The sequence below is a fragment of the Lissotriton vulgaris genome, chromosome 7 (genome assembly GCF_964263255.1).
Source record: "Lissotriton vulgaris chromosome 7, aLisVul1.2, whole genome shotgun sequence".
In the NCBI taxonomy this organism is placed as follows: domain Eukaryota; kingdom Metazoa; phylum Chordata; class Amphibia; order Caudata; family Salamandridae; genus Lissotriton; species Lissotriton vulgaris.
Window position 1 is genome coordinate 1,618,454,272 of NC_141695.1, and position 72,089 is coordinate 1,618,526,360.

A 72,089-nucleotide genomic window follows, 5' to 3' on the forward strand; every position below is an offset into this window, starting at 1 on the left:
TAAACAACAAAAACATTCATTCAAATGTTTACTTACTTGTTGGGAAAGAGAAAGGCCCCCTGCGTGGCTCAGAAGTGCGACCGCGCATGCCTCAAGTTCCACATAATAAACTCTTTTTTTTATTTCAAATCTTTTTTATTGAAGAATAAGGATAAAAATAAAGACAATACAATAAATCTTTAAAGGTACAAAATGAACAAATTCTTGGTATCATGACACTTACAGTAATCAAAAAGCAAATCAAGGGAAGAAGATAAGAAAAGGAAGAGAGAGACAGAGAGCTAGAGAAGGGAAAAGATAGAGAAGAAGAGAAGAGAGAGGTGAGAAGAGAGAGGACAGGTGTATCCATAGGGCAATAGTAGTTGATTTACCCAGATTCGGTACATTGCGTGCGTAGTAGAGAATATGCAGTAAGTATACAAAATCACAAGCAAACACCTCAAATTCCACTTGGATACTGTTTGGAAAAGTCAATTGTTGAGATGCATATCATGGTGGTTCAAAGTGGGAGGATGACGCATCCAGGGATGTCCAGAGTTTTTTGTTCGAGGGCTTCCAAGTGGCTGACTGCAGTGCAGGATTATCTGCCCCTCTTAAAAAAGAGAGCCATTCCAGCCACATTTTGAAGTTGATTTCGTCAAAATTTTTCCATTTGTAAAGAATGACCTTGCACGCCAATGTCAGCATAATATCAAGCAGTTGCCTGTCATGAATGTCCGGCAATTGTGTTTCCAGGGGACCTAGAATGACATATATGAAATCTTGGACAGGCGTGATTCCAAGCACTTGTTGAATGTATGTAAATATTTTATTCCAAAATGTTCGTAATAGGGAACAATGAAAAAACATGTGTGCCAAGTCACCAGGAGCTTCATGGCAGTTCCAACAGGTAGGAGTATCCCTCAATTTACATTTAAACAGTCTCTGGGGGGTCCAGAACACTCTATTTAACAGCATATATTTCGTCTGACATAGGATCGGGGATATCTTGTTTGTCAGTGCGGTGTTGTGTATCACCTCCCAGTCTAATGTAATGCCTGTGGAATTAGGTTCCGCTTCCCACTTAATTTCGGTCAGCCTATGTGGCGTCTTGGGTAGGGGGAGGAGCAATTTATATATTCGTGATACAAAATGGTCAGCATGGTATAGTATTCGTAGCCGGGACACGAGCCAAGGTAAGTCTGTGTTGATGGGGCATTTGGAGATAGCGGCCTTCAGTTTTAGGAACTGGTAAAATTCTATGGGTGGTAAGCTAAACTTTTCTTGCAATGTCGAGAAGGGCAGGGGTCTGCCATTAACATAGAGGTCATTCACTATGTGTATACCTTTTCCGGCCCACACTTCCCAGTAAAGGGTTTTCCCTTCTATCCTGATCTTAGGGTTATGCCATAATGAGAGTAGGGTGGATCTCTTAATCACCAGAGCAGTCTTATGATATTGGTCAAGTCGGAGAAGTGCTCTTCTGGTATTTAGAAGGATGTATTTGGAGTGAGGTATATGGGCCAGATCCATGGTGAGGAGAGACGAGAGGGGTGCATCTGCTATTAGCGACCGTTCAATAGTTAGCCATACTGGAGTGTAGGATGTATCCTCAACCAACCAAAGGGCCCCTTGCTTACAGAGGAAAGCCGTTTGGTAGTTCCTAAACGAGGGCAGGCCCAGGCCGCCCTTATCTTTTGCTAGCTGCAGCTTTTTAAGTGATATCCTGGCTTTTTTCCCTCGCCATAGGAACTCTCCGAACAGCTTGTCCACCTTCTTAATAAATTCGTCTGAGAAAGTCATGGGGAGCATGCTAGCCAGGTAGTTAACTAAAGGCGTGCACATCATTTTTAGAGTCTCAGCCCTGCCCCACCAGGACAAGAATTTAGGTGACCAACTGTCTAGTAAAGTGGATATCTTTTTTAATGTTGAGTCTTCATTTAATTTCAGAGTCGTAATCAAGTCCTTCTCAAAGTCTAGGCCCAAATATTTAAAAGCTTTCGGTTGCCAGGTAAGGCCAGATGTTCCCAGTAATCCTTTATCCCCGATGTTGTTTAGTAACTTAACCTCTGTTTTATCCTTGTTTAATTTGTATCCTGAGACTCTAGAGAACCCCTCAATTGTGTCCATCAAGGCCGGGATAGCCTCGTCAGCTTTTTCCGACAAGATCAGGACATCGTCGGCGTATGCAGTCAATTTTACGGTGCAATTACCAAATGGAACCCCAGCAATGGCTTCATTGTGTCTGATATGCCACAGAAAGGGTTCTATTGCCAATAGGAACAGAGAAGGTGATAGTGGGCAGCCTTGTCTCGTCCCTTGTTTTAGGCAGAAAGAGGAAGAGTAGGAGCCGCCCGCTCTGACCTTAGCAGTGGGGCCGGCATACAAAGCCATTACGAGTTTAGTAAACGTCTCTCCTAGGTTGAAGTTTCGTAAAACCGCCTCAAGGTAGGACCAATCTACCTTGTCGAAGGCTTTTTCTGCATCCAGTGTGACTGCCACCGTGGGGGTCGTCAAAAGCTTCGCTTTTTCTAGAGCATGGGCCAGTACTCTGGTGTTATCACTGGATAGTCGATGTTTTAAGAAACCCGCTTGAGACGGATGTACTAGGGTGGGGAGGACTTTTTGCAGACGGGCTGATAGGATCATGGCTAGTAATTTACAATCAAGGTTAATCAGGGAAATCGGCCTGTAGTTCTTTGGGAGTGATGGGTCTTTGCCGTCCTTTGGCAGGACTGCAATAGTTGCCTCTGCCAACGTACCTTTGACCTCCCCTGACTCTGTAAATTCGTGAAAGAGGTGTAGCAGGGGATCAACTAAGTCCGATGCAAAACTTTTATAGAATTTGGCCGTGAAGCCGTCCGGACCTGGTGCTTTCCCACATTTTAACCCCTTGATCGCTTTTTCTACCTCATTAGCCAGGATCGGCCCATTCAAACTGAGTTGTTCCTCAGGCTTTAACTTTGGTAGAGCACATTCTTGTAGATATTCTTGAATTTTGTCCCCCATCACCAATTCGTTTTTAGCGTACAGGTCCTCATAAAAGTCTTTAAAGACCTCGGATATCTTTTGAGGGTCCGAATGAGCGACTCCCGCCGAGTCCCTGATAACACTAATAGCATTCCTTTGTACTTTAAATTTTAAGTATGCTGCCAGGCTCTTACCGGCTTTGTTAGATTCACATAGCTTAAACCTTCGCTTCCTATCCAGCCACACTCCCGCCCTTTCGCTCACTAGCTTGTTATATTCGTATTTTCTATGGGTCATGATGTTGAACGTTTCCTGGTCCCTTGTCCTTTGGTGTTTGTTCTCTAAAGTAGCTATCTCAGCTTCCAACCCTTCTAACTTCGCATTACAATCCCTGTTCATTGCTGAACGGATTTTGATGCACACTCCCCTTATTGTGCTTTTTAGGGCTTCCCATCGCACTAGTTCTGAGGTGTCCCCCCTCACATTAGTCTCCAGATAAGATCTAATAGCCTCCAAGATTTTAGTTCTATTCTGTTCTTTGTGTAGGATTTCTTCGTTAAGTCTCCAGGCCGTTTGTTTAGGGGATGGTTTAATGTTACTGATGGATAGAGATATACATGAGTGGTCCGATAGTACCCTTGGCTCAATTGAAGTATCCTCTATCCTTGCTACGCCATTTTGTGTAATGAAAATGTAGTCAATACGGGAGAACGAGTCGTGAGGGGAAGAGTAGAATGTGTAGTCTCTATCAGTGGGGTTTTGTATCCTCCACGCATCAATTAAGTGGAATTGTTGGCATAGTTTGATGAAGGCATTATGTGATTTGTTTGGCTTGAATGTACACTTAGAGTCCCTATCTAAGGCCGGGTCAAACGGAAGATTAAAGTCCCCCCCAATTATGTGTATCGCCGTGTCAGGAACCATCGCAATCTGTTTGACTAAATCCTGCCAGAATTCTAAATCATTAGTGTTAGGTGCGTAGACATTAGTGACAAAGAATTCCGTGTTATCCTTAGTGAGTTTCACCGTAACCCAGCGACCTTTGTCATCTGATGAGGAGGATAGGAGCTCTACCTTGGACTTCTTTGACAGTAATACCAGAACCCCATTCTTTTTACCGAGTGCACCTGACCCTACAACCTCTGTATAAAACTTGTTGCGCAGAGTATAGAATTGTTTAGCATCCAATTTGGTTTCTTGTAGCAAAACAATGTCCCCCTTTTGTCTCCGCAAATAATCTAATATCTTTTGTTTTTTGACGGGCTGATTCAGACCCTTAACATTCATGGATAAAACTTTCAATCGATCAAGAGAGGTTGTACCAAGTGGAGTGGACAGCGTTCTATGTGACATTTACAGTGGTATATGTGTCATGGTTGTAACAAGAGACCCAAGGGAAAACATGGTATATGGCGCATCATGTAAAGAACACATTGTCCTACCACTCAAGATGAGATACAGTCTGAAACCACCACCATATAACTGGATACCTGATGATATAGCACGTTTAGTCTGAGTATAGATATGTAAGCACATCATATGCATGATACAACTTGTCCAATCAAGAGCAAAGAGACAGGTAAGAGAGGAAAGAGATGATACGGGAAGGAGAGGAAAAAGAGAGAAGGAGAATGGAGGAGAAATAAGGAAAAATAATACAAAACACAGAACACAGCACCCACCCCTCCCAACCCCACGCAACCCCCCACCCCACCCACCCCAATTGTAATACAGAAGCATGGCGACGTGAGGAAAACTGCAGTAGCCCCCCCGCCTAAACTTAGTCATTTAAAGACATTGGAACAACAATACATAACGGAAAATGCATATAAAAGGCTATGCAAGCAGTGGAACATTGAAGTAATGCAACAAAACCGACATGTGTACAACAGCACACCCACTCCTTATATCTTTTTGGTAAGGCAGAATAATTTCTGAGTGCACACTAAACTATGATTATCGAGCAGAAATTTGAGAAGACATCACCATGACCTATTAGAAGATATTATGGCATCATATCTCACATCAAGGCACGAAGTGGTTAGTAGAGTCTAAGTCATCGCATCAGTGGCGAAGAACCTGAACAGAGAACAGTAGGACATCAGTAATCAATAGTCAAAGAGACACAGTATTGCCAGAACGAATCCGGTCTACTCCGGGTAGCCTGACAGTGTTCCAAAGTCTGGAGTTAGACAACACTTTACAATGTATACATTACCGGCCATCGTCTCATTGGAGCCATCCAGGCGAGCCAACTTTAAACAAGAGGATCCGATCAATAGCAGCTGGGCCATGCCAGCCTGAACCAGAGATGTAAATTAAAGAAACTTCCAGTACATCCGTAGACTTGAGGTCTATCCGGTAGGAACCCAGCAACATATGAGCCCATCAGGCTTTCACTATCAACAGAGCGCAGAAACTGCATGATAAGACCTAACTTGGTCACTTGTACCCTGAAGCAGAAGCCGAGGTCGATAGACCATCCGGGTTATTAGTCTCCATGTCGCGCTCCATGTCTCGTTCTTCCACATCCTCAAGCATGCGTTTCAGCTTCATTGGGTCCGTAAAGTAGTGAGCTGATCCTCGTATCGTCACCCGGTATTTCGCTGGGCCCGCAAAGCCAAATTGGTATCCCTTCACTGACAGATGCGGACGAAGGGCGAGGAACGCCTTCCTTGTTTCGACGGTCTCCTTACTGTAGTCTTGAGAGATGTAGACTTTGGTGTCCTTCCATAGAATATGATTGTGTTTTCTCACGAAGGCTAGGATTTGTTCCACATGTTGGTAGCGTAAGGGCTTACATACGATGGGTCTTGGTCCTCTTTGTGTTTTAGTGATTCTTCCTGGGACTCTATGCGCCCTATCAAATTCCAGAGGATTTGCGAAAGTCATGTTTGTGGCTTTAGTGAACCAGGATTCCAAGAACTTGATGCATGAACCATCCGAATCTTCTGATCCTTCCGGAATTCCAAAGATGCGTAGGTTCCCTCTCCTGTTCCTGTCCTCCAACTCGGCTAGTCGTCTGGTTGTCTGGTCAGAGGAGATGTGGAGGTGTTTTAAGGCCGTTGAGGTTTTAACCTCTATGTCTTCCAGGCGACTGATCCGGGATTCTGTCTCTGTTAAACGCGCGTTAGTGTCTCGGATATCTTGACGGATTGCCACCACTTCCTCCTTAGTAACCTTGGCTAAGTCTTTCACCTCGTCTAACCTATTTAGTATCATGTCCAGTGCGTCCGGAGTGACTTTCTTTGGCTTGTTTGGCGACCCCGGGTTCGAGTGGTCCGATTTAAGTCTCTTAAGGGTTCCTTGGTCTTTGGTATCCATCGTGAATGCTTAGTTCCTTGAACGGTGCTCTGGAACCCCCTCTTCGATAAGCACGTGGGGTAGATTAGACAACACAGATCTATAGAAGAGAATGGTCACCCAGATCTCTGTTCACCGTCGCACATATAGCAATCCGTCAAGTGGAACCTGAGGTATAGAGCTTCACATACATTCATTCAGGTGTACACATGGTTCATGTAATGTCATTGGAGAGATCACTGTGTAGAGATCACTATAACATTGAGAGATCACTGAGGTGTGATGCCAGGCAATCCAGGCAGTCACTGTTGCCGTGGAAATCACTGAAGAGAGAGTGCTTTGAGAAGGCACTGTCTCATTGAAATTACCCCTGTGGTCTGGTAACAGGTAGTCCAGGCACTCAGCATAATCCCATTATGCCCTCATGATCAAACTGGAAATGACGTGCTTACTTTCCTTCCAAGGCGTTGTATGCTGGATTAAGCGAAATATAGAGCGAGATATAAAGTGTAAAGTGGAAAGCCACTTCGTCTCGTTACGATTTTAGGGCATTTTAAGGCATTTCAGAACATTATCGAGCATTCTCGAGTGGCGGCCGCCATCTTGGTTAGGTTTAATGAAGCCCGGACATGGCCGATCATACTGTACTCACGCTTCCTTTGCTTTTGCTTTGTCTTTGCCCCGCATCACAAAGCATTGCTGGGCATCGCCGTTGCCACAATCCTCTTTGCGCTGGCAGATTCACTGTGCCCTCGGAGTTACTCCTTGCCTCGTTTCCTTTCTTCCACCGGCGCTCCCGCCATGAGCGTCCGGAGCCTCGCTCGGCGCCTCGCTCGGTGTAACTCTCTCCCCGCTTCAGCTACGGCCACACAGGACGGCTCACCGCATACTGGGGATGATCCGGTGCCCAAACCCTCGCTCACATCCGCGTTGCAGGCTTAACAAAGCGTCCCAATTCCCGATGGCAGAGTTCGTGTCGGGAGGAGAGACGCTCTACACCGCCATCTTCCTCGGCGTCCAAGCCACGCCCCCACATAATAAACTCTTTAGATTTTTAATCCTATGCCTCGGCACACACGGCAGTCATGGGTGTTCCCTTCTGGTGCTTTTTTGTGGTTTGGATGGCAAGCCAGGCTCTGTTGTCTGGAGTGGGACAGAAGGTGCACCCTTTTTATCAATCAGAGTCAATGCGAGCTCACCAGGGTGTAGAGGACTAAGGGGCCAATTTAGATGTCGGTCGGAAAGCCTCCGACGACAGGTCGAAGGCTTCCCGACTGACTGCAGCACAAGCTCCCATAGAGAAATGGAAGCCTGCGACCGCACCATGTGTGGTCACATCCAATTAATGCGGTCGGGACCAGAGGTCGGTCGGTCTCGATTCTGCAACGGTGCCCACCCTCGAAATCAGCCCCTTAGACTGCGTGCCTTTCTCCTTTTCTCCGTTAGGGAGAGTCATTTACTGGTATCTCTTGCATGTTTGAATTCATCTGCCAACTGCCTACACCTTGGTAGGGGAAATCAGTTGCACATGTAAGTACTTCTATATGTAAAGGATCCTTGTGTACATGAATGTCACATGTAGCTGTAGCCACAATGGAATCCATCTTGTATTGGTACATCCCATTGATACCTAAAATGGAGGTATGTGAGAGTCCCAGACAGCAATGTGAATTGCAGGCTCTTCCAGGACATTCCAGGGACTCTTTGAATGAGGCCAGAGTTGTGGGTGAAGAGGAGAAAAGACAGAGGACCACTTTGAAACTTAGGGAGTGTCCCTGCTTTTTTAGCCCTTACATTTACTGAAAGGAAAATCCCTCATATGTTAACAGTTAGTTAACGGGGACGGCCCCTCTGTTTTGTATCTTTGTTTTGTGTCTCCCCTGACAGGAGACGCCCAGCTCCACCCAACCTTCCTGCTTACATATGCTAAGAGTCTGAGTAAATAAGCAAAAGGTGGAGCTGTTTAAAACCAGTTTCATAGTTGAGTTTTGGATTATTCAAATGTTTCCTGTAACTTAAGTTCAAGACAGGCTGCCAAGATTTCTCTACCAGAATCCAGGATCCCTACATAAGTGACGATCGAGAAACTCTTTGAGCTCCTGGTTTGGGTAGTATCACCAAGTCCTTGTGATACGTTTTGTATAAGAAAAACCTTTAGAGCTAATATCACAACTCCTTGTGATACGTTTTGAATAAGGATAACCTTTAGCGCTCTAACAGACTGCTGGGAGTGGCTGCATTGGCCCTGCATTGAGGAAGATTTTTGGTCTACTCCTCACTGGGCATTGGAGGTGCCTTTGCATGAGGAAGGAGCTTCTGAGCAGAAGAAGGACTACAAAGGGATTAAGGAGTAAAGAACCAAAGCCTCCAGCTTTGAAACATGGAAGGATCTGAATTGCTGTACTAGTGCATGTAGCTTGGAAGGCCTGAAGTGTCTCCGCGGAATGAGCTGACGCACATTCACCCGAGAGTGTGGTGTGACATGTATCTAAACACTGCACGAGCAACCCACGAGTGACAAAGCACTGAAAAGCGTCAGGGCTCTAGAGAATTCTGACCACATCTCAGTATGAGAAGTGAGACATCTCTCACTGTCAGCGCAACCTCAACCAACCTGAAGAACTCATCGCTGCAACCTGTGGTGGTCACCAAGCTTGGTTAGGTGTTGAGTTTTTGACTGGCCAGAATAGGAACTTCAGTGTCAATGTCCACTCAATCACGAGCAATATGATTAATGCACAAAATCCAATCTGGACAGATGCTATCACAACTTATCACAACTTATCATCATGTGCAGGCACACTAGTCACAGAGTGCGACTATGTGGGCTGGAAGGGGGCTAACTCATAGAGGCAGAGACACAGTAATCCTCGCTGGGTAGTTCATGCCAAGTGTATCCCAAATGTAGATGCACTACTTTGGATTACCTCTAAGGAGCACATGTACAAGCCCCTATTGTCACAGGAACCTAACTTTTTTCGACGTGCCTTTGGCGATAGGGGCTTTGCCTCATTTACAAGGCAGCATTAAGCCACTTAATGTGGTTTAACGCAGCCTTGTAATTAAGTGCTATGCAAACCAATGATGGACGTAATGATGTATAAATCATACATTCACCGGAGTCAAGAGATCTGGGTTAAATCCATTGTTCTTTTGCTCACCATGCCACCCCAGTTTAAATCCAGCCATATGCTAATCAGTCTTGATCCAGTGACTCATGGGAACAGTCAAGACTGAACTGCCAAGCCAGGTCCTGCCTGGACCGGAAACAAGCTTCCTTGGACCGGTTTCTGGGTATTATCCTTCAACACCCAGACTAGCTTGAATCCAGTGGCACAGAGAGCAAGGGACCCACGTCTGGGCATACCCATCCCACTTAGGGTGAAAAGTGCTACGCAAATTATTGATGGACGGAATGCTGATTGAATAAATCATACAGTCACCCCCAGTCAAGAGATCTGAGTTCAAGCCATCTTTCTTTTGCTCACCATGCCACCCCAGTGTAGATCCAGCCAAAATCAAATCAGTCTTGACCCTGTGCCTCATAGAAACAGTCCAGACCGAACTGCCAAGTCAGGTCCTCCCTGGACCGGAAACAAGCATCCTGGGACCCGTTTCTTGGTATTACCCTTCACCAGCTAGGCTAGCTTGAATCCAGTGGCACAGTGAGCAAGGGACCCACGTCTGGGCATACCCATCCCACTTAGGGTGAAAAGTTCTACGCAAACAAATGATCAATGGAATGCTGAATTAATCCTACATTCACCCCCAGACAAGAGATCTGGGTAAAATCCATCATTCATTTGCTCACCATGCCACCCCAGTTTAGATCCAGCCATATGCAAATCAGTCTTGACCCTGTGCCTCATGGGAACAGTCCAGACCGAACTTCCAAGCCAGGTCCTTCCTGGACCAGAAACAAGCATCCTGGGACCGGTTTCTGGGTATTACCTTTCATCAGCCAGACTAACTTAATCCAGTGGCACAGTGAGCAAGGGACCCACTACTGATTTGCATATGACTGGGTCCAACCTGGAATGGCATGGTGAGCAACAAACAATGGATATAGCCCCAGATCTCTGTACTGGGGTGCATGGGGTGATGCACAAAGCAGCACACATGAAAACAGCAAAAGCCCTATGATTGTTTATGTACAGGAAGGTCCCCCTTCCTGCACATAAACAATAATATTTTTAGATGCCGATTTACAACTTCTGTGTTTGCTGCATTAAGCAACACACATAGAAGTTACAAAACTGCATTTCGAGATTGTTCATGTGCAGGACGGCTGCCAAACGAAGCTCCAGCGCAGAGGGAGATGCAGGGCTGCACCATATTCTTGTAAATATGGTGCAGCTGTGTGTTTCAGAAGCAGTGGAGTGTGTAATTGAGGCTAACGACATGCTCCACCACTTCCCTTGTACATATTGCGCTAAATATTGCCAGTGCTGTCTGCTCTAGCAAGACTGAAAGGTCAGACGGTACTATGCAAAAGGAAAGATACTGCAAGAGGGGGAACCAATTCCTTAGTGTAAGGTGTATTCACCAACAATGGCCAAGGCCAGGTCAGCCTCCCCAAAGGACACAAGTCATCCTGTTAAGCACAAGGAAGGTCCCAGAATTAAGGGGATTTTTGCACTGAACTCTGTGCACTGACTCCCGGAATCCACAAAAATATTATTTGATTCCAGATTAATAATAAATACCTTTTGGTTGTTATGTACAGTATTGTGTATGAATAGTAAAGTACTTTTTCTTTTAAGTCAAAGCACTGACAGGACTTTGGTTTACTTATTTTTGTTGGATGTTTCATTGAGTTCTTAGTCTTTACCCTCACAAAACATCCCTGAGTAAACCTTTGACTGCTCGACGTGGGCTAAGCCGAAGGATAACATCATTTCCCAGAACACTAGTAGCAATTGGCTTTGATTGTCACATTCTAGGCCCATTAAACAGTGGCTGCCCTTGGACTCCTGAAAAGTTCTCACACCAATATACAGGTAGGAATTCTGACTTTTACCATGATATAAAATGATTGTGTCTACCCACAATTGCAGTTTATTGCTGGCATGCTCCCTGCTAGTGGGAGATGCGCACAGCATTTATTGGTGTGTCCTTGTGTGTAGGTGAAATGATGAACTGTTGCAGGACCATTAGCCCTTCTTTTGCTGAGTGTACCTGAGTTTCAATACAAACATCATTCTTTCTTGTTTTCAGATAACGTTTGGGCAACATCTTGTTCAGGAACATGTGGAGTTGACATCTTCATAACACATTCTCCCTTTTTGGTTCACTAGGTCGACAGAACTGCAGAAAGACATTGAAAGGCTATTTAAAGTGCCTGAAGTAGCTAGATAGTTTATGTTTATTTTCAATATCAGCAGCCCAGACGGGAGGAGGGTAGTCATTAACCTACATGGATTTTTGGGTCTAGCATGACAGTACAACTGTCCCCAGACCTTTTAACCTACACCAATAATATGCTATGTGTCTTTGCTTCCACACAAATCTATATCTACTCACATGCCATTTACTTGTGCTTCACATCACCATCCAAACTTCCTTTAAAGCCAGACCTATTGACATTGCCATTGCTTGTTAATAATCTAGTGTTACTCTTAGGAAGTCTTCAATTGGATAGGCATCAATGTACACAGAGACAGAACTGCAGACCTGAACACTATTGAATGTCCCAGCACTTCTGACACTAACTTGGACAGTGAGGGAGAAACCCATCCTAAATATTTCAGAGAGCATGCCACTGATGGCATGAGAAGGGTGGCGGCTGTCACTCAGGAAAAAATAATAAAGGGACCCCACAGGATGGGGCTGCAAAGTGCACTGAAACATCTGCATATGGTGGGAGGAGCTCAATTCTTCCTGATCTTCTGCTACAAAGAAACCCAAAGTTGGAGACACACAGAGCAGAAAGTGCTTGAGTGAGGTAAGGAGCGAGGCAAAGTGTAAAGTCCAATCGAAATTTAATTCTGAAGCACAACAGCACCAAGGCTCGTCCAGACAATGTTTGCGATTTTCATAACTTGCTCAGAAATGGATGATCCGAAATTGTGTATTGGTAAAACAAGTCAACTTCAGATAATAGTTAGCGTCTCTTTCATCATTGTCTTACAAATCACTTTAATATGTTGTTTAGCCACAGTGGACGTGAAATTTGCAAGGCTTACCCATCTACATGCCAAGGCTCTGAAACAAACTACACTGGACCCTGAGTCTCTGCAACAGTTCACAAAGGAGCTCAACCCTACAATTTCAACTTGTGATAAAATGCTGGGCTGAGTTTCTCTTTATCTGGAAACTGAATAGCATTACCAACCCAAGATGAAAACAACACCTCCCTATCTTTCTTCTTCTTCAACAAGGTTGCGGGGAAAGAGGCGAGGGGGCATAAGAGATGCAAATTCCTGACCCCAATGTGCACCATCGCTGCAGGAAACCATGCTCCACAGGGAAATTGCACAGGTCAGTGATCTAAGAGGCACAGGTGGCCATTGGTTGTTCTAACTTAAAAAAAAAAAACTCTTGTAAGATGCAGATAAGGAAAGTTCCAGCACTAAATCCAAGGTCCATCCAATCAGACTACGCTCTATGTCCAATGCTTGACTGGGTGATGCTGACTAAATGAGTCCAGATGGTCCCAGATCAATTATTGTTTTTTCCCCCATAAAGTATGATCTTATTTCTCCTGGATAGTGTTTTTGGGGCCAGAGTAATAGCCTCTATCTGCTGCAGAGAACAATGTGTATTATTTACTTATTTTTTGAGTTTCATATGGCTCTAATTAGACCCAAAGTTATCAGAGAGATTTACATGAGCACCATTTGAGTTACAGACAGAGACATTCGTTTTTGTTGTGGTTAGGCAGAGGGAGATTAGGGGTCAGATTTACAATAACTGGTGCATCCCCAGGGATGCGCCAGTTATTGTGTGCCACAGCTCCGCCACCCATGGTGCGCCACATTTACAATGCGGCGCACCATGGGGCAAAAACGGCACAGATGCGTGACGCATCTGTGCCGTAAAAGTGGCGCATGGCTGGAGTTGCGTCGCAAGTGCAAAGCAGCTCCAGCAATGCTCTGGGGGGCCATATATGTCCAATGCTGTGTCAAGCCTTACGCCTGCTTCAAGCAGGCGCAGGGTTTTGACGCAGCATTGGCCTAAAAGTGACTGAGTGAAATCTTGTAGATTTCACTCAGCCACTTTTGGAAGGTGTTCTTGTGCCGGAACGCCCCCCCCACCCCGTGCCGAAACGCCTCCTTATGGCGCAGGGCTTTACAGCGTGACGCATCTCCCAGATGCTTCACGTTGTAAATACCCTGCACCATGGCGCATCTTTTGCGCCGCCGCTGCGTCACAAACGTGACACAGCGGCGACGTAAAAGAGGCGCAAGAGGCTTGTAAATCTGCCCCTAGGTGTTTTGCCGAGAATCACAGGATGTTGAGCGTCCCTGCCCAGACTCGAACCCGGTTCCCTCGCTTCGTGGTCGACCGCCCTAGCCCTTAGACACAACATCTCCTTAAAATTAGGGGCGTGCAACACTGTAACATCACCTTTTTTGTGACACTCAACTGAAATAAAAATCTCTGCAGCTTTGAGAATTACAGAACTCTCAGAGATTATTTTATTTAAAAGAGGCAAGCAGGAATCGTCGCCGCAGCCACAAGCAGCTACTTTAAGTGACACCCCTCGCAAATATTATTTTAATCCCACTGCTCCTCTTGACTTTGGCAATTCTACTAGGCATGCTCTGCCCATAGCCTCATTTTCTCAAAACTCCCTGATCCCAGTAACACTGACCTTCACAGTCCCTGACGCCAAGTCCTAGCAATCCTGCACCCTTCACCGTCCCCAGTGACCCTCCTGAGGATTTGTTACTAGGTGGTTGCATGATGGGTTGGAGGTGGCCACAGTTTTCTACTCCAGGATGCACCACATACTGAGCACTCAGGAGAAGGAAATTGTCAACGGAAGCAGGTCAGGGCAATAAACGTCACATCCGTGAGTCACAGTAGGTCTAGAACCATTGCCTGGCATCGCTAAATGTGATGGGCCTCATCTACAAACAAAATGGAGCGCTGCGGCGCCGCAAACCATGCAGCTGTGCCGTGCTGCGTAATTTTCAAAGCACAGTGATGCATTGTATTAACAACATGACATATCCCCGTGCTTTCCCTTGCGCTGGCACACAATTGACCGCCATGCGCCACCGCGGGCACCCTTGCGTCATTATGAAAGGGTGCTTGCACTGCGGGGATGATTGTTTTTGTGCAGGACACAACAGAATGCAGCATGCATAGAAAGAGGATAAAAAGGAGGCGAAATAAGTATTTCTCCTCGTTGCGCCATTCCTATGCTCATTCTCAGTTTTACAACATGTGGTAAATCTGAGAATGCGTCAAGTTCCTTGGATGTTGCGTGAGAGCACCCAGAGCAGCACCCATGGAAGGCCCCTTTCACGCAGAGTAATACGTAAAAGGGGCCCACATTTACAAAGCCATGAAAAGACATGGCGGGTGACTTTACGTCAATAAAAGTGATGCAATGGGCTTGCAAATAAGCCCCTATGTTTTCTGACTTTGCACGGCTTTGTGGGCCAACCCTTTCCGAAGCGCATATGTGCCTTCAAGTGGTGCAGAACACCGCGGCACGCCTGGTGACAAATGCCCCCCCCAGAACACCATCTCTGCCCCTTCTCAAAATGCTCCACTGGCTTCCTATCCGGAGACGGGTGGAATTTAAGACCTGCTGTGTGGTGCACAAGAGTCTCCACAACTTAGGGCCGCTCTATCTGGCCGAAAAATTTGTTCATCATCACCCCCCTCGTAATTTACGGTCCAGTAACCAGCTGTTACTACAGATTCCCCGACATAACAAGACCAGACAGGGAGGACGTGCTCTTTCTGTTATGGGTCCGCGCCTGTGGAATAACCTCCCCCTCTCCCTTAGACAGTGCTCTAGTCATCTAGCCTTCAGGAAAAGTCTTAAGACAACCTTATTTCAGTATTAGTGCCTGCTTAGACCTGTTTCCTCCCACAGCACTGCGCGGAGATACACCTTCGGGTGTGATTCCGGCGCGTTACAAACCCACAAATAAATATGACGTGCATCATGTTTTTCAGCAAAAGTGCCCTTAGCATTTCCATTTTGCAAGCTAAGTGACATTATCGCTCGGCAGTCCATGACTGGAGCTCACCCTCATATACTTGCCTACTCAAGTGGGAACCTCTGCAGGCAGAAACCTCAAAGTCTTTCATCATCTTCCGGGGTGATTGGCGGGGTCTGAAAAAGTGCCTGTTAGCAGCAAACCCTATATATCCACAAATAACTACTCTACTATCAGAAAAAGAAAGAGAACCATGATAGTTTTGTGTCACAGTTTCCTCAACCCACAGCTTGGTAATAAAGGAGGAATAAACATGTTTCAATGACGTAAAACAACCAGAGCAGCAAGGTGGGCCCAGGAAACAGAACTGAGCCCCACCTGTCTGTTAAGACAAGATACATGACAAGGTTCCCTGTCGGATGCCAATCTCACGGTGGCCTTCCTGTCATGTCGAGTGCCCTGCTGCAGACAGAACATGGCTCGCTCCTAGGCGTGGAAGAGACAAAATCAGCTTGTCTCCTCCAGACGTGCACGTTAATTCCTGCTATTGCCCCTGTGGATACAGATTTTGACAGAGCTTCCTGCCTTGCAGATTTTTTCTGGTACCCCCATTGGAGGTGGTGCAGTAAAAGGCAAGATCTGTGGTCATCAGATTGCCGCATATCACGGTAATCATTACTGAATTATGCAACAAAGGCATACTATTAATCACCCTTCATGGGGAACAGCCATGACAACTCAGGGATTACCCCGCAATGCCATTACAATGCAGGGATTAAAACGAAAGTCGTTACAACGACTTTCGCTGGAGGGCGCTGTTGGATAGGGAATAGTTTAATTTTCTATCCAACACCTTCCCTACTGTCAACGTGGGCTGGAGTTGGAATATAAAATTAAACTACTCCACCATCCAGGGCCCTCCAGCGAAAGTCGTTATAACGACTTTCGCTGTAATCCCCGCATTGTAATGGCATGCGGGGTAAAAGCCCGCGTTGTAATGCCATACAACCCCCTTCATGGGTGATAATTGCTATCTGGTTCCAAATTCCAGATGAGAATACTGGTCCTGGAATTATCCATACAACCTGTTTTTTTTTACGGACCATGATTAAGGCTCCTAGTTTCCTGTTTTTACTGGTTTTTACAGATAAATACAGTCACAAAACATTGTGTGTTTCTGTCTGTATTTATTTTGTAAAGGTGGTTAAATGCAGACAATAATGCTTCTTGTGAGTGACTCTCCATGTTGTCTTTCATGCTTTCCAGGACAACAGCTGAGCAGCCACGCAGCATGGGAAGTTAAAAAACAGATACAGATTTCCCTAAATACTGGCATATGTTAACACAAAATGTGTATTGTAATGCTGATATTTACCTGTGGATGTAACGTTTCGCTATATTTGGCTGCTTAATTTGTTAAAATGCAACAGATAGCAAAGTATGAGTGATGTTTATCAGTTGAATAAATTTGGAAATATACCATTTTACAATTCAATTTATTCTCAAAACACAAAATAAATATGGATAAATGCCAATAAGATGGCAAAAATAAATATTGATAAATACAGACTGAAATGTTTTAAAAAAATTACCTAAGACCGGGAGCCCTAATTATGATTATAATTTTGTAACATTTCATTCTGTATTTATCCATATTTATTTTGTGCTGAGAGAATAAACGAGGTCTTCAAATATTTCAACATTTATTTAACTGATAAACATGCGCTCAAACTTTGATGCCTTACGTATTTTTGCAAACTAAGCTGCCAAATATAATAACAAAAAACTACACCCACAGGTAAATATCAACATTATTTTCTGTATGTAAAAAGCAGTAAAAATGGGAGCCTTAAATAGGATTTATCGCCCTAAATGACAATATGGAATGGGGGATAAGTTGTAGAAATCGGTATTACCAGCTGGATATCCTTATGGTGGTCTGCAAAAGAAAAACAAACATGTGACAAATGGAATTAAATATAACCAGTGGCACTGCTCTGTGTTGCATTATGGTTTATGATTTTGTTTTCTAATTATACCATTTCAAAGAAGGAACAACCCTTTACAAATCTTTCCCTGCTCAAAGGGAGCTGTCTAACCTGAACCATAGACCATATACTCTGAGAATAGGAACTTAAGAAACTCCAGACTGTTTTAGGCCTCATCGCGATTCATCAGTGAGGTCCAGCTACTTCTGTCTATTTTTCAGTCAATGTTGCTAAGTGGTTGTATGTGTGATCCCCTGATGATTCTTACCCATTGCTCTGTCTACATTTGTTCACGTCTCACGTCCGTTGACCAGTGCCTCTTGTTGATTTTGGACAACTTTATGCCCCCTGACCTTCAGCAAGACTTTGAGTGCAGTGAATCAGGTGCAGGTAGCTTGGCTGAAGAGAGTTGGAGTACTACAGAATCTAATCCTATATCCTTGTCTATCAAACTGGACACCTCGGGCATATTTGCGATAAGTGGCGCATCCCTGCATATCAGAAGGGATGCGCCACTTATTGTGCGCCATGCCTCCGCCACCATGGATGCGCCGCATTTACAATGCCGTCGCACCATGGGGCAAAAACGGCACAGATGCGTCACGCCTTTATGCCATAAAAGTGGCACATTGCCGAAGTTGCGTCGCAAGCGCGATGCAGCTCCAGCAATGCTCTGGAGAGCCCAATCTTGTTAATGCTGCGTCAATCCTTATGCCTGTTTCAAGCAGGCGCAGGGTTTTGACGCAGCAGGGTCCTCAAAGTGACTGAATGAAATCTTGTAGATTTCACTCAGCCACTTTTAGGAGGCGTTCCTGCGCTGGAACGCCCCCCCCCCCCCCCCCCTCCCTGTGCAGGAACGCATGCTTCTGGCGCAGGGCTTTACAATGTGGCGCATCTCCCAGATGCGTCATGTTGTAAATTCCCCGCACCATGGCGCATCTTTTGCGCCACCGTTGCGGCACAAAAGTGATGCAACGCCGGCGTAAAAGTGGCGCAAGGGGCTTGTAAATCTGCCCCCTCAACTTTTAGGTGTTGGCGTCCGATCTACTTGGAGTGTTGAAGCACATTCATGCTCACAGTGTGGTTTGGCCACTACCTGCTTCCCTCTTACTGCTGCCTAAATGGTTACCCAAGGCTCGTTGATATTAAATTAGCTGCCCTTCTGCTGACGGACGGTGCGCGTACTGGCTGATGGCTGACTGGCTGCGTGCTGCCTAGCTGCGGCTTTCTGGCTGGTTGCTTCATGGCTCCCAGTATCACTGTTGATTGGCTGTGAGACGGAGCTGCAAATCTTGATATTGATTGGTTGAGAAGCGACTGACTCCATGGGTGCAGGATACGCATTCGGGTCAAGACTGTGGTCCTCTCCGACCTACATAGCCTAAACTGTGCGCATTAAAAGGGCAAAAGGTTAAACGCGTTTCTTTCCAAGCATGAGGCAATGGCAAAAATATGAAATAACTTGAATATTCGTTTTCCAGTAAGTTAATATTTATGCAAGTCATATTGACATTTGGAAAGTGCAAGCCGTAAAATGCAATAATATAGAAAAGGTACAATGACTCACTGGTGCAAAATAGAAGGAGACTACATATCCCAGCATGCCTGTTAACTGCATAAAAGGGAAGGTGATAATTATTATTGATTGAAAACAGATGTGAAACCACCAGGAGGAAGGCAGATTGCCGAAACACGTAGTGGCATCTGTGACTTTATTGCAATAAGAATTGGCAAATATAACAAGTTACCTGGATAAAGTCGACGGGAGTGCAGCGTTTGTTTTCCTTTTGAGCAAATACTACGAGAGTGTTTGGTCGAAACCCTAACACTGGCCCCAGCAGCAGAGTGCACCGCCTGATAGACCACTTTGTTTTGGGATTATACATATATATGGGATTTACATGCACTTTTGCACTTTGCTTTTGAACTGCAGAAAAAAACTGTAAAAGCAGTTGAACTTTAATAAACTGCATCTCAAGGATTCTCTGCGTGCCGTCCTTTTTGTTTCGCCTTGGATCGAATGCATTGGTATATGCAGGGCCTTCTTCAGGAGTTCTGCGGATATAAATATATATCTATATATCTATCTATATATATTCAAGCAGTAACGCCATGCCCCTACCCCAAATGACGGCGGTCTGTGGTAAGGTGGCGAACCTTTCAATTAATTCGACTTTTACTGCACACTTCTCCAATTCAGGAAAAACAGCCACCACAAACTCGAAATGCCCAAAGCAGTATTTTATTTGCAAATTATCGGCAAACTCACTCAGCGCGTTTCGAGACCTGAGTCTCTTGGTCACGAGTGCCGTCAGTGATAGTTCATTGGTTTAAATACACAGGAGGGCAAATTATCAACAAAGGAAGTTACATTATCGCTGCTTTTATCGGCAGGAAACTGCCGATAAAGCGGCGATAATGGACTTGATAATATGCTATATTGAATTACAATCGAAGCCCATGTTAAATGTCTACACATCTAACATGGGCTTCGATTGGAATTCATAGAGCATATTATCAAGCCCATTATCGCCGCTTTATTGCCAGTTTCCTGCCGATAAAAGCGGCGATAATGTAACGCCCTTTGTTGATAATATGCCCCATGATTCTTTACAAAACAATACACAGTAAAGACAGACTTCCGTTACACCGTTTTGCAAGAAAAGATGAAAGAATGTGACACGCTCTATTTTAGGACTCAAAACAATGTTGCAGTCCTTAACAATTCATATCTCCATTGCCAGGGATCAAACATTTGCCAATGAGAAAAACGTAAACTTAAATGTCAGGTGATTAAACATCGCAATAAATAAATGATGTCAACTCACCCGCCTCCCACGCCTATCCAAATACAACAGCCTATCTGTACATTTCAGGCCATTTCGACTCAAACTGCCCCAGTGGGCTTTTTTTCAAAACTTTTTCAAAACCCAGTACCGAATAACAAGCATTGATTAGGCTTTTGAGGCTACACGTTGACCTATATTGTTTACAAATAATGTTATACACCTAACACAAATCATAGCCCAATAGATATATATGTATATAGCGCTGGCTAGACCCGGAGGTTTCAGAGCGCTTTACATGAGTATCAGACAATAATTGCAGGGTACATCTTTACAAAGGTTACACAATTATTAGAGCATGGCAACATAGTGACAGTAAGGTTGAGACAAACAAAAAGGAACATATAGGTAAGGGAAAAAGCAGGCAAGTGGAGATATTCCGGGGAAGGGGGTAAGTCCGTCGGCATAAACGCCCGACGCTGGTGCTGGAAACCAGGGTTTGAGCCTCAAGGTGGCGTCCACATCCTGTGAATCTGGGCAAATCACTTAATCTCCCGTGCCTGAATGTGTAATGTAAATACAGTGCTCATGTAAAGCGCTCCAATACCTTCGGGTCGAGTTCACGCTATATACAATATGCAAAAAAAAAAAAAGTAGACATGGCAAGAGAAGGGGTGGGGGGTGACGGGGACACAAACTAGTAGACAACCAAGTTCAACTATAAAAATGTGTGCTTTTTGACACAAAAATCTTTGTGCTTTTAGACAGTTATTTTTTAATATTTGTGGGAGCTTTTTTCAAAATTCGTCACAAAACAAATAGAACTATTGACAGAGCTGAAAGACTGCCAGCTAACGCAGACCAGTTGCCTTTGCCAATGCTTGTTGTGATCTTAAAGCAGTGTTAGAGTTACCCTGGCCATTTTCTGACTTTATTTACACTCCCTGAACTAGTCTACTTTATAGTAAGTTGAGAACCTACATCCACACTACCTTCTCCTCATGGCTCGGACAATGTTAGACAGTCCCTGGGATGCAACTCACCCACCTCTTTTAGTGCTTTCTGCCAACTTTTTTGGCGGCTTCTAAAAGTCTGGTAGGAATTCAGACATCAGTTCGAGCTGGGTGGCAAGACGACCTTACAACTTCACCAACACACTGGCAAACATAATTCAAGCTACACCTTTGAGAATTTGACTTTCTTTTGAAATACTCTCAACTTCCTGTGCACAAAGGTACCTGTAAGATGTTCTCTCTCTGACTTGGCAGTGCAAGGGGAAGGGATAAGTACTTTAGTAAGCTGCCTAGTACCTGGAGGATGGGGGGGCAGAAGCATTTAATTAGCCACTGAGGGTTTTTAGTGGGATCTTGGAGCTACTGCACTAGCTCCATGAGGTATTGGATTAAAGGATGGTTTCACTCAAACCACAACTTTCATCTGTTTGACATTTGTTGTTTCGAACACTAAAATGTGCCACTTTTCTCCAGTTAATCCCGCCTCAGATGCATGACTATATCATTGCAGCAGGTCCAGTGGTACTGGTTTCTCAGTAGTTAGGGGCTCACTGTATCCCAATTGTTCAGTTTTACTCCCCAATCTGAGACAGAAGGGCATCCTATTTTCACTTGCTTATAGACCTGTCAAGTAGTGGGCCATGGGACCAAATACTAACTCAAGTGATGACACAGGCACACTCTTAAGGTGGGTTTAAGTGAGCCAGGGCACATGCATCGACCCCTTTTATTAGCAGGCTCACCTGACTGATGGAGTCTGTGTTGGGAGGGTGAGGTGTTGGTGTTAGCACAGACCCTTGGGAGGGGCTGCTAAATTAGGTGTCTTGCAGGACACTACAATCCTTCCAAAATTCAAAAGAACAAATCCAAACTATAGAAGCAAAACAATAATAAACTAGATATGACATAGTCTGTCAGTTTCTAGAGTCAACCAGCAGGACAGCAAAACAGCAGTGGACAAATGGGCTGATGACACAAGCTGCAACAGGACATCTCTGCTCGCATTCATAATTTAACCTGAGTGGTTCAGAACACGAACGCTGGCTTAGAGACATCAGGGATCTTCTGAGTGCATGTTAGTTGGAGTAATGTCCATTGAGTGGAGTTGGCCTGCCCTTCTGATGCTCCAGACGATTCAAGGTTAATGTCAACAACATGACCCATGCTTTGGTGATGTTGATTGGTTCTTTGAACATGCATGCAACCTGTTGAGGTCCGGGTGCAAAGCCTTGGTGGGGCAAATGTCAAGTCCATCTCTCGCTCTTGTGGAGGCCCCTTGGGTGGGTTGCCATGGTGCTGCATGTGGTCTGCACTGGAGCTGCATGGTTGCTGTGTCTAGGCTGCTGCAAATCCACAGAGGAGCCACTGCCTAGTTGGCAACCTCAGGGGGAAATGGGTCCTGGTCAAGGCTCGCTCTCACCACCGGGGATTAAGGTGCAGGCAGGGTGAGCAGGCAGTCTCTGGGTGTCTATATTTTCAGAGTTTCACCAGTGCTACTTGGTTGTAGGTCTGATAACTGTGTTGGACTCCACTCAGAATGTTCGCTGCTCCATGGATGGTAGTGATGATGCACTAGACAGAGGCTGGCACAATAGTGTTGCCAGTTGTGTGGTGCATGACTGAAACCCCAAATGACAGGTGGCAACAATTTGCTTTGATGGGTGCGTGATATGACATTATTAAGTTGTCAACAATTGGGATTGATGGTGTTCAGGTGTTTCTATTCTTCCTTTGTGAAGGCTTCTACATCCTGTGTCTGGATGTTTTGGGTCGCTGAGCCTTCATGACTGTGTCTGAATGGATACACTGGGAAGTTTGGGGCAGAGACTTGGTACGCATATACTTGCGGCTTACTCTCAGTTCTCCCACTGTACTGTCGCCGGATCGTCCTTCGTTTCACCTTGGTGGTTTGCTGCTGGTGTGTCTAGATGTACTGTCAGCAGCTCGAGTATTTTCAGACATGCCTTTCAGGCCTGGCCTCTCTTGATCTTCGCTCCTGGGCTTGGTTGGTCATCAGGTTTCACAGTGTTGACGAGCAGGTCACACTTCCTTCTCCTCTTTCTCCTTGGTGCTTCAACATGCACCTTCTTGCCACTTATGCTAGTGAGTGTTCTCATTGTTTGCACTCTTCTCCTTCTGGGTGCAGCGGCATGCACCTTCTTCAGGGCCAGCTGACAAGGCATGCATCTCTTCTCATTCTGGGTGCAACAGCATGCACCTTTTCAGGGCTAGCCGACAAGGCCTTTCAGTGGTCGACTGTCTCCGTAGTCCAGCCATGCTGCTGGGGGTAGTCCTGTGCCCTGATGCCACATCGCAGACAACACTGTAGGTTTATGTTTCTCCCTTGCTCTTATGGTGGATCCCCTTCTATTGCATGTGGGTGTTGGTTCACTGGGCGGCAGAGCCGCTGCGGGAGATGAATGGTACCTCTTTACCCCACAGAGTCGGCAGACAGTTGCTAGGGGGTGCACAGAGCTCACTGCGCCTGTCCGGCTGCAATAGCTCACCTGCGCTGGGCTCACCTTCTGTCCCGCTGTTCCCCAGGGCAGTGTTCCTTTGCTCCAGGCACATCTTCCCCTCTCGTGTTTCAGGGGCGGAGGAGGCACATCAAGTGCTGCTGGATTCCCATGGGAGGACAAAATGTTCTTCTCTTCTTCTGTGGTGGCAGATCACCACTAGGGGTGCACAATGGTCTATACACCCAGGAGGAGTTTGTGAGCCCAGACTGGGTCACATTTAGGGGGGGCTGCAAAGCCAACCACCTGCTTTCTTCTTGTATGGCCTTTGCACATAGGTCAATGTGCACCAAACTCTAGCAGGGGAAAAGGTTGGTCTGTTTCCCCTTTGGTGTTGCGCTGACTGACGGCAAAATGCAAAGCAGCGCGTGCAACAAAATTATTTTTATTCATTTAAATGTTTACTTACCTCCGTTCCTCCATATTCTGGTGTTTACTACCCCCCACCCTGCCCCTCCCCCGCCTCACCGTCCCACGGAACTCCCTCCACGGGCCGCTTCTGTCCTACTGCTCGCGCTCACCTCCCTCGCACCGGCACTGCCCTCACAGCTGATGTAGGCATCCGTGGGCCGTTATCCTGGGCTGGAGGTAGGAAATAAGGAAGGACGGACTGTGTTGGGGCACGGCAGAATCAGCCGCGCCCCTCCCCAGTGCAAAGCAGTGTGTTCCAGGCCCACATACTAAATACAGTGATGACACAGACACACAGTTATGATGGGTATAACTGGCCCAGGGCCATTGTGCCGGGCCCCTTTTATTAGCAGGGTCGCCTGACTGCTGATGCATGTGCTGGATGGGTGAGGGGTGGGTGTTAGCAGGGCCCCTAGGAAGGGGATGCTACATGATGTGTCTTGCATGACAATACAAGACCCATTCTAAGTCGCCACAATCCTGACTATGCTCCATATATCTCACACGGAAAGCAAAGGCCCTTCAAATACTGCATTTAAAGAGCCTGCAATATTTTTGACTGAAATTGTCCACAAATCGCTTCTGAGCTCCCCCACACAACCAGCCTCTCCTCTTGCTAACTCCTTCTCCCAGGGGAACTGGCACACGGTGCTCTTTGACTACCTGCAAACAATTCTTCCTGTGAGTAAGTTTATTTGTCATGTTTATTTGTTTTTCTCACACATATACCATTATTTCCCTTCCCAGTGTACTGTTAGTTGACATTTATTAGCGCTGTGTTTAGTCCCCTAATAGAAAAGCAGCATCTGTTAGAAAGTCGAAGGCAGCAGCAGGAATTAACACCTTCAACAGGCAAGGTACCCGGCTCGCCACTTCCTGCAGCGGTCTGAGCAGAAAGCATGAACAGTGAGCACCATAATGCCCGAGGTGGCGGAAGAGAGATCCTGCACCTTTTGGGCCATAAAGATTGCACAGAATTTACTTCCTGTCCCAACAATAGGCACACAAAGCATCCTGTTTGAAGGTGAGGGGCTCTGGTTGTGACAGGAAAGTGGAAATACAGAAAATAAACATGGGGGCATATTACCAACGAGTAGCGCTATTTATCGCTAACTAGGCTTTGCAATGATTTTTTTTATCGCTAAGCATCGCTGGAAATTATCGCTGAGATTACTTGCTATTAGCAACATTTATCTCAGAAGTGATAAAAATCCTCACGCTAACTGCCAAATGAGAGATTATCGCTGGAAAACCAACGATAATCTCTCGAAGTTTGGCGTTAGCTCGATGATAGAGGCTCACAAACTTAGCCATGACATCCACCTTCCATAGGATATCATGGCTAAGTCAGGAAAATACCAGGTGTAAAAAAAGCAGCGCTAACCGTGGTTAGCGCTGCTTTTTTTGTCTCTAACAGGGCTAGCGTGAAGCTTGATAATAGGAGAAATGTCGCTTAGCGACATTTCTCCTATTATTTTGCTCTGGAACGCCCCCTTTGCATCTCATTAGAGATGCAAGGGGAAGCGTAGAGAAAAAGGGTGCTAACATGCAAATTTGCGTGTTAGCACCCTGTTGCTGATAGGGAGATAATTTTATCTCCGCTTTCTTGGCTTTTAAAGCCAAAAAAGCAGAGATAAATCCCTTGATAATATGCCCCATGGTTCTTAGAGCACCTTTTGCTTCACCTTCCTGCTGCCACCTTCATGACCCTCCGAATAGGGGTATCAAGGGCAGTGATAGGTACCAAAGGACAAGCAAGGGATAGTAGCTGCTACCACTGGCAGGTCTTCACTTCCCAGTGGCGGCTCCTCAAGGGAGTGCTGGGGGGCGATGGGGCGGGCGGGGAGGGGCATGGTGGGGGGTTGTAAACTCTGGAATGCGGCCCAACGGAGTTGTGTATATATATAGATATATCAAATGAATTACATTGCGAGCGGCATCACCGATTTGGCGCGATGTAATTCGCTTTATATATTTATTTATATACACAACTCCATTGGGCTGCATTCCGGAGTTTACTACCCCCACCCTGCCCCTCCCCCGCCTCACCACCCCGCAGCACTCCCTCGAGGAGCCGCCAATATCACTTTCTATTCTGCGGTCTCTAAAGGAGAAGTGATCACCTGGTAATGGACATCATGGCCACTGTGTGTGATGCGCAGTACTTCCTGCAGGGTCAGTGTGCAATCATCTGATTCTGCTGCGTTTGGTGTGTCCAGGTGGCTGTTACACATGTGAAAACCCTGAGACGGACTCCAGTGATCCCCAACTGGCCCATTCACTTTTGCTGGGAGAATCTTGGCCTAAAATGGACGTCCAGCAGGTCAATGTGTTAGTGAAATGGCGTCTCCAATTGTGCCCCTCCAGTCGCGGCTCGCAATTCTCATGGGTGGGGTTGGTTGGGGGGGCAGGTTCGCGCAGGGGGGGTTAAAAGAAAAAAAAATAACTTTGCCTGACCGGGTCCTGTGCCACCTCTCCTGGGCCAGGTCCCACGTTTGGCATTTTCTGAACGGGAACAGGCATGCTCCGCCCCTCCCATCAGCCAATCACAACGCTGCAATGGCAGCGTTGTGAGCGGTGCGTACAGCACCCAGCCGGGCACCTGTGGGGATTCCATTTTCTCTATGTAGGCTGCATGCAGCCTACATAGAGAAAATATAGAGTGCGCATGACTGGTTCGGTCGGCCCCAGAGGGCTGACCAGACATTCAGGGTACTCAGAGTGGTGCAAGCCACTCTTCCCTGAAAAACGCCCACCCGCCCGCCCACAACCAGGTATACCCTCCCGCATGCATCCAGGCATACCCTGTATTCTCCTCACACGCAGTGCGAGAAGCAGAAACATAAAATGGTATTTAAAATACCATTTTATGTTTCTGGTTCGCGCAATGCGAGAAAGCAGTGGGGCGACACTCCTCCGCCCTAATGGAGGAGCCTCCCCTGTGCCCCTCACTGGGAGGCTACTGGCTCGTGACAACCATTATTAATTTATTGGAGAACAAAGAGGCCACCGCCGACTGGTGAGAGTTACAGAGGTCCTTTTTAAAGCACTAGACCACTCGGCAATGGGGACTCTTCCTCACCTTGTCCTTAATAAGTGAGTGATGGTCCTAAGAATATCGTTTTGAGTGTGCTCTGTGGAGCACTGCTGTGTATATTCATTCACATTTGTGTGTGTGTGTGTGAAAGAGAGACAAGATGGTTGAAGTGGGCCTGCCAGTAGTGAATTGCAAGAAAATGGGTTGTTGGATGGGGAGTGTGTGAGCCCTTTTCAAGCAACAGTCACAATGCTTGTCAGGTTGGACCGCAAACAGTCACTTTGTTAACCTGTGCTTAATTCTCTGGTAGCTTGGCCAAAAGCAGTCAGGTTTAACTTAGAAGCAATGTATAATGTATTTATGCAGCACACAAGCAGGTATAAAGTGAAAACACAACTCAGGAAAAATTGCACATCGATTTAGAAACATAGAGTATTTTTTTATAAATTATTTGACACCAAAATTACATAAATCCAATTAGTAAAATCAGAGTTATTAATTTTTAAAGTTTTAAGTGTAAAAGAGCGCCTAAAAAATCAAGGCACCAACCGACAAAAGACATCTAGTCTTTTTTGAAAGTCGAAAATCTCCAGAGGGATGGAGCTGCAGGCTGCAGCTGACAAGGGCTCCGCGATGCTGGCTACCCCTTCTATAAGGAGCCACTGACAGGATTTGCTCCAGTGGAGAAGAATGTAGTGGGACCTGTCGCAATGACAAGCCGACCAGCGATGTACCTTGGGGAGGTCAGCAAACAGGCAGGTCCCAGTCTCCTCTCATTCTCGGCCCAATTTTTGGCAAAACATTATCTAAGGCCCAAATTTTATATTTGGGTTATTTGGACATCTTTATCAGCACTTGCAAGGGTCCAGGGCTGGAGGGGCCCCACTTGGAGGTTCAGAGCTCACTCAGGCTGCGAGCAAGTGTTGGTTCAAGTTGGTTGGAGCCTTTTTTGTCTGTGAGGCCCTGATCAGGAGGCAAGCCAAGTAAACCTTGGAGTCACTCTTGAAATCCTGGGTTCAAGTAGAAAAGCAGGACTCAAGCAGCAGGGCAGTCTTCTGAAGGTACAGGGAAGCCCTTCTGGGTGGAGAGAGTCCTTCCGCAGGTCCAGCAGTGTACTGAAAGTGTTTCTGAGGGTCCTATTTTTATACCCATGCCCCATTTGGAGAGGGAGAAACTTCTGGAGGCTTCCAGAGGAGTCTGGAAATTTCCTGGCTCACTGCCCTGGTCCCAGACACATTAGGCTTGTATAAAATCCTTTGTATGAGAACTGAGGCACAGTCTTTTGAAGTGCAGTGGGGCTGAGCACAGCTCCACGGCCCATTCTTGCAAAACTTAATCATTCTATTGTGTGGCTATCTATAAGGAATACATAAAGGCCAACTGGCAACTACACCTAGTCATATGACCCAGGAACAGGCTGCAGGCACCAAATGGTTAGGACAGGAAAATGTCAACTTACTACAAGTGTTTTTAAGTGATTTAAAATGCAATTTTCCCATTTGATTCATTTGATGAGTTTTATGTAGCGCTGGCTAGACCCAGGGTTATCAGAGCGCTTTACATGAGGAATTACACATTGTTACAAAGTTACATCAGTTACAAGTTACATTGGTTGCTTGAAACATTTAAATAGCATATAAAACGAGATTATTGGAGTGAGGAAGGGTCAGGGGGTAAGGCAAAAGTAAAACTAGGAGGGATATATGGCGGGGAAACGAAGGAAAAAATCTGTCCAATGTCCAGCTGGGTAGGTGAGGGCTGAGGGGGAAGTCCACAGTCCATCTCTTCTACAGCTTTCAAGGTAGCTCCACCGGGCATCGGCCAAACTGCTAGGTCTCCTCTGTCGGTGGCAGGTTCACAGATTGAATGCCCAGAAGGGTGAGCCGGATAGGGGTGGAGGGTGGGGGAAATACGTGAGGTCTGGTTGGTGACCACTCCATGAGCTGTCCTATTTATACCCTCTGTGCGGCATGGCATCGTCTATCATTACTGTTCTCTCCTGCTGACCTGAAGCTGATGTCTCCCCCTTGGAGAACGGCCTTATCGATTTGCTGGGCTTGAATTTAGCATTAGGCGCCATCTTAGGGTCAGGCAGGCTTGGGCACTCCCTACAGCCTAAACAGCAGTGAGAAGCCGGCTTCCAAAGGCTTGGCTCAAGTTCTGTGGTTCTTTTACACAGCTGTGATTTTAATCTGGGTAAAACATTGGTACCCCTCGATTTATGGGACATCCTGCCTCTCCGGTGGAATAATCTAGGTGGGCGCTATTTTAGAGTCAGGCTTGGCGGATCCCAGCATAGAAGTACTGGCAAAGTTTATTATAGGGGATTAATTTGGGCGCCAGCAGGTCCTTTAAACCCCCATTGCGATCGCTGGTGGATGTTTTCTGTTATGATCTACTGTTGCCTTTCCCCTTGCCTATGTATCTCTTCCTTACTGCTCAGCCAGAATGAGTGTTGGTGTGCTTTGAGATGTCTGGAATGCTGGTTGATTGATGATGTCGTGGAATGCATGGGTGCCTGGTGAGGTTGGGAATGTCAGTTGGAGTGTGCAGGCTGAGCAAGAGAGAGACTGCTCCTGGTGGGGCATCACCTGAACTTTACATCTTCCAGTATTTATATGGGGCTGTTATCTCATGAATAAATCTCCAACATACTTATATACCACTTGACTACAGAAGATCTTTTATTTACAACATTTTCCGCTCCCCCACTCATCGCCTCTGAAGAGCGTCTGCTGTTGAACTCGGGGGATGTTGCAGGTCGTGCTCCAATGTCTCACCCTCCTTAGCCTCAGCCGCAGGAAAACTATAAATCATTGAAGAGTATTATGAATTATAATTCCTCAGACACTAAATATAACTGTTCTTACTGTTCCCAATCAAAAGGTAGCACTTATTAAATGTAATAAGGTAACCAATGTTATCTTATATGAGAGGCAAGCCTCAAAATATTGAGCAATTCATTTATGGGGTTTTCACTACAAGGACATGTAAAACTCAATAAAACCTGTCCAACTTTTTAATTACAATGCATGGCTGTCATGATCCGTATTCCAGAAGCAGAGCATGCATAACATAAAACGGGCGCCGATGGACAGGAAGCGGCTTGGTGTTCTAGTTGTTCCCTTCCTGCAGCTTCTTTCCGTCAGTGTAACTCACCTTGCTTCTGGGTTCCTTCAAACTACTTTGGCATTCTCTGTGGCTCGTCGTCGGGCCTCCCTCCTGCTGTGAATTCTCTTGTCCGGTTCGTCAGATTCCCCTCTCAGCTGCACCCGCTCTACATACCTGGATATCCTGCAATGCAAAGGAAGAAAAAACATCTTTAAAGTATTAACGCTCTGCGATCCCAAGCCAGGGGTAAGCCACTTTGAGCGCTAATATATTTTAAAGTGATATCTAAAGACACTTATCTGACATTGCTTCTTGTCTGTGGATCCCAAATTTTGAACTCTTGTCTCTGATGACCATACCTATGGACAAATGATACAGTTGATGAATATACTTGGTGGACAGAAATATGTTTTACATTGCTTTCTTATTTATGCACTTATTTTTCAAACTCTATATTTTTTTGCTATTTTCTTACTTTTGTCTTATGACTAGAATTTAAATACATGTAGGAATGCATGCACTCTTCTTTTTCTTAATTTCTTTCTTTTGTCTAAATTTCCAATCAGTAATTTTGAGCCTGCTTATGACAAAAACAGTAAAACTTGAGGTATGCTTTATTATAGGAAGTATATTTTCTAATCTCATCAATTGTTCCTTTACTATATATAAATGTTCTCTCTTTTTGTCTTTAGATATACAAAACCATCATTCCCTGCCAGTTTCTTTTTCTACTGCTAATCGGAAGAGGGCAATTGTCCAGGTATATAGGTAAACGTTAAGAGGCATATGTATATTGACACTCACCTAAAATAGCGATGTCACTGATTCTCTTCTATGTTTCTTTTAGGAGGAGCCTAGAATAGCCCGGGCAGACGCTTGCACCTCAGCATAGTCTCCATGGGACACTTTTTCTTTCTCATCCCTTCCCCACTTCCCTGTTAAACTTGGTTGGCTTTGAATATTGTTGGGCTACCTTGTTTGAGAGTGAAGTTGAGAGCTAGCATCATGGCTTCCTCTCGCTCCTGCCGAAAAGAAGGTGAGATTCTGACAGCACCTTGCCCAATCGGAGGTTTAGGGCCTACCTTAGGTGTGACTTATATGTATTAAAAAGGGAGTTTCAGGCCGGTAAAGGGGATTATTTAACCAAATCGAATTAGAAATCAAATTAATTTGGCAGTGGCCAACAAGCTGCAATTAAAGATCTGAGACTTGTTTTAAGAGGCTACTTAAATAGGTGGTACAATGAGTGCTGCAGGTCCTCTAATAGCATTTAATTTACCAGACCTATGTATATGCTATACCTTACTAGGGTTTTATAAGTAAATGTAATATGCCAATCTGGCGCAAGCCAATTTTACCTTGTTATAGGGGATGAGCACATGCAATTTAGCACTGGCGAGCAGTGGTAAAGTGCACAAATGCTAAGGTCAACAAAAAATAGCTAGCAGGGGAGAAGGGAAAAACGTTAGGGGGAAACCTCCCTAGAGATGACAGGTCTAACGGGGACAAACCCCATTTCTTCTTTTTGCTAGGCAGGTTAGAGGTGTATTCATAATTTTCTCAGCAAAGCATGGGCTTTGTAAAGTACCATGGTAAAGTACCTGGTCCTTGTTTCAGAACCCTCACCAAGCTGTGAGCAGAACACATGTACGCCCTGGAGCAGTTGCCTAGCCTATGCCTCTGGGTGTAGGAGAAAGTCCATGAAGGTGCAGTTAACCAGATTGGCTGATTTGATCCAAAAGATACGAACTAGTAACATATGCTGGAGCTCAGCTCCATCTACTCATAGTGTTACACCTAAAAACACCACCCGCGGGAAGCTACTGATAAATCCTGGGCTGTAGCTGCTTCTTGCCTGTCCCTAGAGAGTGGAAAACATGTGAAATTTTGCCTAAGAGGGGTGGGGCAGGTTGCGGGAAATAAATACATGTTAAGTTTATTTTGATTTTAGCATGGTAAAGATGAATAAAACAAACAGAATCACACATTTTTATTATTTTGTTCTCCTAACAAAGTCATGTTAGTACATATATATGTAAGAGCGCAACACCAACCGTACATTGTACTGGAATAATTTTCTGATACATTTATCATCAGTTTGCAACAACAATGCTACACATTTGTAGTGACTTTTCCCTTTGTAGATGTTGGGCATGCGCCCAGGATGCAGTGCGACAACAAGTGTCCTATTACGGTTGCAGATGCTCTCATTGAGGTGGTCAAGGATTCCCTAAACACTGGGCAAGACCAGATCGTGGAGGAATCCTGCTGCATCTGGTGACCCTTTCTCACCTGATTAGATCTTTTGTAGACATGTTGGAGTGGGGTAAGCTGTGGCTCATATTGTGAACTGAGTGACGTGGAATTGAGTATTGTTAGACACAGTTTTATGGTACGCCAATAGTATGTTCCAGTCAGCATCTTTAAGCTGTGTCTTGTTATCCCATTCACATTTCTATTTAACATTTAGAAGGCTTTGTGCTTATATGTGTAGGAGTCAGTGGCAACTGGCATCTACAGAGAGGGGAAGGGCAGGCGCGAGCGTGTAAAATAATATAAAGGAAAATAAAATAAAACGTACCAAATTGGCGGCATCCTCACCCCGGACCTTTTCTTTCGCTGATGCGGGAACCGGATGTTGGAACTCCCTTGGCCAATTCTGGCACTGCTCTCACCAGCATGAGAGAAGCACTAGGATTGGTGGGAGTGGACTCATTCGGCGCTCCACAGTGCTCTCAGGGCTTTGGCTTGCTCTAACCTAGCTGTCTTTTGAGAGCTGGGTTAGAGATGTTTAAAGTGTGCACGTAAAATTGGCAGTCGCAGTCAGCCGGCCAAAAAGACATGCACACTTTAAACAGTGCAATTCAGGCCCATCCTCCTCCCTGCTGCTGTCATTTAGCAGCGGCACCCGTGACGGCTTTAGCGCTGGTGGCGACCGGTGCTGCCTCCATTTTTGGCGCCCCCGCACCCCATGACCGCCTCTTCGTATTCTCTCACCACCACTGGGTAGAAGTGCCCCTCATCTCTGCAGTCATAAGCTATTGCTAAACACAGCGCCCCCCCACTGAGGTCGGTGCCCCCTCCACAGGTCAGCGCCCAGTGCGGCCGCGACAGTCGTACTGCCATAAGGCACCGCCCCCAACCTGACGCTCGGCTCAGGACGGGGGATGAAAAATAAAATGGTAATAATTACCATTTTATTTTTCATCCCTGGGGCTTTGGGGGGATTTTCAAGTGGGGCGATGCTCCTCCGCTCAAACAGGGGAGCCACACCTGGTAGAAGTGCTCTGTAAATATTAGATATGGCCTTCCTACTTGTGTGAGGTTAGCAAGACAGTCATGGTGCGAGATTTGGGAGAGCATCCCGGAAATCCCCCCTTCAAGTAAGTCTTGCAGCTACTAATGCTCATTTTAAGATTCAAAATTATTGTGCTCGATGTTTTTTTTTTTTTTACTTTTGATATTTTTGTAGGTCAATATTTTGGAGTCAACAGTTACGTTATCATGATATTATGATATTTAGGGCTTCGCTATTTTGATTTCAGTATTATTTTTGGTCGATGTTGTTGTGTTCGAAATTCAGGCTGACAGACAGTATAAACTCTCATTAGCCTTGTCCAGTTTGCCAGGAACCCATGTTTGAGCCTTTCCATGGCTCTCCACAGGTTCTGCTGACTACGCACAGGCTGAGTGAATGCAGGGCTTTAAGTGGGATGAGAAAACTGGCAGGGGGCGGGTCTATCAAAGGGGTGTGGCAAATATAATAAAGGGCGTGGCTTAAAACCCCGTAAGCGAAAAAATCTGTGCTTAGCACAGTGTGCCGCCCGACTTGTATTTTACTGTTACTATCATCATACCTACATCAAGTCATGACTATTGGGTTTGTCAATGGCTGTTAGTTGCATAAGATAAATAAGTAGCATCTATGACTTGTATACAATATTGAAAAAGCTTTGAATTAAAGCCCTGGTGACGCAATGACAATGTTGTTGCTACAAGTTTCAAAAAGAGAAGGGAAATCCAGACAGAAAATGACTGTTTTTAAAGGATTTCACTTCCCCTACAACGCTACTGGCTTGACGTCATGAAGTAGCTTCTATACTAGTGAGAAGTGAGCAGTGTGCGCACACCCACACATCGATGTGCCTGCTGTCACTGCAGTCTGGAAAAAACAGACTGCCTGTGTCAGGGCACAAAACAGAGCCCGATAGAGACCCGTTTCAAGGCCCCCTTTAAAAAACTGCTGGTCCTCAGCACCGGTGAGACCCGGCCCACTTAAAGCCCTAAGTGAAAGTCTGATCCAGTACCATGGCTCACAAGCTCAGATCGCCGCATTTATATTAAGACTGGTGACTGTCTGTGCTTGGAGTGCACTTCTCTTTGTGATTAAAGCCAATCAAATCCCGAACAACCCATAAAAGATCCATCCTGGTTTAAACTTCCTTTCTCACAAAGTGTGGCTTCAAGGACCATTGACTACGTGTCGCTAAATTCTTGTTAATATCAGATCATGGATCAATAAAGCATCACCATAATAGAACACAATTTAGACAGGAAAACAGAAACCAATTTAAGAAATGCTATACCAAGAAAAAAAGGGAACATATTAAATATACATTTCGAGACGTATACAATATATCTATAAAATCCCTTTTCAATGCAAGTTTTATCCATACGAAGAACAAATATTTTGTAAACTACCACATTTTACACTATGTGCAACTGGCATTTTTTAAAGTGTAACTGCAAAATAAACTCCAAACAGAAAACATTTTTTTTTCCTTTTTCATGTCTTTGAACTGCTCTTTAGCGTCCAAAAAAGACACATTTGGCAACAGATCAACAGCCAATCAGTAGATTTGCAGAGCAGTACTGCATCCCCAATGCAATAGGTGGAAATAAAGTTACACTTAGTACAGTGTTCTCAAATGAGAGTACAATACACAAAATAAAGAAAACACACAGGTTTATGAGGTTTTGCCGTAAGGCAGCACCGCAGGCCTTCCTGCTGTGCTGACCTATGGCCACAGAAAAGGGCAGGAATTCACTGTATCTCCCAGATACGGCGCATTCCTGTCCTTTTCCCCTGCACCGGCACACCATACCTCAACGCAGGCACCTTTGCGCCATGGTGGAAGGGTGTGCTACGGTGGGATTTTTGATCTCTTATCAGATCACTATAGATCTAGATCCCAACTCAGGTCGACTGAACCTTTGTTACCTGTCATAGAGTAAAAAGCAATCCACTACTAGGTTAATCAGTTAAGACTTTACACAACTCTGAAGAACCACTTACTACAAATAAGTTTTAAAGTTTTATTATAAAGGCAAAGATAACTGGAGATACAAACATCTCAATATAAGGTTCAAAAGATACGCTGGCATCAATACAAACATGAATTCTCTAAATGCTCTTAGGCGACAGAAGAATATCACCAAAACTAATTCAAAGATCAGCAAGTTTGCAAGAATAGACACAAGTTGTAACTTGTGCGACATTTACAAAAGGAAGAAAAATCCAGATTAGACTGTCCCTACACTAGACTAAGTGACATCCCTACTTAGCAAGATCTTAACCTAAAAAGGTGTCAGCCGTGGTGACTTCCAAAGAAGATCACTCACTTTCCCTTAGTCTTTGTTGTAAATCTGTGCATCGCAGTTCTGCCCTATCTGCCTACCCATTCGCTCTCTTAGGTTCCTCAGGCCATCTGCAATAACTCCACCCAGGGGTGCTGTCCCTAATACAAAATCACAATTACAGTTGAAACGCCTCTCAGAGACGCCCCTCACGTACACCCCTCACGTGGTGTCGGTTCTGGCTTTTTCCATGCTGATACTCCTCTGGGCTCCTTGTTAGCGTTGACCTTGCTTCTCAGGCTCTTCTCCGGCAAGACGGTACCCCCCAGGAAATTCCTGAACCCTCCTCCAGGCCTGTGCCTGTCTCCCAGAACAGAGCTCTATTCATCACTCTCTTGATTGGAACCCCCTCGCACCTGCAAACAGACACCCATGAAGTGGGCCCCAAATTCCGGCCTCCAGCTTATCTCTTGAGTCGTAAACCTTCGAGCATGGTCATTCTAACTAGCACATGCAGATCAAAAGAAACGACCTTATCTCTCCAGGCCTACTAGAATTTCATGAAACGGGCCTGTGCACTCTATGAACCTTTATTTCTTAGCCTAAACAGTATTCTAACTTATTACACACACTGGTTATAAGGAACACTTCTATAAAACATATATTTCCAGTTCTATGATCAATAATACTTTGAATTATAACAACCGTAATCCATATCATGTGAAATTGTAAAGGCACGTATTCTTTCTCAGTGAACTGCCATGAGGCCTACACATTTCTACGTTTAGCAACATTACATTCTCCTCTGCAACGGCCACATAACATGGTATTTAATATCATTCTAACATCTCTAAACACTCCTACATTAGCTTTTCATACTTGTATATGCACTCTGTATTAATTAAACACTCTTATATGTATGCACTCTATAAATTCGACACTCTTATATGTTCCTTTAACTAAACTGGTGCAACGTGCTTGTAAATATGGTGCATCTCTATATTTTACTTGATTTGCGCTCTCTCAGTTGCCTGCGGTGCAGGGATTTATTTATTTAATAAACTTATAGAGCGCACAGCTGCCCACAAGGGTCTCCCGGTTCTAAAAGGCAGTACAGTGGTAAGGACACAGCAAAAAAAAAAAACAGGGTTACAAGGGCTCAATCAGAACAGTTGAAGAGCCTGGTTTTAGGTTCTTACGGAAATGAGGCAATGGGTTATAGGTTCTGAGAGCTACCGGAAGAGAATTCCAGAATTTTGGCCCTGAAACAGAGAAAGATACGAGCTGTGCGATACCCAGGCACACTAAACAGTGCAAGGTTAGCAGATCTCAGCGCTCGGGTAGGGACATTAGGGGAGACCAGATCTTGAATATAAGACCGGACAAGAACATGTCTAGTTCAAAACAAGTAGCATAAGGCCTTGAATTTAATCAGTTTGTCAACCCTCAGCCGGTGCAATTTGTGGAGACGGGAACATATCTTAGCAGTTGAAAAAGAAGGCGGGCGGCCGCGTTCTGGATGATCTGCATGCAATGAATCAAGGCTTTATCAGCACCCAGACACAGCACATTCCCATAGTCCAATCTGGATGTCAAGAAGGCTGTTAGTTGCATAAGATAAATAAGCAGCAACTATGACTTGTATGTAATATTGAAAAAGCTTTGACTTAAAGCCCTGGTGACGCAATGACAATGTTACTGCTACAAGTTTCAAAAAGAGAAGGGAAAGCCAGAGAGAAAATGACTCTTTTTAAAGGATTTCACTTCCTCTACAACGCTACCTGACTTGACGTCATGCCGTAACTTCTCCACTAGTGAGAAGTGAGCAGTGTGAGCACGCGCACATTGATGTGCCTGCTGTCACTGCAGTCCGGAAAAAACTGACCGCCTGTGCCAGGGCACAAAACAGAGCCCGATAGAGACCCGTTTCAAGGCCCCCTTTAAAAAACTGCTGGTGCTCAGCCCGGGTGAGACCTGTACCTCTCCCAACCACCGGTCAGAAGCTGCCTTTTCTTTGCCATTTATTAGCACCGTGCTCCTGGCGTGATACACTGTAACTCGGTCAGAGGCATCCTGCTCTAGGTTCTTAAGGACACGTAACACCGTGACTTTGGCTAGGAAGAACGTTGCATACCTTCCTGTGGAACTGTCTACGACCGCGTTCCTGGCTGAGCTGTTTCCTGGAGGCTTCCTTTTTCTCGGTCTTGGTTGCCGACTGCCTGCCTGCATCAGAGGTATCGCCGAGGGATTTGCACACCAACAGGGACTGCGAGGACCAGCGAGCGCTGCGTGCAAACTCGCCACAGCTGGTCCTCTTCCCGCCCCCTCCCGCTGGACTTTAAGCAAGGAGGGTTGAATTAACTCTGTGTGCCTGCCAACAGAGACTCCACCGTCTCTATACCGGGAGCTTATTTGCTGACTCTTGACCCCACGCCTCGCGGCCCCCGCTTCGCGGGCGCCGCTCGAGGCTCCCCCAGTCTTGGTTGCCGACTGCCTGCCTGCATCAGAGGTATCGCCGAGGGATTTGCACACCAACAGGGACTGCGAGGACCAGCGGGCGCTGCGTGCAAACTCGTCACAGCTGGTCCTCTTCCCGCCCCCTCCCGCTGGACTTTAAGCAAGGAGGGTTGAATTAACTCCGTGTGCCTGCCAACAGAGACTCCACCGTCTCGATACCGGGAGCTTATTTGCTGACTCTTGACCCCACGCCTCGCGGCCCCCGCTTCGCGGGAGCCGCTCAAGGCTCCCCCAGTCTTGGTTGCCGACTGCCTGCCTGCATCAGAGGTATCGCCGAGGGATTTGCACACCAACAGGGACTGCGAGGACCAGCGGGCGCTGCGTGCAAACTCGCCACAGCTGGTCCTCTTCCCGCCCCCTCCCGCTGGACTTTAAGCAAGGAGGGTTCAATTAACTCCGTGTGCCTGCCAACAGAGACTCCACCGTCTCGATACCGGGAGCTTATTTGCTGACTCTTGACCCCACGCCTCGCGGCCCCCGCTTCGCGGGAGCCGCTCGAGGCTCCCCCAGTCTTGGTTGCCGACTGCCTGCCTGCATCAGAGGTATCGCCGAGGGATTTGCACACCAACAGGGACTGCGAGGACCAGCGGGCGCTGCGTGCAAACTCGCCACAGCTGGTCCTCTTCCCGCCCCCTCCCGCTGGACTTTAAGCAAGGAGGGTTCAATTAACTCCGTGTGCCTGCCAACAGAGACTCCACCGTCTCGATACCGGGAGCTTATTTGCTGACTCTTGACCCCACGCCTCACGGCCCCCGCTTCGCGGGAGCCGCTCGAGGCTCCCCCAGTCTTGGTTGCCGACTGCCTGCCTGCATCAGAGGTATCGCCGAGGGATTTGCACACCAACAGGGACTGCGAGGACCAGCGGGCGCTGCGTGCAAACCCGCCACAGCTGGTCCTCTTCCCGCCTCCTCCCTCTATATAACTTCAACCAACGACGCGCTAGCGGGACGCGCGGGGGGCAAACCGCGGAGCGAAGCCCGGGCAAAGGGCGGGCCCTCTGAGGCCCTCAGAGAACCGAGGAGACCGGACCGGACAATATCCCCTGGTATTTTATTATTCTACTCTAGTTGTGTTAAAATTTCCTGGACATTTTAGATCCTTGTTTTATTTTTGTACACCCAAATAATTTTGTTTAACATGTCTGACAAACAGGGAGGGTAGCTAAACAAAACGCTTGATAATTATTTTACTAAGGCATCCCCAGACGTCCCTTCGGAAATTGCCTTGGCAGAGCGTCGAGCCGAACGCCGTCGCTCTGTGGAAAGCATGAAAAATCGGCCATTGTCACCATTATTTACAACCCCTTCTTGCACTAATGGAAATTCCCAACTAGCCAATGTTATTGTACATATATCGGATAACCACCCATTAGAAGTAATTAACACCATATCGTCCCAAATCACTTTCCCTGAGCAGACTATGAATGGCACCCCCTCAACATCCCATATGAGTACCCCTAATGTACCAAAGCCATCTGCCCATATACCAACTAAAACAACGCTAAATAGGGCAAAGAAACCAATGCCTGCAACAAGGATACATGGACCTCCTCCTTGCAAGAAGAGGCGCAAAGGGGGAAACTTACAACAACCAAAGTTAAGTCACTCTGACTTTGGGAAAAAGACAAAGAGTGTTGCTGATAACATTGCCAAGCCACTAGTAGCTATAGAAGGGCCCACCACTACACCACTGATCTCACCTAATACGCCTATAGGTGCAGAGGGCGACATTGACACCTCTATGCTGGATAAAGTGCCCCAAGTAAATTGCAACCCCGTTACCTTGGACTCTCTAGAAAGTTTAATCCAAACCTACTCTGCATCAATCTTAGAGAAGTTGATTGAAATGGAACTTAGACTGGGCAAAATAGAGCGGGCACTGGGAAACAAGGGTGTTGATAATATCGTAACTCCTAAAAATGCAATGCATAAGACCATTATACAACCAGATCCTATCCCTGTTGCACCAGTTTCTACTTCTAATTCTATTTTGCTGTCGAATCTTACCACTTCCAAGTCCATAGGGAAAAAAACGGCTGTCCAGCCAATTCCCCCGCCCAAAAACCCATACAATGAATCAGATTCCATGCCGCCTACCCAAGTAAGTAAACCACCTCATGGTACGGCAAATACTCCCCAGGAAAGATCTACAACAGAGGCGTGGGGACCCAAGTCCAGTTGGGCGAGAACCAAACAAGCTCTCCTCCCGGAATTACCACCAGAGGCAGTGCCCTTTGTGGTAGTCCTAACAGGGGTCCCTGTGTTGCAACCTAACAAACGTGAGGGTTTTGCACAATTAAAAAACAAGATTATGCATTGGCTAAGTCTTTATAGGCCAATTGCAAATCACGTAAATGGTGAGATTGTGCATGTTCGCCGTCTGCAATGGCTGGGGGGTAGACCCAAAAACATCGAGGGGGATGTGGTGGCTGTGAACTTTAGGGATCCCAATGCTGTGCAATTCATATTAAATTGGCCGCCAGGCACTTCCAGCAACTGCATAATCCCTAGACCACTGACGTATTTTTATCCTAGGTCAGTGGTATTTCCATCCCAGCATCAACCACCCCTGCACCTAACATCACAAACCTACCCTAGTTCTCAACCACCCCTGCACTTTCCATCCCAGCATCAACCACCCCCGCACCTAACATCACAAACCTACCCTAGTTCTCATCCACCAACAATTCAGAGGGCTGGAAACACTCAACACACACTATACCCGCCAGCTAGACAGAACCATAGGGATTTCTATTACCCACCAAACCCTGTGTCCGCACCTGACTCCCTTGGATGGAATTGTGTACCTTTTAGACCCCTCAACCCCAACAACAGAAGAATGGACCATCTAAAGCCATTCACACCTCTAGAAACCACTAATAGATTTGATATATTTAGTGGTCTAGATGATTGTGATTGATGCCATATGTCGTTGGGGGGTGAGGAAAATGTATTAAGAACGGTTAACATCGGGGGGTGGGGGGAGTGGAAAAAGGAGAAAGCTTACAGTGCGATGGGTGTATTATCAATGAAATTTAACCCCTGGGGAATATAGGATCCTTACCTGTTGCTGTATTAACAACTAGGGATAGCCCTATATTGAATGATAGCGTTATATATTCAAATGACCTGTTGAGACCTCAGAACAACCCGAATATTACTAAAGGGCCATTAGTAGTGCAACTCGAGGTTTTCCCCAATTTCAAGGAGGTGGAAATGGTATCTCTAGAAAAGGCTCCTGAAACAAGGCAGTCACTTAAACTGGTCTCCTGGAACGTAGCAGGGGTCTCAAAAAATCTGAGGGACCCAGAATGGGCAAGTTATATTGATTCCTTTGACTTCTGCTTGCTACAGGAGACTTGGTCAGTTGAAATTGTACATAGATTAGGGTACAAAACGTATGGAGCTAGTGCTGTTCCATCTAGGAGCGGAAGGCCTTCGGGGGGTTTAATAACCTGGGTGAAGTTAACTTGAGGGCGAATATTGAGGTGGTGAATGCAAATTCTCCAGATATATTGGTTTTAAAAATTACTGCACGAGAAGGAAAAAATGTATTTTTAGTAAATATTTACAACAGGCCATCACCTATATCAAGAGAATCCCAAACATTATCCCATCTAGATCTATTTTTGAATAATTTGGACACTAGGGAGAATTTCATTATTGTGGCTGGTGACTTAAATTGCAATTACGAGCCAGTCGTGGGACTCAGTGATATTTTTGTAGAAGAAGATGAGGCCAACAAAATCCCTGCCTTAGACAATGTTAAACCAGTTAAATGTTCAACTATGGCCCTTCAAATGACCAAAATATGCGCAGAACATTGCCTTAGGGCCTGTAACGGACGCTTACCGTCGGATAGTCTAAAGAAGCATACCTTTTTTAGGAGGAACTATAAAAGTAACATAGACTTCGTGATTGCCTCCATACCAACTTGGCCATATCTCCTTGATATGGAGGTAATAGAAAGATTTGAAAGTGACCACTTCCCTCTAGACCTTACAATAGAGGTTTCATTATTTGAAGCTATCGCCTTCTCCTTGTCCCAAGAAGGAATTAATGATGACAACAACGAGACTCATATTAGTAACAACAGGCGATCTCTAAACTGGCCACATATACTGGACAATGGCGAAATTGTTACGGAAATATACACACTTTTCGCATGTTCTTTTGGTCCATATCTACATTATACACCAGATGAGGAAAATAATGGTCATTTCAAGATGTTACATCAAAAATTCTTTGATGCTCTTAAGCCCTTAGTTACTAAAATGCCCAGGAAAAGCCAGCAAAAGACACACAACTTGTCTCATGGCAAACCCTGGTACAATAAAGCTTGTAGGTGGTCCAAAAGGGGACTTTTAACCGCAATTAAATCTAAGGCATTTTTAGACATTAAAACAGCCAGGAACAATTATAAATTGGTACAAAAGGCATCCAAAATAGCTTGGGAAGAAGAAAAATGGGCTGATTTGCTGCTTGCAGCAAAATCGCGTGACAATGCAGCTTTTTTGGGGGCTAGTAGCGAATGGAAATCATAAAGGGAGAGTTGCCAAGGATGTCTATTTGGACGAACAAACCTGGGTTAACCACTTTACTAGTCTTTACAAAAAATATGAAGATCTCCCCACTGACATGGTTGTCCCAAGCAATGTTCTTCCAATAGACTATCTGGATTTCACGTTAGGAGAAACAGAGTTGGCAACAAGCCAAACAAAAACTGGCAAAGCCCCTGGGTTAGACAAGATTCCGGGAGACCTGTATAAACACGATCTAAAAGTATGGGTACCTTACATTAATTACCTGTGCAATACGCTATCCCGCAATCTAGACTTCCCAGAGAGTTGGAAAGGTGCCGAAATTGTTTTAATTTTTAAAAAAGGAGACAGGATGGACCCCTCAAATTACCGGCCAATAAGTTTAATGGATATACTTCAGAAAATATTTGCACAACATATTCTATTTCGTGTAAACGATTGGCTGGATGAAAATGTAATTTTAACCAGATATCAAGCTGGATTCAGACCCAAAGTAAGCACAATAGACCAAATTTTCCGATTCTGCTGCCTTTACTGGAAATATGTTAAAATTAAAAAAGCCCAACTATATGTTGAGTTTGTCGATTTAAGGGCAGCATTTGACCTAGTGCCTCCGAAGTTACTATGGGAAGCATTGAGTGTAGCAGGGATGCCAACTACCTTAATAGTTCAGATCAAAGAGCTCCATAGAGAAAACTTTGCGAGAATTCGCTGGGGCCCAAACGGAGAACTAACCCCAAAAATTCCTATTGAACGTGGTGTCCGCCAGGGGTGCGTTCTGGCCCCTACACTCTTTTCCCTTTACGTGAATGACATTCCATCACATCTTGAGGGATGTAAAAATGACTCCCCTAAACTAAACGGAGAAAAGGTAACTTCCCTATTATTTGCTGATGACACTATTTTGATTTCCCAGACAAAAAAAGGTCTCCAAGCCCTACTAAACTCCTTCAGTGAGTATTGTAGTAAGAAGGGACTGGAGATAAATGGGAAAAAGACTAAATGTATGGCCCTGAATCCTATTAAAACAGATAAAGGCTGCTTAACCCTAAATGGATTAAAATTAGAATTGGTTCCTTATTTTGCATACTTAGGGGTGACATTGGATTCCAAATTCTCCTGGAAAGCCCAATTGGAAAAAAGTAAGATGACTTTTTCCCAGAATGCAAAACCTATTCTCAGGGAACAAAGCCTGAGCACTAGTAAAGCCGTGTCTCCTGCGGTTGAACTCTTTAAATTCAAAGTACAGCCAGCGGTGCTTTATGGCTCAGAAATTTGGGGCCCTGGGTCCAATGGCACTTTTAGTGTCCTGGACAACAATTTTATGAGAAGCTTGGTTAGGGTCCCTAGAATTACTCCTCTGGTGCCCCTTCAACTGGACCTAAATTTTCGAAGAACGGACCACCATATTATAATACGCCCACTGCTACTATAGGTTAGGCTATGGCGGGTACCAGAACTACAAGATTAAATGGGATGGGCTAAAAGAAATTATGGAGCTTGACAACTTCAAAGTAATATCGTGGTTCAAGCATGTCAAAACTTGGCTCAACAATTTAGGTCTGAAACATTTTTGGGAATACCCAGACCAACTACCTCCCAATTCAAAACAAATATTAAAAAGGGCCTTCTGGACTTACATCACAAACATGATCAAAAGTGCTTCAACTAGTGGGACATTAGTAACAAAGTTCCTTACCTTTAAAGACGAACCAATCTTTGAGTCCTTCTTGGATGAGATAGAACCGCCACTTGCAAAGACTCTATTTTTAAAATTTAGATATGGCAACCTCCGGATTGGCTCAACATTGGCTCGCTGGACCATCGGTCCAAATGCTTCAAACCTAGTGATAGGTGAACCTTGCCCCATGTGTGGAAGTCATCAAAAAGAAAACGAGCAACATATCCTCTTTTACTGCCCAATATATGCACAGGCCAGGAAAAGATGGATCAAACCAATATGCCTATATTTAGGCGTGAGATCATGTTCACAGGCCCTGAGAATTCTATCTACTAACACAACCCAACCTATTGTATTTAGTGTTAGCAGATTTTTGCACTGTATCTTTTTCCAAAGGAAAAAACTGGGATACCAGTTGTAAATGGGTTTAATTCCAGAGATAGAATTGTAAAATGTTCTCTTAAATATTTAATGGGGGGTCTACTGCAGAATCCAAATGCTGTTGTCTATAATTGTCTCCAACTTAATGATTGTTTTTTAAACAATGGTTTTAAGTTCCTTGCTGTTCAGTATATTATACTTTTTATGTATGAATTGTCTCTTTTGTGGCATTAATGCCGAAATAAAGCATTTCTGACTGACTGACTCTTTTTAAAGGATTTCACTTCCTCTACAACGCTACCTGACTTGACGTCATGCCGTAACTTCTCCACTAGTGAGAAGTGAGCAGTGTGAGCACGCGCACATTGATGTGCCTGCTGTCACTGCAGTCCGGAAAAAACTGACCGCCTGTGCCAGGGCACAAAACACAGCCCGATAGAGACCCGTTTCAAGGCCCCCTTTAAAAAACTGCTGGTGCTCAGCACGGGTGAGACCTGACCCACTTAAAGCCCTGAGTGAAAGTCTGATCCAGTACCATGGCTCACAAGCTCAGATCGCCGCATTTATATTAAGACTGGTGACTGTCTGTGCTTGGAGTGCACTTCTCTTTGTGATTAAAGCCAATCAAATCCCGAACAACCCATAAAAGATCCATCCTGGTTTAAACTTCCTTTCTCACAAAGTGTGGCTTCAAGGACCATTGACTACGTGTCGCTAAATTCTTGAAGCTGTTTTTAATATCAGATCATGGATCAATAAAACATCACAATAATAGAACACAATTTAGACAGAACAGAAACCAGTTTAAGAAATTCTATACCAAGAAAAAAAGGAAGCATATTAAATTTACATTTCAAGACATAAAATATATCTATAAAAAACCTTTTCAATGCATTAAATATTTACATTTTTGAAGTTTTATCCATACGAAGAACAAATATTTTGTAAACTACCACATTTTACACTATGTGCAACTGTGGCATTTTTAGAAGTGTAACTGCAAAATGAACTCCATGTCTTTGAACTGCTCTTTAGCATACAAAAAAGATACATTTGGCAACAGATCAACAGCCAAGCAGTAGATTTGCAGAGCAGTACTGCATCCCCAATGCAATAGGTGGAAATAAAATTAAACTTAGTACAGTTTTCTCAAATGTGAGTACAATAGACAAAATTTAAAAAAACACACAGGTTTATGAGGTTTTGCCGTAAGGCAGCGCCGCTGGCCTTCCTGCTGTGCTGACCTATGGTCACAGAAAAGGGCAGGAATTCACTGTATCTATCAGATACGGCGCCTTCCTGTCCTTTTCCCCTGTACCGCCACACCATACCCCAACGCAGGCACCTTTGCGCCATGGTGGAAGGGTGCCTGCGTTGCAGGGATTTATTTATTTAAGAAACTTATAGAGCGCACAGCTGCCCACAAGGGTCTCCCGGCACTAAAAGGCAGTACAGTGGCAAGGACACAGCAACAAAGAAAACCCAGGGTGACAAGGGCTCAATCAGAACATTTGAAGAGCATGGCTTTAGGTTCTTACGGAAATGAGGCAATGGGTTATAGGTTCTGAGAGCTACCGGAAGAGAATTCCAGAATTTTGGCCCTAAGACAGAGAAAGATACGAGCTCTGCGATACCCAGGCACGTTAAACAGTGCAAGGTTAGCAGATCTCAGCGCTCGGGTAGGGACATTAGGGGAGACCAGATCTTGAATATAAGACCGGACAAGAACATGTCTAGTTCAAAACAAGTAACATAAGGCCTTGAATTTAATCCGTTTGTCAACCCTCAGCCGGTGCAATTTGTGGAGACGGGAACATATCTTGGCAGTTGAAAAAGAAGGCGGGCGGCCGCGTTCTGGATGATCTGCATGCAATGAATCAAGGCTTTATCAGCACCCAGATACAGCACATTCCCATAGTCCAATCTGGATGTCGAGAAGGCCTGCAGCACTGTTCTCTGAGAACTTAGAGGAATCAGCCAGAGGATTTTCTTGAGCCATTTCACAATGGAAAAGGAAGAGAATGTGAGCTTGGAAACTTGCGGTGTCAGGGAAAGGTTTTTTTCGATAATAAAACCAACATTCTTAACCTTATCCACCGATGCAAGTAGAGGCCCCAGTATGACAGGCCAGCGGCTATCTACTCCCAAAGTTCAGGGTTAGTTCCCAGGATCAGGACTCGGGTTTTATTACCATTGAGTATAAGGGTGTTTCTCATCATCCAAAGGGCGACATTAGACAGACCTTGCCTGAGAGGGAAGAATCTTTATTTTGAGCATCAGATAGTGAGAAGATAATCTGAGAGTCATCCGCGTATGAAAAAACGGTGAGACTAGACTCTTCACTCACTTCCATCAAGGGACGAAGGTAAATGTTAAAAAGCAGTGGGCTACGAATGGATCCCTGAGGTACCCCTGAGGTCAATGTTAGGGTAGTAGAGGTGTTATTTGCTGATGAGACATAAAATGTGCCATCTTTCAGAAAAGAAGTTAGCCACTTCAAGGCAATGCAAGCAATACCTGAAACCTCCAATCTGTCCAACAGAATGGTATAGGAGACCGTGTTGAAGCCCGCACTTAAGTCCACAAGGATAAGGGAGGCTGACCCACGAGAGTGGAGTTCTTGCCTCAGAAGTGCTGTGACTCCAAGTAGGGCATATTCAGTGCTGTGGAGAGCCCTAAACCCAGACTGGGGAGGATGCAGCAGATTGTGAGTAGTAACAAAGGAGAAGAGGTGAGTGCTAACATGTTTTTCCAGAATTTTGGAGAAAATAGAGAGAAGCGAGATTGGCCTAAAATTTGACCAGCATTTAGGGTCAAGGTCATTCTTCTTGAGCAGAGGTAGTACTTCTAATTCTCCTGTACCACACCGTGATCAAGCTGGAATGAAGAAGATCCAGAACAACTGTGAGGGCATCCTCCTCTAACAATCTAAGTTTTGGTGGTGGGAGGGTATCAAGCGGGGAGCCGGACTTGATGGTAGCCAGTAAGGTTTGCAGTCGTGCAAAGTACAGAAGGGGCCATGCATCAATTTCCAAGGGATTGTCTAACTAGACTGTCCTTTGGATGCTGGACCAGTGGCCTGAGTAGCTGCGTGACAGCAATTGACAGTGTCTCTAGCATAGAAGCATCTGCTTCTAGTTGCTGATGAATTAGCTCGACTTTGTTTGAAAAAGACAAGGCAAGTTCATCCCACTGTTGTTGAGAAAGGAAGGGGGTGGTGTGAATGTGCTAGCTGTGGACAGATCTTTTATTATTTTAAACAGAGTTTTTGACAGTTTTGAGCGTTGGTAATCAGTTTTGTATATTAGTCTGTCCATGCAGATTTACAAGAGTCATGATTTTGTTTTCAAGGCAGCTACATATTACGCCTTGGCCTTAAGTGCATAATGCTTCTTCCAAACCCTTTTGAGGGATTTGCAGGCCTTATTTCTGAGTGAATGCTATCATTAAACCAGGGTGCCGGAGGACGCATTCTGGCCTGTGATTTAGATGATCAAGGCAGAATTGAACTCGTGGACCTTTCCAACCGGTGATGAACAGTGATTTGATCTGTATCTGGTGACGAATCCTAAGCAGGGATGGAATGTGAAAGAAGTTTGTTTAAATCCATCATGTCCAGCAAGGCTCGGGGTGCCCTATCCCTAACATGCTGCGTCAATCCTTACGCCTGCTTCAAGCAGGCGCAAGGTTTTGACGCAGCATGGCCTTAAAAGTGACTGAGTGAAATCTTGTAGATTTCACTCAGCCACTTTTAGGAGGCGTTCCTGTGCAGGGCTTTATAACTTGACGCATCTCCCAGATGCGTCATGTTGTAAATACCCCGTAGCATGGCGCTGGTTTTGCGCCGCCGCTGCTTCACAAAAGTGCCACAACGGCAGCGTAAAAGAGGCGCAAGTGGCTTGTAAATCTGCCCCAGGGTCTCTGGCCACTGGCCGGGCTCAGACGGGCTTGCCTTAGGCACGTCTTCGGTGCACCAGCGGCACGTCCACACCAGCATGGGTTTAAATAGGCATCTTAACAAAACAGCTAGAGTGCCGCCTGCCTCGAAATGCTGACGGGAAATGATGTGGGCGTGCCCTCTGCCCTCCGCACAATAGGCAAAGTTGCCCCGGTGGACCGGAGCAGGAGGCAGCGAAAAAAGTTAAAAGAAAATGACCAAGTGCACTAAAAATAATTAACAATGTTCACACAGGCAAATTAAAAATGATTAAAAATCAAAGGCTAAAATGACCCACCGAGGAGGAGCATAGGTAAGGCGCCAGCAGGGATGATTATTTTTGTGCAAGAAGGGAAATCTTCCTGTACAAAAACAATCACAAGTGGCTTTTTCATCTTTTTATGTGTTCTGCAGAATGCAGCACACATAGAAAAAGGAAAAACGAGGAGAAATAAAGATATTTCTACTCGTTGTGCCTCCATGGAGAGGCGTACATTTTTGGCGCTGCCTCAGAGTTACGACTTCCTGTAAATCTGGCTTACAGTGGACCAAACCTGCCACAGGTTTATCTTGGTCCAAGAACTAACTTAGATGTCCAACACACCCAGACGTCCACTCTGGTGGGACACATCGTTTCCATCCATAATAGCTGACCTGTGATTGATGGAGGTTTTCTAATGCAGTCTTCGCCTTAGTTTGGTTTGGGAAAGCAGTCGACATTTTGGCTGAATGGCTGACACAATGCACAGTAGACCTGCCCAGAATGGATGAGAATATGTGACCAATATCTTCTCAAACATTTCTTTGTAGTCGGGGGGATAAATGAGTAATGTGGTATACACCCCCAGCTCTGCTAGTTCGTTCAGGGTCAGGAGGAGGTTAAATCACTGACTACAGCATTTGGTTGTAGACGACAGGTAAGGCCCAACCCTCTGAACTTTGCTCCCATCAAAGCCATATAATAAACAAACAATGGCCCTAAAACTTGAGTGCGATTGGGTCATACGGTCTCTTCAGAGTTCCGCCTTTGTGGTTGAAGTGGGGTCCTGCTGTAGGATCCCCAGCCAGATAGCTAGGGTGCACTCCCGGTAAACCATTACCCAGAGACAGCATGCACCTGCAGTCCCAGTCTTACCAGTCTTTGTACCACTTCAATGGATTGTCACAGCTGTGCAAGAATGTGGAGGTCACATGTGGTGCAGGGTAACCAGTCAAAGTACTGCACCCTATCTGCCCATTTACATTTCATTATAGGAGTAGCAGGAGCAGCTGCAAAACGTGTGTCCTAAGCTACATGCCACCAGCCTGCGAAGTGTCAGAATGATGATATCACTTGGTAATGTTTTCCCTAAACATAGAAATTATGTGGTTTATCAGCTTTGTTGGTAGCTTTGGCACCTGGGAATCTGTAAGACCTGGCACCATTAGCATCATTTTCCCCTGTAATTTTGCCTTTGCCTGCTGTGTTTTTGCAGTGTGTTGGACTTCATTTTTGGTGGTCTAGATGCTATGGGCACTTTTCCACTGCTTTACAGTGCCAAAGTGCAAGTGCTCCGTGTAAATTATTGTTATGGATTAGTGATTCCATGATTGGCATATCTGATTTACTAGTCAGTCCCTAGTACAATGCATTATGTGTTCCCAGGGCCTGTAAATCAAATGCTGCTAAGTGGGCCTGCAGAACTGTTTGTGCCACCCACTTCAGCAGCCTGTAAACGTGACTCACATCTGCCACTGCAGTATCTGTGCGCAGTCTAGTACTGCCATGTCGACTTGGCAATTGCACCTATTTGGCAGGCCCTACCCTTCCCTTTTCTTACATGTTAGTCAACCCTAAGGTAGGCCCCGAGGTACCCCTGTGGGCAAGGTGCAGTGTATGTAAAAGGTAAGACATGCCCTGGTGTGTGCGGCATGTCCTGATAGTGAAATACTGTCAATTTCGTTTTTTCACTATTGCAAGGCTACCTGTTCCCATAGGATAGAAGAGGGAGTTTGCTTATGACATTTATAAATATAACTACCCCTGGGAACAAGTAAGGAAAATAAAGTTTATGATGTCTGAACTCAGAATGTTAAAATGCATCTTTTAGTGAAGGTGATTTTTACATTCTGTGTTTGAAAATACCACTTTTAGAAAGTAGGTATTTTCTTGCTTAGCCATCCAGTGTGCCTCTGCTAGGATGTGTATTCACTGTCTGGCTTTGGAGTGACAGGGGCTGGGGATGAGCAGTGGCTCCAGAGAGTCTGGATGAGTCAGGGCTGGGCTGAATAAACCTGGACTGCATTTAGAGTAGGGGGAGGAGATTTCCTTTCACCTGAAAGCCCTGGTCTGCCTGACACAATGCTGTTTCCACCTCATGCCAGGAAGCTGCACCAGAGAGGACAGAACTGGTTTTGACTGGGCACAGGGCTTCTCTGCCACCAGAGAACAAAGGATTTTGCTGTAAAAAAAAGTGGGAGCCAGACCTCTAAAATATTAGATCACTTTTGGGACTTCAAGAGGAACCTCTGCCATGGAGAAGAGTTGGAGAAACTGGAGGAGGAGTACTGCCCTTTTGCTAAGTGCTCTCTGGGGTTGGCCTGCAGTGGCTGTTTCTGACAAGAAGAGAAACTGTGTGTGCATCCTGCTTGAGAAAGTATCTCCAAGGGCTTTATGTGGAGCTTGTCCGCTGTTCAAGAGGTCTCAAGAACAGCAAAGACCTCACCAAGCTTCTTGGCACCATCTCTGGAACCCCTGGTTTCAGTTGCCGCAGAATAAAAGGGTAACCGACTCTGTCACCAAGTCCGTCGCAGGATTCCATGTCTTGAAGACACCGCAGAGAGCACCGCTTCACAAAGCAACCCTGGTCTTACCGACTCCATCAACGAGCCGCTGCTTGCACCACATCCTTTGGGCACCGCACTCTGCACCTCTTCGCTACACGATGAACAGACATCACCGACTCAGTCGCTGCCCGACTCATCCATCAACCGGCTCCCTCGCCACACCGTGACCTGCCAGCACCGCACCGAGCACCATCTCACCCTGCAACGCAAGCCTTGGTCTCACCGACTCCATCAACAAGCCGCTGCCTGCACCAAGCTGTGAGGACACTGCACGCTGCAATGTATGTAAATGTATGTAAATGTATAGGCATTTATATAGCGCACTACTTACCCAGAGGGTCCCAAGGCGCTTCGACCGCTGCGAAACCCTTCCTGCTTCCCTGAGAGATGCTCCCTTAAGGGGTATCTCCAGGGTGAGACCAGGAATCCCCGGCGGTCTGGTGGGGCCGTTAGTGAAGATGAGGCAAGCTAATGCCCAGAGTTGCCGAGTGTGATCGCTGATCAGAGTGGGCACCGAGGCGAGAGAATTATCGAGTCCGCTGACCCTGGTCCAGAAACCTGCCGCGCCGGGAATCGAACCCTGGTCCCGGGCCGTCCTCTGCTCTCGGGTCTGCCGCCTCTAACCAGTGAGCCACACTACTTCACTATTATATAATATGTATAATATATAATGCTTCGATCTCACATCGCAACCACGACAGTTGCCCAGATCGACTAGCATTGGCGTGTTGGCCGCAACAAGAAAGGTACTGCCTGTCGACGCTGTAGCTGACCAGTACCGACGCAATTATAATAATAATAATAATCCACATTTGTAAAGCGCACACTCACCCGTAAGGGTCTCTAGGCGCTGGGGGCCGTCGGGAAGATTAAGCAAGCTATTGCCCAGAGTCACATGGTGCTGGGCTAATCTGCCGCCGGTGATCGAACCGTGATCCCCAGATTCCGGAGTCAGTCGCCCTAGCTGTGGCGCCACACCTCTTCCACTGATTAGTTGGATTTGTTAGGCTCTGTTGTATTCAGTATCGCGGTAGCCCCGAACGGAACTACAGAGTCGGAGGAACTGTCTTTTCATGCTTTTTCTGCAATTTAAAGATTATTTGAACAAGTAACAATTTTTTCAGTATTGTATGTTACATTTTTGTCATATTTGGTCTTTTTTGGTTTAGAGAAAGATTATTTATTTTTCTAAACTGATATGGTGTCCATTTGTAGCACTTTCAATGCATTACTTTATGTGTTCACTAATGCTTTACACACTGCCTCTGAGATGAGCCTGTCTGCTCATGCCAAGCTACCAAGGGGTGAGAAGGGTTTATATTAGGAGTGTATCCCCCTTACTCTGACTAGAAGAAAGGGTACCTACCTCTGCCAATTAGAGACCCCCATTTCTAACAGAATCAAAAGACAAATAACATAACTTGCACAAGAACAGATTGCCATGCATTCACCAAATCAGCATTTGCAGTCAATTATTTCAAATGTCAGAACAAAGGACTGTACAAAATTGTATTGGCACCAACTAATTCTTGTAATCTGACAATATTGGGGCAACATTTGCACTGCCACTAGTTCAAAGTCAAATAGAACTGTATTCGGGCAAAAGGCCATAAAAGCGTAACACAGAAATTAAAAACATACGATAAAAGTATACTTAAAAATAACAGACACGTCATGATAATACATAAAATGTCAAAATCTTTCAATAAATAGTATTACAATAGGATTTGTATATTTTCCAGATGTAAAAGGCAATTTTCATAAAATTTAATAATGAATAACACAAATCAGGCGACTCAGGGATTGCAGAATGTTAGACCTTCCTTATGGAGTCTCAGGTTTGATTTGCGTAAAATTGGAACCAGGAAAAAGCAACTCACCTCCGAATATAAAGTGCAAAATAAAATAAAGTGTCTAGAGTATGTTCTGATGTGCCATCACATGGACAAGGCGGTAGATCCCTTTTCCAGACCACTGATGTGGGAAAGGCAAATTTGAAATGCAACATTCCAAGCCTGAGAGCAGTTAACCAACATCAATATGTTGGATTTTCGATCCATCAAGTACGGCTCAATGCTACATGTTGTGGATATCAGAGCATACCTGACAACTGGGTCCTTGACCTGGGCACTTTCCAGGTGAGAATTTATACAGTGGTCCATATAACTTTGTTTAATGCACAGCTTGTGTTCGAGCCCAGTAATAGAGGGATTGTCTTACAGCTCAATTAATACTAGTGCCTTAAAGGTGCCTTTCACAAATGATAACCATGGTATCTGGATGGCCTTATCTAATGACAGGCCTTCAGCAATATCTGGTCACAGCGGCTCCAGGTGTGCCCCAGATTTTAGCCCAAAGTAATATAGGGGCCAGGCTAATCAGGTCCTCACGATATGTCAGTCCTAGTTCTTCGTGACATATCGGGAGTGTAGGGAGTACACACATTACTCCACTGTTCATTACATACAGGCACGCATTGACTATTGGCTTATCTTGTAAAGCTTGATATCCACGGTCCGACAGTGTGATCATCTGCCTCGTTCATACTCAGACCATTACCCAGTTAGATTAGTCCTGGAGCTGGAGGGTCTACACCCACATGCAGTCTCCTGGTGCTTCCTACAGTATTCATTGATAGATGCTGTGTTCTGCGGTGAACTGGAGCAGGTGATTAATGACTTTTGCACCAATTTGGGCTCCGTAGGGAAACTCAAGACTATCTGGGAGGCTTTTAAAGCCTTAATCCACAGGTTTACTATATAAAAACATGCTGGTGTGCTCCGCTCAATTCGAGGCCGACTCACGAGGTTAGAGAAGGACATAGCCGATCTAGAGCGCATTCATGGTGAGGCAACAGGGCGGAAACTATTGCGCAACATCAGAGCAAAGTTAGAGGAATACAATAAGCTGCTTCAGAATGAATTCACGCACTTAGGCAGGTATGCTATGGCCAGAATCTAGGGTGAGGGTGAAAGACCAGGCTCTACTTTAGCAGCCCTGATTCGACCTAGCCAGTAGAACCGTGCAGCACTAACTGTTATGGATGAGCAGGGTGAGCCCGTACAAGAGGCCGACTTGGTGGCAGATCGGTTGTGCTGCTATTAAACTGATCTTTACACTTTACGAACCATTAATGATGAACAAACTACGACTGACTACCTAACACACATTACTATACAGTGGCTGACTAATGCCCACAGAGAATGGCTTATGGGACCACTTTGCCCCACCAAAATCTCTGCTACGTTGAAAGATATGACAAGTGGGAATGTGTCGAGCTCAGACGGCCTGATGGTGGCCTTTTATAAGGTCTACCAAGACAAACTTATACCACATCTGGTCAATCTCTTTGAAGGGATAGTGCAAGAAGGATGTATGCCCCCAACAATGCATGAAACATTACTTGTCACTCTGCTTAAGTCGAGTAAGCAGGCTGACCAATGTTCGTCTTACTGGCCACTGTCTCTCTTAAATACGGATACCAAAATCTTTGCCAAGGGCTTGGCTAACCCGACTGCCACCTTTGTTTTTCAACATTGTGGGTCCTGAGCAATCCTGCTTAATACCTGGCCAAACTCTTGTATATAATCTTCACACTCTCTTTGGAATAAGCGCACGTATTGACCCTTATGTCCGCATTGCCTTGATTTTTTTAGATGCTGAGAAAGCTTTTGATTCCGCTGAGTGGGAATTTATGTTTTCTGTGTTACGTCGAATAGGAATGGATGATACCTACCTGCAGCTGGTTCGGGTCCTTTATAGAGAACCAACAGCGCACATACGTCTTAATGGTAGAGTGTCAGCTCTGATTGCCATCACGAGGGGCACGCGGCAAGGTTGCCCCTAATCCTTGCTACTTTATGGACTAGGTGTGGAGCCTTTGCCTTGCGCGCTGTGGCAATATCACTCCCATTGCATCATTCGCTTTCCACAATATAAACTCATAATTTTGGCATACGCAGATGATACACTCCTGTATGTTCGAGACCAGTTCTTAGAGAGGTATTACTCTTTGGTGGCCATTCTGGAGTATGTATTAATTGGGAAGAATCCCTCATTTTTCCCTTAACATAATCACAACACCAATACAGCTGGAATTCTGCTCAGATGGACAACAGAGCTGGCTCGGTACTTAGGCGTTCAGGTTCATACGCACCCAGAAGTAGTACTTCGCAAAAACTACAGAAATGCTGTACATCGTCTCATTGAGGCGGTGGACCCTTGGATTCGTCTGCCCCTTTAGTCCTCCCCCAATTTTTGTTTTTATTTGCAAATGGTCTGATACTACTATTCACAAGTGTGATCTTCTGGCTATATTGGTGCATTTGGCATGGGCCAGCAAACCACCCCGTGTGCGCTGGGATACGCTCACTCTCCCATATTTATTTTTTAAGGTTTTTATAGAGCGCGTAGTCACCCAAGAGTATCCCAGCGCTGTACCTCGTAATGGTACAGCGCATACGAAATGGGTGGACTTAATTCTCCAGACCTTGAGGCCAACTACAGGACGCCAGATTTACTACATTTCAGCCTAGAGCGTGACGCAGCATCCCCTCTAATGCTGCCTCAATTTTCATTTGATAGACAGGTGCATCAAATTCACATAATCGACCTCATAGGTACCACGCAAAGTCTCTGGAGGAAATCAATGGACTTAAAAAAGAAACCCTTGCTTTCCTCCCAGCTGCTCCATCTGGAGTGGTACTGGTGGTTTCAGCTGTGGCAGGAAAAGACAGCAGTGGAGGCACTACGGGGACTTGAAATATGTTACTTGAGTGATTTCACTGAGAATGTGGTCCTTCGTGACAGGGCATAGGTCAGTGCACAGGTGGAACACCATCTGTCCTTGTGTAATTCCATTATTATCGGGTGCACCATATGATGATGTGAACATTACTGGATGACACCCTTGCTGACCCATTGTAGCTACAGGTTCTCATTTATCTTTTACAGGCAGCATCACCATTGCGAGCAATCGCCATACTATACGCCTTCTCACAGGAAGCCCTATGGCCTGACATTCCCAAGGCTTGCTGTGATTGGTAAGAAGACCTAGGTATAGATATTAGTGAAACACTGTGGGCTTACAGTTGTTCTGTAATTTATACTATTTCTCTGAGTGGTTGCCACCGACTGGAGCATTTTAATATCTCAGTCAAGTATACCATACCCTGGACAGCTTGTATCGCTACGGCTTGCGCAACGATCCTAGGAGCTCGCGCTGCGGAGCGGATGATGCTGTCTTTGCGCACATAGCTCGGCACTGCCCTGGCATGCAGCATTTCTAGCTTGCGATCTTTAAGCTTCTGAAATAGATTACTGGGGAGGCACTGACTTGCACACCTCTGCTGGCACTTCAGGGCCACTACAGAGATGTCCGGAGGACTTACCAGCGACTTGTGGCGCTGAGCTTGCCACTAGTGCGATGTAGAATAGCAATGCATTGGATGGAAGCTCCCCTTCCCTCAGTAAAGAAGTGGCATACTGACATGTTATATTGCAATACCCAATCGGATGCTTATCACGACCTTATGCCACCCCGTAGCCGCCCGAAAGATATATAGGTCCTGTACCAAGAATAATGGGCACTTGGAAGGAACAGTGCCAATGGGGAGGGAAAGTCGAGAGATGCTGCATGATATATCCCGTGCAGTGGTATCACTCCTCTGTTCATCGGATGCAAGCTGACTTGTCTGTTGTGTGTGAAGGGGGTTGCAGTTGCGAGCCTGCTTCCCACGCCGAATGTTAATATATATAAGATCACTATATGGTAGGGTGACCAGAATTTTAAAGCCAAAAATCGGGACATTTCCCAAAAATAGAAGAAGGACTACAATTTTACTGCAACCCAGCGAACAAAGTGACAGTGCTCCTCAGCAGAACATTACAGAAGAGGCGGTAATAACATACATAAAATGCAATTTTTAAAGCCAGTAGCAGCCGTTTTAATTAAATTACTTTCTTATAACAGCTGCTAACTATCCCTGCTTAACAAAACATAAAAATATACCTTCCACCGTTTTCAGCTGACCCTCTCTAAAAACCGGGACATGAGCCTAATTTCTTGAATCTGCCAGAACAACTGGTGAAAACCGGGACTGTCTGGGCATATTGGGGATACCTGGTCACTCTACTATATGGAGGCCTCCGTTGGTGACTTGGTAGGGAGCATACTTCTCTGTTATGATAACACCTATCTTTGCTTTCATTTGCATTCCCCACTCTAGATTCTCCATCTATGCCTTAGCCGTACTGTACCGGTGGTGCAGAGCAGCTGTATCTGTTATATGCAATTTGTCTGTGCTGGAAACGTCATATTGTATTGCCTAACTGTTTATTTTTTCCAGAATGAAAATCAAGTTAAGAAAAACAAAAAAACAAAGGGAGAAAGCAGGGATGACAGAGAACCTGACACAGTGAGATCAAGAAGAGGGAGTGTCTGGTGTTGGATGAAAAAGGCATAACATGGAATCTCGACGACCCTGCCTTAGTATTCGTCATCCCCTGACTTTCGATAGCGCCGGCCACCGGCATCAGAGTAAAACTTTGGGCACCAGCACTTATCATTTTACAAAATAAGCAGTAGAAATATCATTCAATGGGGCATATTATCAAGGGCCATCTTACTGCTTTTTAGGCTTTAAAGGCAAAAAAGCTGCAATAATATTATCTCCCTATCAACAACGCAGCACTAACATGCATTAGCGCATGTTCGCTGCGGTTTTTGTAACGCCACGCATCTTAGCGATATACATCACTAATGAGATGTAAAGAAGGCATTCCTGACCATTACTCCATGTAAATAATCGCTAAAAAGGCTTCACGATATTTACAAACATGGAGCAGATCCGCGAAGCGATGAAAAAAGCTGCGCTAACCACAGCTTTCTCCGGAATCTAACGCCTGGGTTTTCCCTGTCCAGAGGCAGCAGCCCTCTTCAGTCCCAGTCTAAGATCCTGGGACCACTGTTTACTCCGAATTATGGCTGAGGGGTGCCTGACCCTAAATGGTGACTCTTGCCCAGTGATGAACTTTTTCCTAAATAAACCTATCAGGACTGTGCCTGACCTCAAGATGGCATCTGGATTTCATTTGGACCACGGTCTCTCACTCCTTCCCCTGCGCTATTCTGACTACCCCTGAGTACACCTGATCATTATCACGACAGCGGACTCCGAGCATTATGTCTGACACCCAGTGGAGCTGCTCTGTTCAGCTATTGAGGAGATCGGTCTTGGTTCATCCCCTTGACCATCACCTACCCAGCTGGACTTTGGGCACAGTTTCTCCCTGTCTCCCTGTCTCGCCCATTTCACCCTTATCGTTCTTCTGTAACTCTGCTTTTTCCTTATTTCCTTATCTCCTATCTATCTATCTGACTGATGCCTATCCTGATAGCGGAGTCCGAGCATTATGTCCGACGCCCGGTGGAGCTGCTCTGTTCAGCAATTGAGGAGATCGGCCTTGGTTCACCCCCTTGATCGTCACCTGCCCAGCCGGACTTTGGGCACAGTTTACTCCCCGTTTCCCTGTTTTCACCCATTACCCCCTCATTGTTTTCTGTAACTCTGCTTTTTCCTTTTCTCCTATCTTTCTATCTATCTATCTGACCGATGCCCGTTTGAGCTACCGTGAGAGCTATAGTGATGATTGGCTGTAGATTCCCTCCTCAGCTATCACCTACCTAGTCGGTCATTGGACCTTCCCTTCACCTCTCATACCTCCACCCCCTCTTCCACTCCCTTCTCACTCCCCCTCTCCCCCTTTCCGCTCTATTTTGTCTCTCCCTCTCGCTCTTTAAGGTGGCGCAAATATTTAATGCAACATGTAATTGTTATTGTTGCAACGTTGTTGATCCTTATGTAAAGCGCTCTGATACCTACTGGTCTAGCTAGCGCTATTTTAAAACTCAATAAATAAATAAATAATGAAATAAATAAATACAGGTTAAATCCACACTCTCATATTATCAAGCATTCCCCTTTGAGATCATCACTTGTTTTCACGCGCTATTGCCGATTATCGCCGTATATAGCTGGGTTTCACGTCGCCATTTAGCAAAGCGTTGCTAATACGCCGCTAACACGGCGATAATGGTAAAAGCGATAAGCGCGATTTGCGATGTTTATCTCATTACCTTGATAATATGCCCCAATGTCTTCTAAGGCACTCTGCGGCCCATTTTACTCTGGGCCTATTTTAAGACATCGAAAACCGGAGCAGCACATTACCAGGCTATCTCCGTATTTCACGGCCCGCAGGACCCGCGCGACTTGACTCCCTTCTGCGGGTCGTGTAGATGTATCGCGCAGATTTGCTAGCGGTCTTTGAAATGTTTTTCTGCAGAAACGCAGCCTGATAAAAGAACTCACCTTTATTGGCCTCAATTAAACCTCGCAGAGTTTATCTGTGTCTACACTCTCACGGCTGCTCCATCTTCAAACGAAAACATGTCTAACACTCGCATTTATTTTCCCCTTGGCACCCCGTGCAGCCACTAATTCTAGCAGCTTTTTCTTCCAGTGTAAATTCTCGGCTTTGGCCGTGGGCCCGCACAGACGGAATTAAGTCTGGACTGCCCACGTGCCATTTGAGCCAGCCATTACAAGAATGAGGCCATTTGATGAACCTGCGCTGAACATAAAATGGCCGCGCATGTTCTGTGGGACATTCATCGGAGAGCCATACGGCGACATTATTAATAGCGTGCAACGAGGCGGGGTGGGCGGTGGGGGGCAGTGACGGAAGGCCCCTATTCACCGGCCTTGTAATAAGCTATAACACCGGCCTTGAAAACGAGGAAGGGCAAAATGAAGATGCAATGAATCACAATAACGAGTGGAAAATTAATTATCCAGGAATGGGATTTGGAAATTATCCCCTTGCCTTATTGAATAGACACTGTGACGTGCGCTAAATCTCGAAATACAGACTGGTAGTTCTTACCGATGGCGAGGCTTTCAGTTGAGGGGTTCAGTGGACCCCCAGAAGTAACAAGAATGATGCTCGGGTCTGTGACGTGATGTCACTGAGAACACGGTTTTATGGACTTTAGCTCTGAGCTTCGTGCCTGAGTAGAATATTTTATTCCAACTTCCCTGGCTTCCATTTACAAAGATTTCCTTTAAAGTTCTTTGTTTAGAACATAAATCTCTGTCTGATTCTTCTCCTGTGTTCCCGAAGAAGAGGCCGACCAAGTACATTCATTACCATGTACTGTGTTTCTCCACTTCAATTATTTTTGAGCTCCCTATTTCAAAAAATCCTCTTAGGGAGGTAGATGTTTCTGTTCTGGCCCTCAGGTTTGTAGACAGAACTGCATTTGGATTTAAAGTTAATTTCCTCGTCTGTTTTTTTTTTTTGCGGAACAAGATCAAGACCAATATTTTCTTCTGCAAACTATTTGATCAGATTATTCCCCATACAGCGCCGAGAAGTAGTTGAATATAAGAGCGCTTTATACATATTCTTTTAATTTAATTTTGTACTGCTGTCAGGTTTCGGCCACGGCTACAGTATGTCATATGCAGAAAACAGGTTCTTCATCAGGTTTGCCTATCTTCTTGTGCCGCCACTCCCAAAAGGCATTACTCATTAGCACGGTGAGAGACACCTGTCAGGTTTCCTTTCCTTCCAGAAGATAGTGTGCATATTAAGGCCCTCATTATCATGGTGAGCGGTCTGCCACAGACAGCCCCTCAGTTGCGGTCCTCCAAGATTCAGGGCATCAGTCCGACCGGCTGCATTACACTGCAACCGGTGTGACTGCAGAGGTTAGGGTAGGACCACCACCTGCGACAGGATCAAAGATCCCGTCGGGACAGCAGGTGGATTCCTAAACCTACAATGGAGGCAGTGAGTGCGCAGGGACCGCCGTACGGTATCCCTATCCGACTGCTTGTTCATGGCGGTCCCACTGCTCCCAAAGGAGTATCTCAGCGCTGTGCTGTCATCAAATGGAGGAAAGTAGGAGGCAGACCCTGGAATTTTAAGGCCTCTGGGTAGTGTGGTGCCATGATCTGAAGGCAGCATTCAGAAAAACCTTGAAGAAAGATTTGTTCCAGCTTGCCTACAATCATAGTTAGCCAATCCATAAGGCGAGGTATGGTAGTTGTGTTACAGATACACCAGTGAGGGGACAAATTGCACCCAGGTACTGCAAAATCCTCCCTGTTCTATGAAGGAGAAGGTACAAAATTAGCCTACACCATATTGTTGCATATAATTGAATTCTTTACAAATGGGGCCATATCGGTTTTGGCCTGTGCTTTATCAAATGGACTCTAACTTCCATCTCCTCAACACCATACTGATTCTGACGTAAGGTATTGCGTAATGCCATATAAAACTTCTTAAATAATACCAGTGGAGGAATTTCCACACTGCTGCAATGTAACTTTGGAAAACGTGTATCGTGTTTTTTCTTGCACCCCACAAATTCCCGTCTGATGATGACACAGCCTTGTGTTTTATGTTGATTTCCTGAATTAACACGTGTTCCATCTGGCTAGGGAGAAGTGTTGCTTGTTTCTGGCTTCCATGCTGTTAGAAATTTGGTTGTCGATTGACTGGGATGTAAGCCCTCATCACACAGCAATCACAATCCTAGTAAGGGTGAGGCACAAGCAAACACCAAATTAACATGTGCTCAACCCCTTGGTAGCTTGGCATAGAGTAGTCAGGTTTAACTTAGAGGCAAAGTGTAAAGTATTTGCACAGCACTTCAAACAGTACAACAGTGAAAACAACAAACAAAGAGATCCCATGCCAGATTAGAAAAATAGAGCTTTATTTAATAAATAAAACAAGACCAAAAAGACAAGCATCCAGTTAGTAGAACCAGAGATATTGAATTCTAAAGTTTTTTAGAGCAAATAGTGCCAAAAGGCAAAAAGCGCCAACTATGGATATTGGGTCGCAGCGGACTGGGACAAAGTCAGAAGTTCAGGCCGACACGCTACAGTGTGGGCTGGCAAATAGGATCCATTTAGGCCCGCTGAACAGAGTACTTTAAATCCTGGGATACTGAGCGTTGAGTGGATCTGTGTCAAAGATGAATCAAGCAGCTGAAGCGATGCATCAGTACTGAGATCTGGCAAGTCTGCATTGTGAGGCCCTGTTGTACTGACATCAAGGATCCTGGTGATGGGCCTGTAATGTGAAGTCCGGTGTCGAGGTTGCGACATTCAGTCAGGGCTGTGCGTCAGTTCAGAAGAGATAGGTTGCTGGGATGGGGATTCCGGTGTCATTGTTGAGGCTGCCGCCAATGAGGGTTGTGAGGGCCTGGATGTGACTTGCAGTGGTGGTTCCAAAGAAAATACAGGCTGCAGCGGCGATGCTGTTTTTTGTGATGGGTCCAAGCCATGCAGCAGCGGCGATATGTAGTCCTGCTCGGGGTAGCACAGTGCAGCAGAGGAGATATGTCAGTTCTGCTGGGCCCACAGAGGCTGGTAAGCACCTGAAGCCCACATCCAAAGACCAGGACTTTAGTGGCTTCACTTGGTAGGGCAAACTCACAGATGGTAGAGCCCCGGTGCAAGGTTGTTGGAAACCTGTTATGTCCCCGAGGCTTCTGATCAGTTGGTCAGCCAATTAGCACTTAGAGTCAGCCTGCGTTCTGAGTTCAAGTGATGTAGGTCCCGTCCTTCTCACCCAGGCAAGAGGCAGCAGGTCACAGCACAGCAGGAGTCCAGCAAGTGCAGTCCAGAAGATTGGAAGGCCTTCACCAGCACATCAGTCTGTCTTCCAGGCAGAGTATCCACAGGTCCAGAAGTGTACTGAAGCGGTGGTGCCCAAAGTCCTTCTTTTATGCACAGTCTTGTATTTGAAATGAAGAGAAGCTTCTAGAGACATTACCTGGAACTACACAGATGCCACACCTTGCTAGCCGTGGCTACAGACTAACTACAGGGGGTATGCACCCTTTTATGTGGGGACAGGGCACAGCCCATTCAGGTATAAGTGAGGCTGGAATCAGCTCCTCCCTCACATCCTGCCATCCAGTCACACCCAAGCTCCCATTGTGTGCGGTTGTCTAGGAGGAATACACAAAGCCCAACTTTCAACTACACCTAGTCATGTGACCGTAGACAGGCTGCAGGCACCAAATGGCTAAGGCAAGAAAATGCCAACTTTCTAAAAGTCATGAAAAAGAGTGATGCATAATTGCGGCTCCAACTGTTGCACTGCTACGAAGGAAAAGTTCTGCCATATAGACCAAGTTTTCAATGTGAACCACGTAATCCATTGTAAACCAATATACTTGACTTATAGTAATCATCATCATTTCAATATATACATATCAGTCCAGAGAAAGCCAGATGGTACTGAATACTTTATTCTTGCATTTTCAAACGTCTTTTGTAGCTCATCCAAGCTTTAACATCAAAGTGTGCAGGTTCATTATATTTCGCAACTAATCTTTCAGTTTAACCCAATGCATTTCAAACCAGTTAGGTTCTTCATCAGGGGTTGCTGTAAAAGATTAAAAGCATACACTTAACCATCCACTCTACAGCGTAACATACTGAGTAGTTAAAAAACAAAAAGTGTCTTCCCTATAAACTATAATAATCTTCTCCCTTAGCCTCCCTCTCAGTGTCCCAAGCTATAAAAGCAAACCCAAAACGATAATAATCTGCTCTCAAAAATGCACTTAATTGCTGGTTTAAAGAAACAAATGTGCCCTCGAAAATTACCCTAACTACATTCACAGCTAAAAATAATAAACTTATCCCAGTGCATAAACTTATTTCCCATCTTTACCTTGTGAAAGCCAGTTAAGGCATAGTTGTCTCTTCATGCCTCCCCTCGTTCTCGAAAAATCAGTTGGTTCTTCGTCTTTGATATGCTGTGAAGGGACGACTCACAGCACTGCTTGCACGCACTTATCTGGCAGTTTCAGTAACAAACTTAAACAAACACTGAAAGGAGTGCATTCACCATCCTTGACTCTAACTTTCTAAAAGTTGCATTTCCAGAATTGTAATTTAAAAGCTGACTTCACCTTAAATTAGGATTTTAAATTATAATTCCTGAGTCTCTGAACTTGATCCAGTCATCTCTTCCCATTTGGAAACTGCAGTTATAAAATGTATTAACGCAACTCCAAGGTTATCCTATGGGAGAGATAGGCCTTGCAGTAGTGAAAAATGAATTTATCTGGGGCCTACCTTAGGGGCGATTCTTTATGTATTAAAATGGAAGGTTTGGGCTCGGCAAAAGGTTTCCTTTGCCAGATCAACATTGAAGGTCAAAACTGAACATACAGGCTCTGCAGTCGCAGTCCTGAGACATGTTTAAAGGGGTACTTAGGTGGCGGCAGAATCAGTGCTGCAGGTTCACAGGTAGCATTTAAGTTACAGGCCCTGGGCACATGTAGTGCACTTTACTAGGGACTTATAAGTAAATTAAATAATATGCCAACTGGGTTTAAGCCAATGTTGCCATGATTTAGGAAAAGCAGTGGCAAGCAGTGATAAAGTGTGCAGAGTCCTAAGGCCAGCACAAACAAAGTCAAGTAAAACAGGAGGTCTGAAGGCAAAAAAAGTCAGAAAGAAACTACGCCAACAATGCCAGGTCTAACACATGCAGTCCTGCAGATGATAGAGGTCTTCAGGCTGGAGTGATGTGGAAGGTTTCCATTTTGCCATTTATGTACGTAGGGGAAAACTAGCACTCTGTGGACATCTAATAAAATTCTGAGGCCTACAAATGTGAGATATGTAGATATGAATGGGCTAAGCTGTCAACTGTTTCATAATCTAACTTTTTCAAGTTTTTATTTAATTAATATTTTTTTATCTCGCTCACGGGCGAAAATTAGGCTTTAAAATATTTTTTTGCATTGAAATAGGCCCACAAGAAATTGAAATAAGTGAAGTAAGGTGAAGTGCTGTCTCCTGATCTGTGTCAAGTACTTGCCTTTCCGAGCATGCTCGTCCACCAAGTACAATACTCCTAACACACAAGTTCTCCATATATTTAAGTGATGAAAAGCACTGCACTCAGAATGTTGCCACTGCCTGGTGATTGGTGAGTGGGTTCCCATAGCTGCAGGAAGCACTAGGCATAGGAACCTGAACTAAGAATTAAAAACTAAATTTCCCATGAGGCCACAACACTCTCATGGCGTTTCAAAATGTTGATGGCCACTTTGGAGATATTTAGATTAAATTATTGTGTGGTTCATAGCATCTTTGTTAGGCAGTCAAAATACTTTGTTGCTAAAGCCAGGGTCTTGTCATCATAGGTTGGGGGAATACTATGGAGACTGTCTGTTCTTGAAGTATAATTGGAATTTAAAGCTCCATACTGAGATGCTTTCGAAGACACTAGGGGGTTCATTTACAACAAAATGATGCAGCTCGGTGCCGCAAGCCACTTTGCTGCACTGAGCTGCGTCATTTGAAAAATAGGATGGGCTTCTCTGGTTAGGTGCTACAATGGTCCTCGTCCTTCCTTCACCACAGATCTCAAAGATTCAAGGCAAATCACACTCTCTCCCAGCCTCTCCAGTTCTCATTGGGGTTCCCCAAGGGCCCACCCTATCTCCTATCCTCTTCAACCTGTTCTTCGAACCTTTAGCTAACTCATTAAACTCCACTAACATTGTCTTCCACATGTGTGCAGACGATACGCAACTCTATTTGAAAATCTCTTCCCCGGAAAACATCATCTCCCTCAACACTACCCTAATGTCTACTGAAAACTTTTGGTGTTTTGACGACGGTTACTGAGTCGGCCGACATTCGACTCGCTAGAGACTTATCATGGTCTCTTTTACAACAAATTCGTTCGTATTACCAGGAGAGACTACCCGCCAAGCTTTGTTTCACTAAACTACAAATACGGGTGCGTACACTTTGAGCGATATTGGCGGTTAGGTTCAGGATATATTCAATATACTGAACTCTGATCTTTTGCGCCAACTGCAACTTTATTGAACATTAGATGAACTGACATAACAGCCATACTTTTGCTGATAGGAAGGAAGGTTTCGTTAACTTATCCCCTATCTACTGTGAGGAGACACTACCGGGTGACACATTCCCGCCGCAATACCGTGGTCGCTTGACTTCAGTCGTCCGCACATCTACTTTTCTTTGCCTTGAAAAAGTCTCTGTGAGACGAAAAACACGTGTCGGCGGTGTGAGCTGTGAAGTTGTTATAAAACTATTGGTGTTTAATAAAAGAATCTTTGGAGGAATACAACCTGACTTGGATCTCTGAATTTGGAGTTGTATGAATACAAATACGGATACTATACAAACTATGATTATGGACTAACTTTAGACAAAATAACGGGTTTGGACTCTAAATATAGCCAGATGATTGTCTATGGCATATACTAATTGAACACGAACAGGAGTGCTGAAGTGGCTTGTTATCTTCTTTTCTTGTCTACTGAAAACTGGTTAACTGAGACCATCTCCTGCTCAACACCTCCAAAACAGAATTCTTGCTCATCTCCCCTCCCAACTACATCCCCAAGATAGACATGTGGTTGAGTCACCTCACTGCCTTCAACTGCACCCCTCTCATCATAGATTCAGCCAAATCACTCGGAGTCAAAATGACCAAGCACCTAAATATAAAAAATCATACCAGCAAGGTGTGCAAGGGAGCAAACCACTTTTTGAGGACACTCAAAAATATCAAACCTTTCCTTCCACAACATGATTTCAAGCAGGTAGTCCAAGCGCTTGTCTTGCCGAGGCTTGACAACAGCAGGGCTACCCTTTGTGGCCTTCCCAAATACACCCTGGCTCTACTAAGGGCATTATTGAACACAGCTGCTAGATTGGTTACAGGCACCAAACGAAATGAGCAAATATCCTCGGTCCTAAAATCTCTTAAATGATTGCCCTACGAATCATGAATTCAGTTAAAGATTACAGTTTTGGCGCTCAAAGCAATTCACTTCAATACTCTCAGGTACCTTGTGCAAAAACTTGAGCTATCTTGTGGTGCAAGAGCCTCATGAAACGCCAATGCTTTCCTTTTGAAACTACTCATCCTCAGCAAAAAGAAAACTTGTCACAGAGCCTTCTCCCGCGCTACCCCAAAGATATGGAACTCTCTTCCACCGGAAGTATGCAGAATCTTCTCAACAACGGCGTTCAATTTGAAATCCGAAAGATTCCTTATGAATAAATTCCTACCCTAATTGGGCTAGGCTCATCTGCTCTAAGACACTGTTTTCTACGTCCGTTGTAGCATCATTTCTTACTGCTTCTCTTTACCGCAGACTGTGACCCCCTTCATTACCCGTTTATACCTGGGGTTTTTTGTTTTACCCTCCATGGTGCAATTGTCCTGGAATCTGCGATTAATCCATTTTTTGGGGTCTTTTTTTACCCCTACTTGTTGGAAATTGTATATTTATGTCCTTCCTTCCGTCCTATTGTAAAGTGCTCTGATATCCTTCAAGATCTTGTTTGCGCTATATAAAACTTTATAAAAATAAATAAATAAAAGCACAAGAATGCATTGCATTTACAAAAATACAACACATCCCTATGCCTTCTCCTGCACTGGCGAACAATTGACTGTCAAGTGTGTGGATGATTGTTGTTGTGCAGGAAGTGATACCTTCCTGCACAAAACAATCATTGATGGCGTTTGCCTCTTTCTGTGTGTGCTGCAGAATGCAGCATGCATAGAAAGAGGAAAGAAGGAGGAGAAATAAAAGTATTTCTCCTCATTGCGCCTACTTATGCCTCCACTGGGGTGGCATAGGATTCAGACGCATTCCCAGGTTTACGAAACCTAAATCTAGAAATGCAGCAGAATCCATGGGTGTTGCATGGAAACACCCACAGCAACACCCATGGCACGTCCCTTTCACATAGAGAGATGTGTGAAAACAGGCCCGATTTACAAGACCATGATAAGCCACACAGGGTGGCTTTGCCTGGCTTTTTAAATATGGTTAATAGTAGGGGTGGGTAACCCAATATACCCGTGCGGGCTTGGGCAGTCAAAGTGTTTTAAGGAGAAAGTTGCCAGCAAGGGATTCGTTTGGTAGTCTGAGTTTAACAGTGTAGTGAAGTCTGTGTGCATGTGTGTCTTATGTAAATGGAGCTGACAAAACAATCCATAAAAGATGATAAATAGAAAGCCAAATGCGAGATAGTTTGGTCGTATACACTATATAAGGGTCATCCTTATTGCATTATCTCCTTGTCCTGATGATGGTCTCTGGATTTCACCATTGAGACCGAAACGTCGACACACCAATCCAAGTCTCTTTTTTTCGCATTTGGCTTTCTATTTATCATCTTTTAAAAGAAGTCAATTGTACTTACTTTGTCATAGACTGGATTGTTTTCTTCTGTATTTATGGATTGTTTTGTCAGCTCCATTTACATAAGACACACATGCAATTGTCAATAACTGTACACCCTTGATTTTCCTTGATGATTTATTCCCGTATGAATATAAAAAATAATATTTTTTTCTAAGAACAAACCTTTCCGTGTTGCTTCACCTTTATTCTTGTGCTCAATATTTCATTTACTGTTTGGAACTACAAGATTTTTGCTGAATCTGTTTAAGTCATTGTATTTCTATGGTGCTAGTGTGGTAGTTTTTATAGAATTTGGTTAACTGAACTCAGAATACGTTGAACAGTTGCTGTTCCATTCAGCTGCTAAGTCTAATTAATACAGACTTCACTACACTGTTAAACTCAGACTACCAAACGAATCCCTTGCTGGCAACTTTCTCCTTCAAACACTTTTTAAATATGGGTCAGCACACTGCGCTGCTGGTGCGTCAATAAATAGGGGCGTACCAGTGGCACAAAGTGCTTGTAAATAAGCCTCTAAGATGTATTTTAAAAATTAACATGAGTTAGTTTAAAGTACTGCTGGTTAGAATATGTTTACATAGTATAAACTCTACATATCTGTTGCATGTTTGGATTCTAAACTACAAGTGAAACAGAAATATTCCGTAACAAATTTAGAGGCTGTTCATATTTCATTAAGCATATATTTATACTTAAGGTAGTGGTATATGTTTTGGAAAGTGATTTGTTAGTGTCAATACAAACTGTGGAATCACAAGAAATGTTTATTTATATTACAATTAAAGAAACAACATGAATACAAATCAGAACCCGACTCAAGAAATCGTGAGGTGATTGCATTTACCAGAAAAGGGGGAGAGGTTTATAGATATATAGTTTTACTAATCTCAAAGATATTGTTTATGTTTCAATTTGAGGAAAAGTAATGGAGAGTTCTTCCACTGTTCCCGAGAGCCTGTGGTTAAGATATTTTCTGGAGGTATATCATAAGTTATACCGAATGTTTGATGAGTATTTGCAAGGAAATATAATTATAGAATAAATCTTGTGTTTAGATTATCCACTACACTAGATGACAGCGCTGGACAGAATGGCAAGGCAGAGTGGTCCTATCCACTGTTTTCCCTCTTGTCCTATTTCCCTTTGTGCACATCTACTGCTAACGTAATTTCCTGTTGGGTAAGATGCTAGATGGAAATGTCAATGGTTAATTCTAGAACAGTAGAAAATCATGCCTGGGACTTCCAAAGAGGAGATAACAGTGACTAACGATAAACCTTGTCACAAATCTTGGGGAAAAAAAACAAATACACCTTAAACTAAAGAAGAAGAATAAAGATGGAATTGGATCCATTCTCAAAAGAACACATCGGTTGCCTGAGCCTTAGGATTTGGGTTCCAGATTAAAATCAGAGGAACAGTGGGAATTAAGATAAGCATGAAGATACTAATGTGAATAAAAACCTAAAATTGATTCCGAAGTTTGAAAATAGAGGTATAGAAATACCTGTGATTGAATTTCAGGTCATACTTGGAGAGTCAGTTAGCAATTACATAATGGACTTATGGTAGATGCCTCCAGAGTGATATGTAATCTTTTGTTAAACTTGTAGGAGAGTTAGTTGATTTTGTGATGGTCTGGACCGTGTCCCCTTCTAAGGTTTTATGTAGTGAACTGAAGTGAGTTTGACCTCATCTAACTAATTCTCTTTCATTTTGTGGAACTGTTTATAGCAAAGAAACTGCAAAGCAACTATAGGAAGCCAATGAGTAATGTGGACTAAGTCAATGGGTAATGTGTATTTCTTTGGAAGAATGTTTTGCCCGTTAGAAACAGCCACAAGAGATAAATAACTTCAAAGGTCTAAGTACATTTTAGATGAAGAGAGAACGTACTAAGCAAATGTTGCCTAAAGTTGCATGTCAGAATGTTTTTGACAAAATTATCTTGTGACATAAATATTGTATACTAAATATCACCCCAGTGAGTGTAGATTTCAATTATCAACTCCAATTGGGTAATCATTTTGTAAATGATACTTAAGAGATAATTTGTTTGCCAGATGATATTTAGTCCATTATATTCTTGTACTATACTGATCAAGTCTGTGTCAGAAACTGATGAGTGACACTGAGCTGATGGGAATGTTTAAGCCAGCAAATTGATTCTGCTGTGTTCCTTGTGGAAGTGCTATTGAATTCTGCCTCTGAGACACGACTTGAAGGTAAGTTGCATCGGTCGTTTGAAGTTCCTGTATATCTTCAGGTCAGTCTCTTTGTGAATTGACCATTTGAAGAACAGTTGCTGGAGTCTGCATATAATATGGCTGCTAAGGTCTCTGTAGCATCCACAGGTCAGAAAGGAAAAGACTCAACAAGACAGGCTGTACCTCATGGACTCTCCAAAGCTGCCAATACTTCTCGTAGGCTGTAGTAGCTGCGAGCAGGTCACAGAACTTAAGGCAATTTGATGGCTCCTGCATCAATAGGAGTCTAAGGCTGGAAGGTTGTTACGTGTCAGTTCTTCTTGACAGAGCGTGTTCCTTATTTCCAAGTTCTAAAGGTATTCTGAGTAACAGTGGCCCTCATAGGGGTGTTTGAAGAATGTAAACCTTTACCACTGTGGAAAGTTACTGCCAATTAGTTCCAAGATTTCCTTACCAGAGTAGAACCGCCTAAACTACAAAGTAATGGAGCTATTTGTGGTGGAGGGTGCTTTGTGGCGGAAAATCAGACAGAGGTCTTTGTATAAAGGAAATCCAACATAAAAAGAAGAGGTACTCAAGATCAGATTACCTTTAATGTCCTAAATCCTCCCTCTACTTGCTTGCCATGGCCCCACTATAGCCCCATAGAGAACAAAGAGAATCCCAACATTTACCTGAAACTACTACGAGAACACTTTCTGTGCTGGTGTAGAGCTGAGGTATGGCTTGATTCTTCAGTATGAATGGACCCAGTGGAAAAAAAAGGAAAGTAGTGCCACAGTAAACAGTACCAGTATTAGGCCTCTTCACCTTACGTGGGTAGCCCACGAATGGTGTAGGTGTCATGTACTTTAAAGATTGTGTGACATGTTT